Genomic DNA, 72,089 nt, shown 5'->3' on the forward strand with positions numbered 1-72,089 from the left:
CGTGTAAGTTTAGCGAATGCGAAGCGTTTACTTTATCTTGCAGACAAAAGCTACTATAAGCTTGTTTTCGTTTGCGTCATTCGCCTGGCGTGGGATTTCAACGTGGCGTTTGACGTAAGAAAGAAGAAATGTACGAAAACCGAAACGTTCTGCGCTATATTTTACACGCGCCATGAAACAGCGAAACCAGTAAACCATCGATCGCACTAAAATTGTATCAAGAGTCATTTCGACCGAATTACCCTGTCGACTTCAACAAGTGGCGATGTCTTGCAGAAGCAAGATAAAGCGAACATTTATTTTCAGTTAATTTTGCGCTTTCATTTCATGTCAAGACTGCAATAAGAGAGAAGGATAAAATATAAAACGAGTAAAGCGAAGCAATTATAATATAATTGCATCGAAATCATGTTAGCCATATTTTTTGTTACTTTGTAAAAAAAACTTATCATTATTTAATTGTGCAATTATTTGATAATCAATATTTGTTATTTAAATAAAGATTTAGTTAATGACTTTAAATTTATAATGCTCATTTGCTACAACTTAAAAAAAGAAAATTTCACAAAATAAGTTTAAATTATTGAAATAGTACTTAGCATTAATTTAAAAATGCAATTTTGATAACAAATTTTAAAGAAATAAGAGTATGTCATTTTTATATGTTTCGTTCTTTATATCGTTTTTTTTCTATAACTAAAAAATACAATTTTTTAAGTTATTATGATGAATCAATGAAGTATAAAAATGTGAACACAAAGAAAAAATTAGAAATATATTTGATAGATTAAACTACAAAAATACAAATTAACATTATCAAACATTCTAATCCAAATAATGAAAAATTTAATTGCGATAATCAGAATTTTGATTAGTATGCATTTTGTTAGTTCTTGTTGATATAACCAAAACATTTTCTCAATAAAGTTGTGTGATAAATGTCTTATATCATATTACAATAATATATTCGTATCAACAATATATTTCTCTACTTTAAAGTATATCGTTTAGAAAATGAATATCTGTAAGAAGTAAAAATGGATTCTCATTGGAAATGATAAAAGCGGAATTCGCACGAGTTGGCTCTTGAAACTATACTAAGAATAGAAGTTTATACGAATAAATCTTTCTCTTTGCAGTTTACGTGAACACAATACGTATGTAACTCTCAGCTGATCGATAAAGAGGGACAGTCCCCTTACAAAACGAATATGCACGTGGTGCTTAATTCTGTTAAAAATCGCGCGAGGGTCGTAAATTTCAAATTTTATGATTTATATCTACAAAAATACGTTTCGAAAAAAAGTTTGTTTCAACTGTAAATTGAAACTATTTTATATATATTCTAAATGAATTTATATTAAATTAAAGATGAATAGAATTACAAACTAAATTAAAATCATGCATAAATAAAACTGTTAATCAAGTTAAATTATTTTCAGTATTTTATTTCAAGGGTTACATACAAATTTTACAGATAATTTTAGAATTCTGATCGTCCCTTTTGCGAAAATTATTATTAATTTGTGCAAAGAATGGAACGCAATCGCGTTTGATCGATAAAATCCTTTTAGGGCGAAACGGATGGAAGTGTCAACGTTTCCTCAAGCGTGCAGCAAGAAACGAGGGAATTAGAAATGCAATTTGACTAAGCTTCCATTGAGTTTGCGGATTAAACGAGCCGTAACCGACTGCACATGTCGATCTAATTTTCAACAACACATGCAAGGGTTTGTCGATACGAGGGTGGATCGATTCGCACGTTATTTCGCGGTTAGGCATCGATTGAAATAGCTACAAAAATGCAGTCGTATAATCTGCCATGAAAATTTATTGTAAAAACCACTTTAAATAATCTATAATCTAAAGATTCTACGTAGAATTATATTTATACTATAATTTATGTTGTTTTTCAAAATAATTTAAAGAATTACATTTATACATATAAAGTTTTATTTTAATTAAGTCAATCAATTTTTTTTCGAAATCATTAATAATACGAAAAATATAAGCGTCCAAATAAAGAATTACTCACTCGCAAAAAATAAAGGTCACCATACCGATGCAGTGTTACAATTTTACGATTAAACAGACAGTATTTGTATAATGGGTTCCATATAGACTGCGATGTAAACTGTAGATTAGCACTAATTGATATTAATCGGTGTCTTATCTCGCCACGTGTTTACATTTGGCTACAGGTTGGGTAAATTTTTGGCTATTTTCATAAATTAATAATTTGGTTACTATTGTAAAAATTACAAAATGGTAGAGAACATTTCTACTCGGTTTGGTCCATTCTGCCGCTATATGATAATTTTTTTATTAATTATTAGTTAGTTAGAAATCCTGTATATAATTATTTTATGTTTATTTAATTATGTTATTATATTTTATTTATATATTATATCGCTTTACAATTTAAATAAATTCTTTTATGTAAATAAGTTAATTTATTTGGACATTTTTTTTTTATGTCTTTACGATCACTGAAATATGATTCGCTTATAAAATAAATATTCAATATATAAAATATTGATATTTAACTAATGATTTATGAATAATTTATGATACATTTGAGTTTCTTTTACCCCTCTTTAAAGGATAGCAAACGATCGTAGCACGTGTTTGCTAGCAGCAGATGTAATTTCTCGCATGTCACGATCCTCGATTCTATACCTCTCTGAGAAAAATGATTTCAAAGCACTCTGGAGTGCCTTTCTCGATTCAGGGACAGTAGGGATCTATGACAACTGGTGTATATCCGAAACGAGACGGAGCTAGACAGTTTCCGAGATGCAGATACACGCACGTGTCGATCACAATAGATCGATAATGATCAAAATCTTTGGGTTGAACAATAGAATTCGAATTACCGGACGAAGGAAGACATTAACCAATAGAGAAGATGACTAATCTCTCGGAAAATAAATCATTTCTTTCGATGATTGTGGTTATTTAGGAGTTTGAAAGATGGTTCCCATGAAATTGCCGCTGACAGCACAATAGACTTATAAAAGATATCAAATTCTCTCTGGAGCTTTAATTAATCGAGCTAGGAACTTCCTATCGTAAGTTAAATTAAATTAGATTCAGCTTTCATTGCTTTATACGACATAAACTTAAAAATATAATATAAAAATATAATTTTAAGCAAATTAGTTTATCATTTGAAAAAATATGATAAAAATATATTACTGGTTATTACAGTGTTTACTGCGTTGTTGTAACATCTGCATTTCAGTTTTGTAGAGTGCAGATAATTTTATAAATACGTACTTTTTATGTAATTTTGAAAAGTTTCTTGATACATGGAAAAAAGTTTTCTTGACGTATCTAAAATTTTAGTTAAATACAGACAAATTTGAAAATAATTCTGTTGCATTATTATCTAAATATAATTATATGTAGGCTCGAACAGGTTGCTAGAACAGTGTTGCAAAATTTTTTGTAACATTGTTCATCATATATTTGAGCTTTCTACACAATTATTTTAGTAACTTAAAATAATTATTTTCAGATTTGCATCTAGTTAATTTTTAAAATATTACTTCAATAAAATCATTTTTTCCCTATATTAACTTTATAATTTCCGTTTAGCTTGGAGGCCTTGTGTGAATGTGGCTTTCATATGATATAATTGAACTAAATTCAGTCACGAAATGTGTAAAGTTATACTAGTGATATTTCATATCCCCTTTCATAATCATAATCTTTTTTCTCTCTTCAATTTTATGTAAATTACGTTCGCGTATAAAAAATTCTATCTATAACGTAACTATTTGTATTATTCTATGGCTAACGGACTTGAAACACAAAAGAAGTTATGTCACATGAATATCTACTGAGCTATTTCAATAAAACGAAATGGAATTCCAGAACCTCTTCTCATCCTCTATTAAATACATCAACGTAATCTATATTGAATATTGCACGTTAAACTGTATATGTGCAGCAATATAATATTTTCTGTTAAACTTCAAATATTGATACAAAATATTAAATTCCTCAAATAACGATCGACAGAAATGAAATATCATATGCAATCGTATCATTGTGCTTAGAGATTTATTTCTCGATATTTCTATTCTTCATTGATCTTATGTGACACTTTATTCTACGCGATCCTCGCGAAAACCCGAAAGTCTTCAGCTGCCGACCTCAGCTGTCGGGATCAACGTCGGCGAGGAAGAAAGGGAACCGGCGTGGCATCAGAAGCAGAGGGACGAGCGGATCGAACGAGGGGGCAGAGCGCGAAAACCAGCGCCCGTGGCACGAGGGTACGAATCTATGGCACAAGGGTACGCAGGACCCCCGAGTCCCTGCACGCGTATAGTAGGGTAGCTTCCCCCCCGAGACTACGACCGACCGCTTCCGGGCTGCTCGCTCGCTCACAGGCCGACTAGTTGGTCGCCGCTGGTGCGGAATTCACGGCTTAGACTGCCTATCAATGCCTGTGGAGTAGCAGGCATCATCAGACTGACTTGGTACGGCACACGCCAACGAATCGCCGAGGCGAGCGGGTGTTCGCCGCGATTTACGCACTCGATGGATATTGAAACGGAGACCAGCAAACGTGCCGTCCAGTGCAGTGTTGAAAGGGATACTTTTTCTAGTTACGAAATCTAATACACCGAGCAGTGCCAGGACAAACTAAGCCTAATCAAACAAGTGTAACGTGACAATGTTGAGGATTTTATAATTTTCGAGTCAACTGTGTCAGATATTAATATATTTTTGTCGTCTGTTTAACCAAGTGATTCAAACAGCGTTATTCGAGTAATATTAGAATATTTCTATTTTAAGTGGAACAATCGTTTTCTTCGAAGAATAGAGTCTTTCTTACGTTTGTAAGGCAGTGTATCAATCAGTTTAGTGCTTTAAAAATGTTTTTTTTTTTTCAAGAATATATCGGTATACTGTTCTTTGAAAACATGCTCGACTCAAAGACTTTTATAAGAACTTCTAAAACTCTTCAGCGAGAAAATTAATTAGGATATTACACATCTCAAGCGACGCGACGTGGCGTAATTTTACGAAACAGTGTTTCCTTCTTATACTCTTAAAATTTTTGAAAATCAAAGTGAACATCATTTTTTATACCATCATTCACTCTTTTATCAAATCGTTTTTAATCAATGTTTTGATATTTTTTAATGGCTATGAGTTGCCATTGAAAAAAGAAAAAGGTTCGTTGACATTGTATCATATATATTTCTTAAAATGCTTTTCTCTCAAGTTTTCAAATGAAATCAATTAAAGTGAAAGCTCTCGAATTAAAAAAAGCATAATTATTAATGAAAATATCAGGAAAACTGAAAGATCTCGATACTAATAGCTGATGAAGTTTGACTTCAAAATAGTTAATATTTTTTTTTTGACCGTTATAGGCGGTAATTCTTTCTTCGTTTGTTTGACAATATACGGTCATTACAAAAAATTGTTTAATCTTAATATTTTGTTCAGAAAAAAAATATTATATATATAAAATCAATACTAAAGATATAACTACCTATTCTATCTAATTAGAATTCGCGCGAATTCAAGTGATTAACCGACACGTAACGCATTTAATCACAGTCAATTAAGTAACAAACTGACCCGACACCTATTGACCAGAATTTATCGAACATGATGGCTGTGAATATAATAAATGTTAATTGAAATTAATCGATTGACTTAGTACCTAACAAGATTAATTTATCAACATCTAATGTTCACGCACAATAAATATACACAAAAAAATAACATTCTATTTCTAAAAAAATGATTACTCAATTTTCTTTCTTTCTTTTAAGTAATGTTTAACAATAAATATATATTTTCTTAATAACAATCTCAAAATATACTTACAAATTTTAGAACAACTTATTATTATATATTCAAAACAAATATTCTTTTATCTTTTAAAGAATATTATAAAATTGATCAAAAAAATATGGATTTTATATAGTAAGTAAATTAAATTTGTTTTAATTCAATAATCTTAATTGAAGTATTAAACTTATTAGAGAATTCAGAATATATTTTGACTTTATGATAAATTTGCAGATATATAAATAAATACTTAAAACAAGTAATTGTTAGTTGCGTATATTATTTTGTATGTACAAGTAACTAAATCTTCATTAACTTTAAGTTGAAATCGAGTAGATCTGTGAGTGTTCGATTAATCATCAATCATCTAGTACGTTTGGCAACTCTTTCATAGCGAATTGAGAGCGCGTTTCGTCATCAGCGAGTGCCTAAATACGAAATCGTTTATCCGTACTATTCTAATCCTCGTCCTTGAGGCGCCACGGAAAACGTGTTGCCACTGTTGTCTTCCCGGTGGCTGTGCCTGGAACTTGGCCGTGGCCAATTGATCGCGACAGAGCCACTTTTACAACAAACATTGTGGCGGAAGAGTTAAGGAGTCGGCGACTAAAAATAAGAGGAGAAACGAACGAAAGAATTGCCAGATTAAAAAAAGAATATCACAGAACGAGAAGAATATCTCGAAACGCACAACGTACTCTTGTAGATACCGATCTCTGGCTGTTGTCAAAAATCGAGATTGTTTTGATTACGATTTGTGTTATTGAAATTTACGCGAAATTGTAAAATTAAACATTTTTTAACCGGTTTAATTAAGATTATATTAATGTTAAAAAATTAATACAATTGAATTTTGATAAAATTTGTAATTAAAAATTTTATTTATATATAAAAAGAATATTTTTATGTATTTTTGTATTAAAAATCTGATTCAGAAAGTTTATCATTACCATGTCGTATTTGATTTGAGTAACATTTGAATGTATTTTGAATAGAATTTTTTGATATATATTTATGAAAATAATTTATATTTAAAATATTGTGTTTATATACGCAATATTTGTTTTTATATGAAAGATTTGATTTAAAAAGATTATTATTAATATTGCCACTTTTAATTTTAGTCATTAATTTTAATAAAATTTAAAAAATATCTTTGATATCGTGATATTTATAAAAAAAAATATCATATTTCATATTTAAAAAGACTCAAACAAATACATATAAATCTGGCAAGGATTGAAAGTGGAACATGAAAGGAAAGTACAATACTAGACGCGAGCGGCTAATATTTAAAAATTCTTTATATTTTTTCGTAACTGCTATGTGAAATAAATATAACCTACAAGATATAGCAACCTATTACATTGCAAAGCATACTTAATATTTTTTTCGTGCTTGTGCAGGCATAGAGCCAAAAGTCCTCTTTTCTTTTTATATATCTTACTGTCGCAATTTTCCTCGGTTTGTTTTTCTTTTTAGTTCTATTCATCCAGCTTCAGTTCTTGACCTCGGTCTACCTCAAAAGTTTAACACATTTATTCAACGAAAAGCTTCAACGCAAAGTAATCTAGCTCTAATAACGTCGACGAATGCACTTTCTCCCCCTTTTCGGTACATATTTTATCTTTCAAACAATCAGAGTCATTTTGCATTTAGACGAGTTTTCACAAGACAATTCTAGGAATATAATCGCGATTAAATTATTTTCGCGCTTAATTAAACAAATGAATTTCAATTATCTTTGTAAAGAGTGCAATTATCTTTCATCTGCAAGAAAATTGAATTTTAAAGTCAAAAGTGATATAAAAAACACACTTTATTTTTTCAGATATAAATATCGAAAATATTCACAGCTACATGAAAGGTATTCGTATTCCCCCTTAAACCCCATTCGCGGTTATTTGGGGCACAAGAGGGTAATATTGGTCTGAAGGGCCAAAAGGTCATTGACCTCTGGACAGCAGAGCTTCGATTCGAGTGGTCGTGGGAGAATCTGAAGAGGCGAAAAGAAAGTGCACGTCTACCTTCTGAAGAGAGTGATTTCGTGACTTATCAGAACGCGGTGGTGCTCGAGGGCTAATTTTAGGAGCCCTTTCCAGAGACGAGGCTCGCAAAGAGATTTCCAGGTCATTGTGATGATCAACCATCATCATGGCTTGGCTGGCAGCGACGACCCTGACGAGTCTCATGATGCTGCTGCTTATGACGATCGCGGCCAGTTTCTCGCCCAGGATCATTGCTACCACTCAAGCACCCTTTGGCAGGATTCTGAAGGCTGTGAAACTCTCCGGAGGATATATGGAAGTGGTCCAGGAACAGAGATGCTCTCACGGTCTGCTCCGATTGACATGCAGGTTGGTTAGCGTTTTTATCGCATTTTGATAAAAATTTCTTAAAATGTATTCGTATTTCTGATTTATTAAGAAGATATTTTGTCATAAGACGATTAAATAAGAATTTGCGGAGCGCTTACATCATACTATTTATTACATATGCCATTTATATTCATATTCATAATGTGGTTCATAAATGTTTATCTAATAATATTAATAAATTTATATTTTGATAAATTATAATTATAATTTATGTTAAGTAATATTAAAATTCTATAAGTTAATATTCATAAATTCCATAAATAATTTTAAATTCTATATATTACATCTTTGTACTTACTTATTGCATTTTCTATTGTATTAATTAATATGTAAAATTAATATAATAATAAGGCTCTGTGTTTACGTATAAAACAATATAAATAAAATTTTTGGCAAGAGAAATTAATTAATAGTGTTGTATAATAATTTTATACTCCTATTAAAATGAATAAATAATATTATATAATCCTTCTCTGGCAATACTAGAAAAATGACACTAAAGATTGCTTATCCAAAAGAAACTTAAAAGAAAAAAGTAAATATATACAAAAAGGACAGTTTTACTGAAATATTTCAGCAAAATTTCACTGAAGTAGCTCAAGAAGTAGCTGTTTACCAGAACGTTAAAATTTTTTTATTATTGCTTATCATATTTGTATTTGCTTCAGCAGTGTACGTATACTAAAATTAGATTTCTTCTCATCTTGCTCTACATAATTATTTTGAAAGTCAAACAAAATTGTTTTTAGATGTCTATCTAGCTAAATTTTTAGTTATTTCAGTACAAAATTGTTCTTTCCTTATATTTACTTTCTACTACAAACTTATTAATAAATGCAATTTTTAATATTAATGCATATCAAAATTTTCAAAACCAATCCACAAAAACTAAAACTATAATTATTTAATTTCAGCTTTTAATTTAACGTTTAGTGACATCGTATAAAATATTCAGGTGTGCGCGTTTTAATTTGAGCGAAAAGAAAAAGCTTTGAGCGCAATAACGGAAAAAAAATTTTTAATCGATTAAATTTTTGTTAAATAAATTTTCTTCTGATTTATTATTAATTTATTTAGTTATATGCAGAGTTACATCAGTTTAATATCGCGTTTGCAGATCGTTGAAAGCATTCATCTTTATTCTGGAGGCGGAATACCACGCGAATCACACGGAATTCTGTCAGAAAGAATCGAAAAGTTTGAAAGAAGATCTCAAAATGTGGAGGAACAAAGATAGTACGCGGAAACGGATGAATATGCAAGAGCTCAAAGGAAACTACATTTTCGACGACGAGGACATCGAGCCGGACGTTGTCGATATCAGATTATCCTTGAATAAAAGGTAGATTCACTTTGTTCTTCCAAATATGGTATAACGGTAAATTAAAACGTTTTGTGCATTAATATAACATTTTTTCTAAATTTTAAACAATTAATCTTAGAAAGTAGAAATATCTATAAAGTATTATAAACTCATGTAAGCTCATATAAAAATCGGATCATATTTGAATTCGCAGTTTTCTTGGATCTTTAAAAAGTGATTTATATCAACATTGCATTAGATTCTCCAATTTCAACTTAAAAATAATTTTATTGACGATCTGTCAGCCAGATAGAATTTCCATAACCAATGTCGACAATATCGACTTTTCTGCTCCTGACACAAGTGTTCGATGGTACAAGATAGTGTTTAGTTACGAACGAAGTCTGAGGTAGACCGCAGCTCAAGAATGACTTATTGCGAACGTTTACTACCAACTACAAACATTGTAATAGACTCTTGGTAAAGCTGTAACTGTGATACGGTTCAACAAAGTAAAACTAGAACAAGCGATTAAATCCTCCTGGAATTCTCTTTGTTGTCTGAAAGTTCTTGTGTATAAAAACAAAATTTTCTATAATGAATACAATACGATTATAATGACTAGAATAAATATTTAAGAATAAATAATATATATAATGTTAAAATTTTAACGAATATATATTATAATTAATAAGTAGTACATTAAATGTTAACAAATTAAATATTTTCATAGGAGGAAAAATTTGCTAAACTCGAAATAGATATAACTAAGATAATTAATAATGACAATTAAAATATAACTAATCCAGAAAGACAGATAAAATAGTTAACAAATTGCAATGTTTTAGAAATATAATCTCTGAAACTTCTGAAAGTCATTATTACGAAATTTAGTTAAGCCACTCGATTGGGAAGCACTCCGATACACCCGCCATTTTTATCCGCCGCCACTCGAGACTCGTCGAGAGTCGAGAGTAAAATCTCGACGTTTGATGTGCAAGGGTAAAAGCATTCCTGAAGCAATAATTGCCCACTCTCTCTCTTTTCCCTTAAAACGTACGTCAAATGATCACCGAAGGAGAAACGATCTCCGTTAAATGGTTTCTCCCTACGTTTACACAGCATCACGCTCCGGGAATTCCGCAAATAGGGGTTGGCAATGCGAGGGATGCAAATTTTGCATTACTGAAATTGCACCGAGCTTTTTACGGAAAAATGGAATATTTCATTTACACTTAAAAACCCCAGAATTTTACCTCACTCTCTCTCTCTCTCTCTCTCTCTCTCTCTCTCTCTCTCACTCGCACATAATAGAATATAAAAGTTGTTTGAATTATTACTAAATTAAAAACAAAAAGGTAATGAGTAATAAAATTATAATTTAATATGCTAAAGAAAGGATAGATGTGATTGCGTATTTTTTTAATACAAAGAACATGTCTACCTCAAAATTAAAATTATGATAAATTTATGTATTCATATTTTTTTATTATTTTCAGAGCAAAATTAATTTTTGCTCTGTTTATTCTGTCTTTGCATTTATTCTGCATTTTCTTTATTTCTCACAGTATTGCGATTTTCTCTTAGTAATATATAACCTTTATATAAAATGTTGTCGCCAAACAGGATGACTTATCTTTGACTAACGAAGAGATACGATCGAGTACATAACCACAAGTTTCAATTTGAGAATCCGTCGCGGCTGGCAAGTATAAAAAATTCAAAGAGATTCCTCGCAAGAGCAAGCGTGGGTGAAACGTTATTTCCCTTTTATTTCCGTTCAGGGACCGATAAAATCGACAAGAGGAGGTCAACGTAGCAGGGTGAAGCATCGAGGCCTCTTAAAAGGGGTGAAAATCCACCCTCGTCCATTATTCACTCCTGCTTTCAAACGCGAGCAACAAAGATCGCGCAGCAACAATCCCGGTCCCACCCCTAAATTCCATCCCTCCAGAAGAAGCCCGGGGGCTGCTTTTGTCAGCGCGTTCACAGCCCCTAATGACCGGCGCTGTTTATTTAATTGGAGGCTGTGGACAATCGATAGTATCCGAAAGTGAAACCTTGCATAAATTGCAATTTATTACGCGAAAATACAGGGAATTTGTACGAGTATATCAGATGCATTTTTAGCGCAATTTATAGTATAAAAGATACTAAAGAAATACATTGCGAAAAGATTAACGTTCGTCTATAATTACTTCAATATCTTTTTTTACAAATCAATCTACGTTATTCATCGATTTTTAATACGCGCTTTTATAATGCAGATGCTCTGGTCAGAAACACTGTCGTTACAACGTGACTATCGAACATCCACGAGCACATTCTTGGGTTCCAGGTGGAATTTTATTAAAATACGCGTGTATACCAGGTGAGTATATTCTCAATAATTATATGTCATACATTTTATAATATTAAATATTTTATAATAAAACCCGATTAATTATTGCTCGAGCTTAGTAAAAAAAGTCAAAATCTCTGAATTAAAAGACTTTATTATTATAATATATGAAAATAATAATTTGACTGGAGTATAGAAAAATCTAGCAAGATACAAATCTAAAAACAATCATGGACCATCAAACAACTAAATAATTATATTAGATTAAAACTAGTTATTTAGAATGTCATAATTTTTTCAGTATTATCATGATACTCCAGAGTTCGGAAACTTTTAAAAAATCGACATTTTTGGGATTACTAACTCCAGTGACCATAACAATTTGTTCTTTAAACAATAATTCTTCAAATTTTCATAACAATAATTAGAGCTAAAGAATTATTGCTAAAGAAATACGCGTTATTAAACGTTAATAATAATTTAAAAAATTTTATCATTCTAGCAAGCAATTTAGACATCCCACATAATCATTTTGATGATCCAAATTATTTCAGATCTGTATCTAGTTAAATTTTTAGATACTTCAGCAAAATCATATTCTTTCCGCGTGCACACCAATTCTCGTATACAAGCATAATACTTTCAATAATCTCTCAACTGCCTGAAATCTTCCTTGAATTTTTGTGTAATTTTTCTCGACATTAATTTTAATTCTCTGTTAATTGTTGCGAATTCCAAACGATAACAGCTTCGACGATTTCCATATGAAACCAACGATATCCGGCTCATGATACGAAATATTTACGGTATTACGAATCTGGCTTTATTTATCGGCGGAATGCCCAGGTCTATTTCTCCGCTATGTTCGCGATCGACATCCGGGCGTGCGCAATCGATGATCGACGAGCTCGATAAAGCAAACGCCCCGGGCACACAGGTCACGCGGGGGCGGAGAAATGCACGGCACGTGACGTAGCGCGTGTCCGACGAAATCGGCTTCAGATTTCTATCTCGCCGTTGGTTGTTGTCCGCCAGCTGTCGGCGATGCATCGATCCTTATTGACCGTGGGATTGCTGGCATATGCGCTGAAATTCTCCCGGCAACAAGAAACAGTGTGTCCGATAGCGCACAATGCATCGCGCTCGAGCGCAACGCGCAGCGATGTCGCGCGGAAAGGTCATGTAATCTCGTCATTCTATGGAACCACACGTACCTACTGTGGAGCTCCCTTGCGAGGGAAGCGTGACGTTTCCTGGGGATTTAATTCTTCGTTATAGAGGTTTCCATTTCTCGAAATGAATGAGCCTTATGGCATAGAAACGAGAAATCATGTGGGCCTACATTATGTCACAAAACTTACGATGTACGAAAACGACCGTCGCAATTGAATTAATAAAATATGTTATAATTAAGCAAATTTTAGTGGGAGTAAACAGAGCTCAATTTCAAAGTAAACAGAGTAAACGGAAATCAATTTCTGGTTATTATAATCAAATATTTTGATAAGCAAAATAGGACATTTCAGTATGATACCGATAACAGTTTGGACAATACGTATAATATCCAATTGGATATTATGGATATTTTTTATATCTTTGTGGTCATAATTGCACATTACTGTAATTAATAGTTCTGTCAACATATATCGTATATAGTCGATCCAAAAATAATTACAGTTAGTTATTATCACTATAAAATGGTTGCAATTTTTATAATTTACATTTTTAGAACAATCATTTTTATGATAATAATAACTTATATAATTTTAGTCATAAATATCATAAATATTTTTCTATTATACATGTTAATATTGCATATTAAACTAATAGAATATTTTATTATAGTAACATAATAATAAAGTTATTATTTATTTACTACATAACATATAATAATTCACAAAATTATTTAACATTGTATTAAATTAGTTTCTATAGACATATGCATATTTTTAATAATATTGTATTAATCATCAAGTCAAGAATTTCAAGGAATCTCATTTTTCAAAGTTTTTAGCGAATTCTCAAATTTTCTAATTCATATCAAATAAATTGTCACAACTAAAATTTATCAAACCAAATTATCTCTTAATGAAACATCAGTATCCGAAATTATTCGTAACATTCAATATCTCGATTGAATGCAAAGCATTTCATTAGACAAGCGCTCGATTGAATCGATAGATCGAATGAAAACCGTTCGCTATTCAGCAGGACAAAACATTCCTTGCGAAGGCCGTCACACTTGGTGGAATATTGGGAACGGTGCATACTGAGGGATAGTAGAGGGATAGAAGGGAGGACGGAGGACCAAAATTCCCCTCCATCGCCCTTATTACCGCCACCAGCGTATCTAAACCCTCCCTCCATCCAGAAATGGCACCCCTGTCCTCGAAACTGGGGCAAGGACACCCTCGTCTCCCAGTTCGCAATACGCGCTATAAAAGATTCGTGCATGCAATCATATCACATTGCGACAAATAGACCGCAACAAATGCAGATATTAATGGCAGCCTTATGGCAACTAAATCCTCCCATCCCCTCAAAAATAATTCTTTTCACAACGATAGAATTGTGTCTCTGTCAGTACAATTTATTCCTAACAATAAGAAAAATTTAATTAAAAGGCAGACATATGAGAGTAGCATTAATACGATTTATCAAATGCACGTGTCACATCAAAATTTAAATTCAAATTTAACATCAATATATGTCTATTGCTTTGAAATAGTCTAAAATATAAAGTATCCCCGCGCAAATCGACGTAAACGTTCTAACAAAAAATAAATTGCTAAACAATTTTTTCAAATAATGTTTATTTTTATAATATTTTGTAAATTTTCCTTTGAATTTTATTATCACCCTTTCCAAGAAAATGCAATAAATCGACGATGCCTTATTTATGACTGCATATATACGCATATGTGTATACTATTAAATTGTAATTTACAATTTTTTACTAATTTTGCAAAAACACGCATGAAATATTATTTTATTTTACGGAAAATACATCTATAAATTTCTATTTTCAAAATATTCTTCCTAACACACTGAAACGCAATTTCGTTGAAACAAAATTGCATTATGAGTGAATTTAGGCAAACGCTATTAGCGCTGTTAGTGTCATTCTACCCTTGTTTTACTACAATTAATGAACAATAAAGATAAAATGGCACAAATAACGCTAATAGCGTCTCTCTGAATGTATATATCATATCCCTATATATCATATAACCAATACAGCATATATCATTCCAATAAATTGTAGCAACATTGTAATGTTTCAGCAATATTGTAATAACATTGCAAATGTTATTGTAAGCTTTTACGCTATATGGATAAGTGAATTTATGAGCGTAGCCAAAGAGAATCATGACTCCCTCAAATCTTAAAGAAGAATAAAAATAATTAAATCATCTTAACGAATTATGCTTAATAAGCATTCACAAAAAATTAATTTTAAGAAAGAAGAAACAATTGAAAGTAAATAGAAAGATTTTTTGAGAATCCAAAACGGCTAGTGTTATAAATTTAAGTTCTGCCAATTCAAAGAAACAGTTTACAATTTAAAAAAAAATAAAGCAAATTAGTAAATTAAAATGTATGATTTTGCAATTTACCTACCAGTAGTTAATTAAAAATATAAAACAGAATAAATCCAACAGTCCATATTACTCGACTATCCTCCTTCCCCCAGATTAAAAAAAATCTCAATTCTAATTTGACCTCCTTTCTAGACAAAATCCTGACTACGTCCATGAGTGAACTGTTGTATCGCTATATCATATGAAGGATAATGTTTCATTGATTGTAGAAGCTGCAGTTAAACGATACTGCAACCAGCAGGTGAAAGTGATCAGCGAAGAAGGTGGTTACCTTAACACTCCGGGTTACCCTCTATACTACATTGGAGAAACATGCGGATGGACCTTCAGAACGTTTAATGGTCAGAGGATAGTTCTGACATTTCATGACTTGAATATCCGTGGTAAGTTCGCGTTTTAACTTTTCAACTCCAAAACTCAACAAGTTAAATTGATAAAAATTGTATTGCTCGCATTGAGACCAAAAACAGATTTAGTTTCATTTGTAGGAAACGAATCTGACGCGTCAGTTCTTTCTCACCACGATGAAAATAACTCGTAATTTTTAAATAGAGAGGGATTCGAGAACTTAAATAAAATCTTAAAACATGTATACGACGTTTGGCAACATTCGAAACGACATAGTATATTTTATCGAAAAATTTACGATCATTATTTAAAACGCAAATTTCAACGATCCACTCTAACTCTTATGAAGCCGCGAAATGAATAACGATTTGCTAACACATAACTAGTTCACTACATACAAACAGTGCATCGCACATGCGCTGCATATGACACCGATCGGATTACGGAATCACGTCGATCGCCTCGTCGAAAAAATAAACGTCCCAGTGCGTCTAATTTCACGCGTTTCGTAAACAAACTAGAGGTAGAATTCACGAATAAATTGCAGGTCCAGATGCTGATGGAAAATGCATGGACATCGTGAGAGTGCGGGATCGCGGCAGCACTCTCTTCGAGTTCTGTGGCACCGCTGCAGGTGTGCGAGTTGTCTCGTATTCGAACGTAGTGACCCTCGACTTCGTTGCTTCAAAGAGGTTTTACAACGCTCGAGGCTTTTTACTGCAGTATCAAGGTAAAAAAAATAACTTTGAGCTCGGAAAACATGGGGGAAAAGTGTCATGAACACGCGCATTGTTACGAAATGGTTAACTCGGGAATAATCTCAGTAAAGGTGCATAGTTAGAAAACTTGTATTAAATGTCCATCCAAATTTTTGTGTTAATTTAAGATACAATAGTAATTTAAGACATAATAGTATTACACGTGCATTTTAACAAGATGAAAAATTAAGATAAAATTATATATTTTTCTATATTGTATTTAAAAGAAAAAAAAAACGGCGATTTAGAACTTGAATAAAAAATTATTTTAATGAAAAGAAGTCACATTTTAAAAAAATAATTACAATAAAATGGAAAAATTTTAGTTAAACTATAAAATTACATTATTAAATATAAATATTGATCTTACTAAAATGTTTTATTATCTAACATTCATTTTTATAAAAAAAGTAGTATAAATTTCCAATTCTAATTATTTTTTTAGACAGATATTTATAATACATTTTTAATATAAGATGAATATATTAGGAAGTAACATAAATATTATATAAAAAATTAACCACTATTTGTATTAAGCAAATCGTGAAATCATACTTTCTCAATAAAATTAATATTTATAATATGTTAAATCAACATATTTTATTCATTTATCTTAAAAAATTAACATTTAAAAATATATTATTTTAATGTTTTATTCGTTCACTATTTTGTGAATGTTATTTTGTGAGTGTTATTTTAACATTAAAAAATGTTGGATATCATTTAACACAAAATGTTTAAATAACACAGTCACATTATGTAATTATCTTAACACATAGTATTAAATTCACACTCGGACATGTTAAAAATTCAACACAATTTTAATAAGGACCTGTTTTAATGCAAATATAAAACGTTTTTTACTGTGTACGTGCGTATTTTATCAGATCTAAGCAAAATTAAGTCGACCATGTTATCCGGGCTAAATTAACATTCTGATTAATTAATGGTTTCAGCAATTATTAGATAAGTTCTAGAGCTTATAACGAAGTATGCCTGTCCTATCAGCATTTTTAATCTTTCTAAAAACAAATTGTATATTATTTTTCTAATAACGTCGTAATCAATACTTCAGTATTTTCGGTAATATTAAACTTACATTACAAAAAGCTTCTTTGCATAATAACGGACTGTTATAAAAATATTTGCCTTTTAGAAAAAGGCAGAATTTATAATCTTATTTCTTTCTGTATGCGAACATTAATAAATCTCTTTATTTCTTGCTCTCTCGAATGTAAACATTTGAAAAGATCAAAGATATTATCGAATGAATATAAAATTCAATTTTAAATACAAAATTTTCGCAACTGAGACCACTTTTCAAGTCTTTTTACCAGTTTAAAAGTTTCTCGAAATGCCATTAGCTACTTTATTAACTATTTCAGTGATTAAAACTTTTAATAACTCGCTAGTGTTTGCCGTTCAAATGTTCGGAAATTACTTGAAAAACCTAAGGAAATGCTGGAAACTCTGAAAAACGACACGATATCGCCCTTTAAAGTGGAGCAAGGTGTTAACTAGAAAAGCAAGGTGGAAATGAACTTATGTTTTGCAGTGCTCGGCTGTCCGGAAGTCTTGGCGCCGAACGGAAGTTACGTGTCGAACGGTACATTGACTTCACGGACATTTCTGTGCAAGTCGGGCAGCGTGTTTCCAGATAGCAGGGAAAGAAAAAGGACGCTCGAGTGTAGGAATGGCAAGTGGAACGAGACCGCTACCGAATTACCCGATTGCGTAGGTAAGAACTTGCTTATTAAATCCACGATTATTACGTTTTGTTCCATCAATATTTCTCCTCGTTATATTTTGTATATTTTATTTACGGGTCATTCTGTTACACTCGCGTGCGAACGCCAATTTATGTTTTTTATTATATTTGTTTATATTAAATTGTAGAACTACATACATCCATTAAGCACAATACAATGTGTGAGGGAATTTTATTCTCTATCAGAGAATTAATAATTTAAACTTTTTCATAAAAGCAATGCGCTTGCCTGTAACGAGGAAATAATACACTTTATTGCGTATAATAATATTCGCAATAAATCTGTGGTTACTGAAACGAGTGTCCTTTGCCTGCTTATTACGCATAGAGAATTATTTATTAATACCGCTAAATATTTCAATTAACGTCGTGAATATAAATTATTGAATTTTATCGTAGGAATTAAAAAGCATTGCACTCGCAATCAGAAAGTACAGAACATGCTTTTACGTTATTCTTATTAATATAAGTGTTATTACTAATTAGTAATTATATACACACATTCTATTTACAGTTTATAATAATCATAATAATCTCACTTTATAATATTTTGTGTTTATTCTCATGTGACATTAGCAATGTTAATCCGTAAATAATGCATAGGTATTATTAATTTTGTCTGAAATTATATTTTTGCCCCCTTTGTCTGCAATCTAAATTTTTTGATCCAAATTTTTTTTATATATTTTAGGCATTCAAAGAAATATGGAAAAATACACAGGATTTTTAACTCTCTATTATATTAGAATTAATAGATTTTTTGACTCAAATATTAAAATCTTATTTAATAAAAATTGAAGAAAAAATTTTAAAAGTGAAATTTCGCTTATGCCAAAAGTGACCCAGATTGCAGATAGAGGGTTAAAAGCAAATTTCAATATGATTGATAACGGAAGTCTGACTCATGCAAGCTCAGCGGTAAAACGTTGATCGTAGATCCGAAAATAATTTAAATTTATCTTCCTCCGTCTTATAAATATTTCGAATTTTTATCAAATTTTTATCTCGTTCTTTACCGTAATATATCTAGAAAATTTATAGCTCGTTTTGCTTTTATTTTAATTTTTCGAACTTTTATCGAATTTTTATCCCCCTTTTTCCATGAATTGATATTATCTGCGTTCTCTGCAACCGTCAATTAAGAAGCAAAATGCATCGTTTCCTGTGATTAATTCGAAATCTACATGCGTGCGTCAGCCGTGCGCATAAACTCACGCAGTATTCAGCGTAGCTAACATAGCGAGGCGCGAGAAATAATCGATACGGCCCTTCCGTGTCGGAAATCCCCCAATGGCTAGTGATGACATCGAAACCCTATAAAAATCCACATTATTCCAGTTTTTCATCGCCCGATCAGTTGGGGTGTAACATCGCTTTAAATTTTCTGCGAAATTTTGTTTATTTGATGAAATGCTTACGAATTTTGATATCTTGACTTTCATAAAAATTCAATATTAATGACTAACATTAAAAATTTGAGAATAAAAAGAATTAAGAATAGAAATATATATATATATGTATCTATATACACATACACATACACATATAGATCTTAATTTGCGATAAGCAATGATAGTAAAGGAGGATCAAGGAAACAAGCGTGTATAGATATCAAATAATCGTTAATATATGCAATTTATTCGTACATAAAAAATTTAAGAAAAAAACATGTAATAAATTTAATTTTATTAATACGTGTGCAAAAAAAAGTAAAATGCAACTAAATACGCGAGAAGAGATAAATATAACACATATGTAGATGAATCTAATCTTATATCAATAGCTATTTTAATTAATCTATCATTAAAAATTACTCTTTGCGTATTTAAAGTTACATGTTTATTTACCTTAAAAAGTAAAAAAAAATAAGTTAGATGTATATATTATATATCAGGAATTAATGAAATAAAATAAATATAATAAATAGAAAATACATTAAATAAAATAAATTAATAAAATTTTGATTGACTAAAATAAAATAAAGTAAAACGAATGTAGCATACAAAATAAATTACGTCAGTCCGAATTAAAAGTTTAGTCGAAGTTTAGAAATAAGAGATATTTCGAGTTTTGTTCGTCAGTATCTGAATAGGTTGAAGTGCCATCACTACCCATGGTTGCTCATCGAGGGGGCTTCATTCCCCCTCGGAGAAATGGTGGGGGACCCTTTCTCGGAGAAGGGAGGAAGCAAGATACCGCTCTCTCGGTAGGGAAACGAAAGACGAAGATGAACTGAAAGCGAGTCTTAGGGCAAGAGGCAGAGGGGTCCTCAAAGTCGCCCATACGTCGTCGTCGTCTTCGTCGTCGTTGTCGCGCGAAGTCAGTCGCCTGAACGTCACGTGCCTCTTTCGACGTGAAGAGAACAAATACGTGTTACTTATATACAATAAAGTAACCTTGAAATTCGTGAAAGTACAAAAATATATAACATATTTCTGGAAAACCCTAGTCGCTTTCGAGAACTTGAAGAAATTTCCAACGTCCAACAGGTAATTCGCGATTATGTGTTACAAAAGTCATTCATAACCTTGAAATTTATTTTGTAGATAGAAATTATTTGTAATAGTAGCTCAGTTTATTGATCCCTCAAAGTTACTTAATCTTTGATATGATTCATAACTGTAGTAGCGATTAATACGATAGAACATTCCACTGAATTAAGAAACAGAGTCTTGTATATAGATACATATACTCCAGGACAAAAATTTTAAAAAAACTTTTGGAAAAAATTGATATTTTGGAAATAGTTCGTTTAAATATCCACAATAATTTTTTTGGCCATAATTTCTTACATTCAATAACTGTTATTGAATCTAAAATATTATTGTTAAAAAACACGTTGTGATGAATTCAGAATATATTTGAATATAACTCCAAAAATTCAAGTGTTGTTCAAATTTGAATATTTGTATAAATACCCAATAAATACCAGCTAAAAGTAATATAACATTAACGTTTTTAACACTTAAAACGTAATTTATGCCACATATGTGTCATATTATATTTATATTGTTAAATGTAAAATTAATATTAATATTACATTACTGTTAATAATTGGTGTTTATTGGGAATTCAAAAAAATATCAATTTTTAAAAAGTGTTTCTCCAAACTTTTGGCTTGGAGTGTACCTACACGCGCTAGTATTTTACTAAATATAAAATAAAATAATTTATTTAGAGTAAATCTCATTCAAAAATAACATGCGCCGCTGCATCGCGAATTAATATTAAGTTTCTGTAAATTTCATAATTATTTCTAAAACAACTAAAGCTTAAAAACTGAATTGCCGTTTAATTATAATAAATAAATTTAATCTAACTTTACGAAGTAGACCTTGCGATCTTTCAAATATTGATGAAATGTTTTTTTAAACCGACAATTTAGAGGCAAAGCGCTAGGTGATTTAAAATAAAGTGCAATTTATATACAAAGTATTTCTTGTAACTGGATTGAAGCAGTCGATATCGAGCGCGAGGTCAACGTAATGATCTTCCTATTTCTATTGAACCTTCGCACCCGTTACGATCTCCAAGCAATTAATCTCGTGTTCTGTTTCTCTTTAGCTAGTCTATATATATTGTATATAAATCGCTGTGAATCCCCTGATGGGGATTAATTATTAACGAATCATTAGTCATCAATGAATGTGAAAGCGTGATTAAATTGTTAATATAGTTTGAGCAACAGCAAACATTTCACTTAATTCTTAAATTGAATATATTCCTTCTGAAAGCTCTATACTTTCTAAAAGTAAATCAGTTACTTCATACTACATTAATATTTTATATCTAGAAAAATGCTACATTATAATAATTTTATATCTAAAAAAATTCCTTTAATTTCGTTTCATTCAAATTTTTTAATAGAAAACCTGATAATTTCTGAAACTATAACTTAATTATGCTACAAATTTTTTAAAAATTTATTCAATTATATATTTATCTCAAAATATTTTCTCTTATTGACCTTTTATATGAAAACATTATTTTCTTGTGTCTTTTTTCGCAAGAGATTCTTGTTGAAACTATATTTTTTACCATCTATACTAGAAGTTATTTTTTATATTTACAAAAGAACATTTGTTTATGTAACTTTTTGTTTGCGTTATATTTGTTTACAATACCTATCCACGCCCCATCTAGTCTGTCGTCTCTAAACTATTCGCGTGAATCTCGTACTCTCTATGACATTTTCAAGCACGCTGAAACATAGGCAATGGAAAAAGATAGGTACCGCTGGCAGCTGTGGCCCAAATTAAGGCTTGTAAAATATCATCCTGCGGAGCCTGAAACCGACGGACACATAAAAGAGGATAAAAAAAACGCGAGACCGAGAGAGGGAGGGAGGGGGGCGAGGGAACAGGGAGGGAGAAAGAAATTGCTTTGTACGAGACCATCTATTCTTTTTTTCGTTTTTCCGCCAGCGGATTGTGCCTGGTTTCCCAGAAACAATCATTCGACTGCGATAGCTACAGATCCTCCACGAAGGAGATTAAGGGATGGATGCTTCTTCTTTGTGCACCTTAAATAAAAAGGCACGAAGTTAAACTTGAACTTGTTAAAGCAACAATTAATCTTGTTATACAATGAAATAGATTTCTGATAATTTAATGAATGGAAACAATGAAACTCTAGAAAAATTATTATAGAAATATTACATTAGAAAAATACATGCATCTATTGTTTAAATTTTGTACAAATAAAATATATAATACAAAAAAAATAGAAAGAAGTACGGCAATATATAAACTAATTTCATTTCACAAAAAAAATACTTGTGACAAACTATATTGATAAGACAATACATATCCACATCCGTTAAAGATGTATGATTAAAGTTCACCGAAACTATAAATATTAATTTACTTCATAGCGATGACAAGATTAAGATGAAATTTCAGTTTTATTTTTTTATTTACAATCGTTTTCATTAAAAATAAATGATATCTAAATAGCTAACGAATTAAATTCTTCCACGTATGTTTTATATCTTACTACGCGAACTTATGTTATTATTTTTTCCTTTATAAACACCGGGCTAAGTGGAACAAAAAATATAAAGCTGCGCTCTCCTCCGACGAAAAAAAAATAATAAAAAAAACTGAATAATCTTCGATACAGTGCGCTTTTCCATTTCAATCGTTCTCGAAACAAAACCAATTTTGCACGCTCCGAGGAAATCCATTTCGACGCAAAACGGTGAACGAACACCCCTCCCCAATTTCCGAATAAATAAAATCGGATTTTCCATTCATCACTTCGGGAAAAGAGCATTTCGGTCCCACACAATGCAGTCGGGGCAGATGCATATGTACATAATTTGGAAATTGTGCAGCTGCAACGTCATCTCTGTGCACGCCGTGCAGCGTTAAGGAGCGGGAGAGAGTAGGAAAGAAAAGGAAGAAAGACGAACGGATTTGATCCTGAGGGGAGTAAAAGGCGACAGACATGGTGGGGATATTTCCTTCCCTTTCTCCAAGTTATCCTGTCTGTCTTTCTTTCCCTTCTCAACACTCACTTCCTCCTCCCACTCTGTCTCTCTCTCTCTCTCTCTCTCTCTCTCTCTCTCTCTTTCTTTCTTCTCTGATAAATTTAGAGTTAGTAGAATAAAACAACAGAGCGCACAGCTGCACCGCTCGAGCTGGCTTCGTGAAAGTGTAGCTTCAATCTGTTACTGAAAACGAGAACTTTGTTTAAATGTCTAGCAAAGTTAGCCGAAGTCAATCGAGCTTATTGGAGATTACTTGCGATTACTTGAAAATATTTCAATTTCTTTCAGGAAATCGAAAGCTCCAGTTAGAATGACATAATATATTAGAGATATTAGTTAAAATTTAATAGAATAAATAGTAAATTATTGAGAGCAAGTGGTAGAAATGATTTTATAATCAGTTTATTATTATAGTAACATTTTTATACCTAATTATTATGACTGAAATTACAAGAAAAATATTTTATTCTTCTTTTAATTTGAAATAAAGTATAAGAAAAAAGGAAACTCTTTATAAATTTAAATTTTTTAATGTGTGATTACGAATTCTTCATTATAAAATTCAATAATACATTAGAAAAATATATTCATTAAAATTTGAATGGAATTAAAGGTAAAATTATAGACATTCAAATCGTAATTTAAATCAATAATGAAAAATAAATGGTATATCGAAATTTTATTATTAGTTTCTTATACTATACGTGTTACAAAATTATTACAATTATAATGACTTGAAATTAGAAAAAAATTAAGTAATTTTTTTATTCTCTCTCAAGCAAAGAATACAGGCATTAAAGAAAAAATTCATAGAATATTTGCCTTTATTAAATTATATTTTTAATTATAAAATTTACGGAGCAAATTTATTATTAAATTCTGATGTAGAATTTAATCTGCTGCTTTTGGCGCAGAATTATAAAATTTTATTGCTCTCCGTACTCTGCAAGAGTGACCTGCAGGGTCATTATTAATTTCTGACTTTGGAAACTCGTTTCGCCATCAGAATTTTACGGAATTCTCCGTTATGCAAAATTAACGAAGTCCCGCACAGCTGTATACGCGGCCCGTTCAGCTGTTTTGCCCACCACCAAAATCGATTCTAGTCCCCGCGTTGCGTTCTCCGCGAAACCGACACGTTCGTATCTAGTTCGACCTATCGCGCACGAAGAGAGTGGCCAACTTGTTTTCGACGAGACGCAGGAAGAGACGCGGCGGAAGATGCATCACCAACGACGCGATGGTAGAAGGGATACAACGCTTGGCCCTGTTTACTCCCTCCCCGCTGGCATACGTTTCCCCTCTCTTCTCACTCTCTCACCGTCGTTGCCCTCACCACCGCGGCACTGAGGTCTCCCCTCACACCGGTGGAGGAACAACGTGAACTGCCGATGCCAGCGGGAACCTCCTCCAGTCGCCATCGGCGTTCCTGATATATACCGAGTGGCTCCATCGCGTCTTCCTCATCACCGACCGCCCTTTGTTTATCAATGGAGAGCTCGTGTTCACGGTTACGTACGCACACTTACTCGCGATCACGCATCACCGCCACGCACGCGCGGGGGTATCGTGAGTCTGAGGCACGTAACCTCGTAGAGAAGCCCTATTCGTCGCATCTCAGGTCGCCCCGTGAGCGCATCGTCAAGGTCATCGCGGGAACAAGTCGAAAGATCGTCACCAAGTAGATTCACGGGGTAAAGTCGAGCCACTTTGTGAAAGAATCCGCAGAGAGAAGCCGAGGGATCGACGAGTCTCTCGGTAAAATAGAGCTCTTGAGAAAAGAGACTGTTCTGAAGAGCATGTGATGTTCGATCGTGACTTCGAAGAGAATGCTCTTAAGAGTTTAATTCTATAAGAAGTGACTCTTCTGCGAGAACAGGAATTCTCCTACATGCAGAAGTGTCACATTTCCCTTTAAATTCCTTGGTAGAAGTAAGAGTTCTTGAAGAGGATGTTCTCCAGGAGGATCCTTTCAAAAAGATAATACTGAAAAAGCCAATGAGCCAATCTGATAAGAGATAGTTCAATCTTGAACAAGGAAATTTGTCAATCTTTCCTTGATCTAAAAGATTTATTCTGAAGAAAAATAGAGCTTTCGAGGAAAAAAAACCGTTCTGAAGAACATGTTATGTTACTTCGGAGAGAACACTCTAAAAATTTTATTCTTCAAGAAGTGACTCTTGCGAGAAGAGGAATTCTTGGTTAAAATAAGGAGAGGCATTGAAAAAGGCCACAGAATTGATACATGTAGAAGTAACAAAGATTTTTTTCTCTAAATTCCGTAGTTGGAATAAGAATTCTTCAAGATAATACTCGCTAGGAGAGTCCTTTCGAAAAGAGAATACTGAAAAAGTTAGCAAACCATCTGATAAGAGATAGTTCAATCTTGAACGAGGAGATTTGCCAACTTTTCATGTTCTAAAAGATTTATTCTGAAGAAAAATACATCTCTCGCTAAAAGAGACCGTTTTGAAGAGCATGTCATCGAAAACAATACTTTTAACAATTTGATTCTACAGGAAACATTTTCTGTGATAAGAACTATTCGAAAGAGAAATTCGTAGTTAAAATAAGGAGACACTTTGAAAAGATAAAGAATTGACATATGCCGAAGTGTCTTTATCAAAAGATTTTTTTTCAAATTCCTTAGTAGTGCTTGAAGAAAATCCTTCCTAGGAATGTCTTGTAAAAAACAAAATACTAAAAAAGTCAACAAGCCATTGATAAGAAATAATTCAGTCTCAAATAAGGAGATTTATCCACAAGAATTCCATATTCTGAAAGATTTATTCTGAAGACGTGATTCTTTTCCGAGAAATCAATCTTTAAAAAAGGAACTCTCTTAAAAAGACATTTCAAAATACATTGACGCTAAAGACTTGACTTTCTCCCGTGTCATAGTTCAAACGGAATTACAAAGCAAATAAAAAATTAGATTTCTTTCTTAAAGAAACCTTTCTAAGAATTTGTTTCTAAATTCAGTAATTAAAGAGAAATATTTTTAAAAGATACAAAAACAATTATAAAATTCATGCAAAAATATTAATAGATACCAAGCTCTTGATTTTGAACCGAATAAGATCTTCGTTTTTGCCATTCACACCAGAAAATTTTCCATTTTTTATTGTTAAAAAAATCTCAAATAAAAAATGTAATATTGAAACTCGAGTTCTGAAAGAATTGTAATCTGACTATAACAAAAAAACGTAATAGCAGTAAAGATCTCGAATTCGAGGTTACAAAGGTCGACTAGGTAGAATTGGGAAAGTGTTAGGAGAATACATCGATTTTAGAAGGATATCTAAGAGAAACGAACCGACGGACGGGCCCAATCAAGGTCGACAGCGAAATCGCGATTCCCGGTGAACACGCGCGTGTTGCGCGGCGGGCAAAGTTCAGCCAACTCGGAGAGTGGTAACTGAGCTGTTAATTATGCCTTGACGAGCTGTAACTATACGGTGCAAAGTCACACGTAACCAACCGTGAAAGGAGAGGGAAAGAAAACGGATAGATACGCGGTCGAGATAAAGGGAAATGCAGCGGTGTCGCAAAGGCGCGCCGGTTAATTCGTGAAAAGGCATTTCTCTCTCTTAGGTAAGCAAATTGGCGAGTCGCGGTGCGAGGAGAATAGCTCGAGAAGAGTAGCGGGGAGTCGCGGCCGCTCGGACGGACTTTGTACCCAGCTGTAATGACTCATCGGTGTGGTTGAGGAAGAAGGAGCGTGACGTCGAGAGCGAGAGATTATTGGTACGTGTGACGAAGACAAGGCGCGAGGGAATGCGTTTGCTAAGGAGACGCGAGCAGCGACCAGGTATCTCTATCCGAGCGATTTTTACGGCGAGAAATCTTACTTACATTAGACGGAAATGAAAAACGTGTGTGATTATGCAATATAAAGATTAATTAATTTATATCACGCGCCGTCAGCTCGAGAACACGTGTACTGCTTTTATATACTGGTAAAAACGAGATATTCTTCCAAGTTTTAATCAAATATAGATCAAATATCGGTCCTATTTATATTTGGGTTTTATTTAATAAAATTTGATTGATATTTGGCTTACAATTGTAGGGAGTTTCGAAAGTATCGTGCAATATAGCGTGGTGATGTGTAATATCAATATATGTATATTTCATATTACACACATGATACAAAGCACACCATTTTTAATAATAATAATAATCGCTGAATTGCAAAATGTACAACATTGTAATGAAACTATAGCAAAAGAACTGTGAGTAATAGAATGGTATATGCATTTTAATTGCGAGTTCTGTTATTTTCATTAACAAATATTGATAAATTTTAATGGAATTAAAATTATTGTACTAAGTATTTAATTGAATTTTTATTTTCAATTTCGTTTTACAAAGATTTAATTGAGACCAGCCTTAAAAAAGTTATCAGCAAGATTTATTTCTGATAAAGATTTTTTGATACTTTATTGGTAAAAAAAATTTAAATATTTTTAAATGAAGAGGAGCATCTCGTCTCTCCAGTTTTATGTCATTAATGTGAAATTGAGCTGACGGAAAAGTTTTATAAAGCTCTTTTCAGCTTATGCATTTCACGGGAAGCCACAATTAAGCAAAAAATGGAGTTGTACTGGTTCTCGCTCTGCGTTCTTCACTTCTATAAAATGGAACAAAGTTTCATTTGTGATTCTTCTCTCTCTCTCTCTCTCTCTCATTTTTAGGAAGATTATTTTTCCCTCTGTTTGTCTTTCTCTTTTTGTTACATCTTCTGAAAAAACCTAAACCGTGGCTGAAGCACAACATGTTTGTGGCGCAACAAGGCCACAACGAATCATCATTCCGCCAAGTTTCACTACGACAAACTTCTAATGGATTTAAGCGAGATGTTTCAATCTAGCGAATGCAATCTGAAGACCCAAATACGCTTTCGGATCACATCATGATCGACAAGGAAGACGAACATTATTGAAACACAAAGATCATTGAAGCTTTTGTATTAAAATATAAAATAGCAAATAATTAGGAATTAATGATAAAAAAATATTTCGCAATTGAAAATTGTTGTTTTCGAAATATATTTTTCGAATTTTTTCAAATGCATTAATTGCGGATAATTAATGTAGAGATTAATAAAGAAATTATTTAATAAAGAAATTTGATTCAAGAAGCAATTAATATTCAACAATTATTTTACTTTTTTTAAATGTCATGTTAGTGACAAATCTTAAAGTATTCGAGAAAGATAAAATGAGGACAATTGATGGAGATATTAATACAAAAATGTGATTTAAGGAACGAAATAAAAAATTTAATTTACTTAATTTTAGTTGTCATGAAAAGTGTTAAAAACTTGAAGTATTCGGCTTTGTTAGATTTTTTATGTAAAGATTATCTCAAGATTATCTCTTTCTGTAATTTCAAAAATTTACCGAGCGAAAAGTTATATATAATTTGACAACGTATTATGTCATATCACAGCGAATATTATACGTATATGCGCGTATATCTTTAATTAAATAAATCTCTTTGATTCTCTATTTGTTTTTTTTTAATATCGATTATTTAATCTATAAGCTACGTTCTAATTAATTAGCCAGCTTCCTATCCTACGACAGTCTCATTAACGTGTTTTAAATCCCCATGCAAAAGACGCTAATTACAAGGAAGAAACTAAATGGTTTTTATCGCGGATAAGATGGCGATAAAAATTAAAAAGAGAAAAGGGAAGAAGCGATACATCCGAAGGAACTGATACAAGATAAAATGCGACTCCTTTATCCCCTCCTCGCAGGGTCAAAGGGCGCAGAGGCGTCGTTTCGTTTACGCACTGCCGACGGACAATAAAGCCGACGAAATAGCGTCGCATTCGCTCAGTCGATGCCACAACGACGTCGCGACGTCGGTGTCAAAGTACAGTTCGACCGAAGCGAGGGAGGTGGAGACGAGCGCGCGACGGCCGATGACGATGACGCGAGCGGCAGACCGTTCCCGGCGGTGACAGCGTGCGCGTGTTTCCCTCGCGATCCAATTCCGCGATCAGGAATCAGGATCGACACTGAGAAAAAAATATTCGTAGTCGAGCACAAGCGAGATCAGTGGACTTTCACCTTTAAACCGAGATTTTTTTGGTCGCCAAGGATGAGAGGAGAAAATTTTGGAGGAAGAAATCTCTCTTGGACTTTTCTTTGACACGAGGACCAAGTTAAAGGGGGCTACTTCAAAGCGGAAGTTTTTCATGTTGAGAAGGACACGAATTTCTTTTAGACGAAGATAAGCGAAAAATATTTCAAGACTTTCTACGTAAGAAAGTTTCCTGCGATAAAGAGAGCCATTCCGAATTGATTTTTTTGCACTTTGAAATAGAACTTTGCAATTCGAGCTTCCTGCGATATCGTTCCTCATGAGAGAGACATATTAGATTTTATATTGTATTACGCGAGAAGAATTTGAAGACTGGAACGTCTTCAACGTCGAAGACGCGGGAGAGATAGATCTTGAGCTCCCAATTTCCTGCTACATCAAGAAAATTATACATTTCGAATATTGGATTGTTTGCGACGCGCGTGCAACGTAAAGACAGACTTTGAATTTCATCATCCTGTGATCGCTGGGAGAAAACAAAACCCATAAACAATCTTCGGGTCGGCACAATTGCAAATTATCTGCGGCTGCAGTTGCATTTTTCATCTCATTGCGATTTTTCCAGCGAAGTTCTCAGACGATCTGTTTGCGAACTTTTCTCTCACGAGAGGAATCGCGATCGTTTTTCCTTTTTCTTTTCTCAATGAACCACGCGCCAGTCTCGTACGAATAAAAAGAGAGAGAGAGAGGGGGGGGGTTAAGAGGAGGGGGAGAAAGTGGGAGAGTTCTCAAGAGATTTAACGCGAATCCCTCGGACCTTTAGTAGGATCTAGTGGAAGCAGCACAAGTGCGAGAGACTCGTACTGTTGTAACGTGCAGCAGGGATCGTGTGATGGTGGTGGTGGTGACGCGCAGCAGCAGCTGACAGACGGCCGGGACACGACATAATAGATATTTAGTCGGATTTCGAGGTAGACAGACTCTTCACGATGATTCGAATATTCACCGATACCTTCAGGAACCTGATCAGTGAGTGTCACACGCTTTTTACGCGTTCTTTTTTTCCGTTAGCGACCGAAATATCAGCAGAAAAAGCAGTTTTGCAGCTGTTGTATGCAATTCTTTAATATGATTGACATTTAGATCCAGGGAACTAAAGGCAAGATCGATCGTATTAAGGAATTTTACTGTAATTGCGAAGCTGCTTCTTCTGCTGAACGCAGCTATTATTTAGCATAATCTAGACAAATGTGACCAGAAACTAAAGTTTTATATGTCTTTTACTATCAATATAAATTAACCTTAATCTCGGTCTAATTTTCTATTGATAGATTCGTACTATCAGATACCCAATTGAGTCAATTTTAACCATCCCCTACAGATCACCACTATTCCTACTCGATATGTCATTGATTTTATTAATATTAAAAGAGACCAACGTTTTTTGCTCTCTATAAAAATCAAACGAATAAATTGCTATGAAAATAAAGAAAGTGATGAGAAATTAAGTATTTTATCAGTCAAAATAGTTTTTTTATCAATCAAATTAATCTGATCCTTTAATAATTTAATATTTAACAATTTTTCCTTTTTCTAATTCTGAGAATTAGATAAAGATAAAGAGAGTGAAAGAAAGATTTAAATTAATCTACGTTGGTAGTAACCAAACGTTGGAAATCGCTCTTTTTTCTATGTAAGCATTAAAGAAATTCTCCAAATCTCGAAATTTTGCTATTCTGACGAAATAATGCGTTCTAATGTTCAATGTTCAATTAAAATTTTAATTTTTGAACGTACACTGAGCTCTGTTCAAGTTCTCTGACCAATGTTTGCATTGTTAATTGCTTTCACAAATCATTGAAAAAAATTACAATTCCTATTGTTCGAATTGGTTATAACAAGTAATCGATAATCATTTGTTTTTCTACATAATAAACGTTCATAGATAATTAATGATATAGATAATTAATATCGTTCTTAGATAATTAATGGATATTAGTTTCCAATAAGAAAAACAAATTGAAATTAATGGGGCCAAATAAAAATTGATATTCGTATTTCAAATAAAATATTCATTTTATTAAATTATTGTATTATATTCTAAATGTGATATCTCTTATTTTATTGTTATAAAATTTTGAATTTTATTATAATATTTTGCACTTTATAATCTAGCATCACATTCACTGAAGTTCATATTGCACTTTACCCTTTTCATCGCGGCTCTCCTTGTAATAACTAACTTAAGCCCTTTACATCGAAGGATAATGACGACCATCAATATCGAATTGTTTGTTTGTCTCGATAGCAAATTCTATCCGCAATGGAATGCAAAATCCTGTTGATTGGGATAAAATCGATTAGAGTGCCATTTCCTACTCGGAAAAAGTTGCACAAAGGAAATTAGTTAGTTTGCGCGAGCAGTGGCAGAATTAAATTTCGCCCCGTCGTGAAGACGACGACGTTTGTTTGCCTGGCTGACATTAAATTATATGTTGATTCAGCGAGATGTACACTCCACCGCGAAGCAACCAACCGCGCATCACGAAGAACGGTTTTCCGTAAAAAGTCCAGAACTCAAGATTATATTTCTGAAATTAAAACTGACTTTTTAGTCAGTTTAAATCAGCTTTAATATATCTAATAAGTTACGTTCGAGCAGTTTTGCCTAGAAATTCTCTCTCTTTATGTTCAAACTTGATAAATGAGAAGATCTAATAACAAGTTTAACAGATTAAATTTATAAAGAATATCTGACGTAACTCCAGCTTTCTTTTCGTCAAAGAATATTTCGCGTACAAAATATTTCTATACATTGCTCATATAACTACTAATATTAAATTAATGATTGATTAAACTTGTATAATTTTCAATTAAACATCCATTAATTTCGTTCGTCTTTGGCCTATTTAACATATATTGTTACATTGTTATATAAAATAATGTAATAGTGTTGGCTACATGTGGCTCCAGTAGTATTCAAAAATATTGTTTATAAATTATACTGTTTTAAGTCATAACTATAAATATAATTATTTCTCCCGAGTGGGGATAATTTTCTGATAACCGTAGTCGACCTTGTGTTCCATTCTTTCTGCACGTGGTTTACGTGACTGACGTAACGTACTAACGGCCGCATCTCGTATGTGCTCCGGATTTCTCCCTTCCTTTTCAAAGCGGACACTTCATGTAATTCAATAACGCAGCCCGACGTAAGTGTGTTATGACTACACTATAATTTTGTCATACTATATACAATTATACGAAAACTACAAAGTGTCCTCTGATTTAGCATTTATTCTAAATTGCTCCCCTTTGGTAAGGAGTAATTATTTATCATTTATACACATCATCACACAGTAAAAACATTTCGTATTTGTGTTGGAAACGGTTTATTATTTGAGTGTTAATTTAACATAATATGATTATATTACTTAAATAGTTTTTGTTAAATTGATATTCAACATTTTTAATGTTAAAATAATATAATTTATAGTTTATGATCAAATAACATAAAAATATTATGTTTTAAATCGTAAATTCTAAGATGAATGAATAAAATATGTGTTAATTTAACATATATTACAAATGTTAATTTTACTGAAAAAAGTATACTTTCACAATTTGTTCATATTGTTATCTTCTTTGAATTAATTTTTTTAAGTAAGATTTATGTTCAAAAATACTCATCGTGTGTTAAATTAATTGTATAATATGTAACATTTGTGTGGATCATTTGGTAAAATGTGTTAAATCTAACACAAATTTTCTAATGATGCAGTAATTTTATGAAAATATTTATTCTTCTTTTCTTCATTTCAACGGCAAAAAGCAATTATGTTAACTATCATAGCTGTTTGACGAAAAAAAAAAAACGTAAAAAAGTCTTTTTTTACAAATTGAATAAATTACTAAAATTGTTATGGAACAATTTTTTGAAAGAAAAAAACGCGTTCGTATTCAGCGAAACAATTATTTAAAATGACTATTCTTGTTCCAATATTTGAAAAAATATAATTTTTTGTCAAACAGTGTATTCATTAGTCTTATTCCAAAAATTTGAGTAAGATTTTTCTGTAATACATTTAAAAATAATACAAAAAATATTTAATAGCGATTTAAATAAAAAATTATTTCAATAAGAAGTAAATGTTTTTAAAAAATGATTAATATAAAATGAAAAAATTTTCATTTATACTATAAAATTATATTGTTAAAATAAATATTGAACTTATTGAGCAATTTCACACAACATTAATTTTTATACCAAATAAATTTTCAATTCCAGTCACTTTTTCCAGAGACTACAAACAAACCTTGTACATATTTAACTATGCACTTTGTTCTATCAAACGTGATATGCGAAGAAATAGTTTCATCCATATCGGAATAGACTTCCGTTTTCAAAAGTTCGCTGCGCTTGCTCTAAAATTAATTCTTTCCGAGGAAGGATGACGTAATTCCAAATGGCGCTCGCATTGAAATTGCTCAGCTTGTCCAATTATACTACAGCACTTGGACTTTGGACTGTCACGGAATTATTACAACAAAACACGAGGATATTATCCCACGAATTTATGCTAGTTAAAAAAACGCGAATGACAAATATTTTCAGTTTCAAATTCATGTTTTTACACATTTAACAGAACTTAATAATTTCAAAAATTTGCTTAAATTAACTTTTTCAGTATCATGTATTATTAATTTAAAATATAAATATTTTGTTTTTTTTTCTTTTAATTTTGATCACTTTTTTAAATCTTAACGTATTTTAAATAAATTAATTTTTTTAAATTTGAAATTAAATATATATATTGTATTATTTTTAAATGAAATTTTACTTGACTCTTACATCGCCCTTTCTATTTGTATTAATTATTGTTATACTAAGAGTCCTTGAATATTTTCATCTTATTTAAATTTATTTGTTCAATAAATTTAGAAGACTTTTTTAGATGAATTTGACTAGTAACTTTGTTACTAGTGACTTTAAACTATCTTAAAATACGTATTTATGTTTACTGTACTAATATTTAGAAACAATTTACGGAATTTCTTCCGCATTTTATGCACCAATATATGCAGAATACTTTCTCTCTTACAAAAATGGAACTGAAGAGATGATCTCTTTGCCTCAAAATAAGATTCTGATTTATATATAACTTCTGTTATATTTATATTATTAATATTTGTAGATAAATATGTATCAAATAAATTTATTAAGTATCTGTGTTGATTTCTTGAATTGAAACAAAAGTGCATAGTGCTATAAATTTTAAAATTCAAGCAGTTGTAACTTCGTTAAAATTGAAAGAAATTTGAATTTTAAAATGGTTAAAGCTCGAAATCTCTATTTTCGAAAATAGAGGATTGTTAAACTCGTGAGATGTGTATTATAAACAATGGGATTTAAACCACTCGTAGCAAATCCGTACTGAAAATTTCAGACGCGTAGATTCTCCGTAATCGTTCCTCGAAACAATTCTGGATCGCGTTAGAAGCAAGGTCCCTAGTCCCTCCCGATTAATTCTTGGCTATTCGGGGATTAACTGCATTACAGGGCAACCTAGAATTGGCGGCGATTGAATGGCAGGCAAGGATAGCCCGGCAGTATTAAAAAGCGTTTCAGAGCGTTTCAGTTGCGATACGACACGCGATTTGTTTTGTCTTTCTCGTATTTGAGAAAACAATTCGAGATACCTACTTTTTAATAAAAAAAAGAAAAAGAATCATTGTTCTGAAAATTTATCCTCTTTTTCGTTGATTGAAATAAAGTGTTGTTTGTAATTGTATATAAAATTTAGAACACTAAAATCTATTTTTCAAAATATCAACATGGCATTGGAAACAATATATTTCCATATCTGTGTGTATAAATATATATATATAGGTTTGAATTTATTTAAAAGATAAAATTTTTATCTAAAAGTAGTTAGAAAATAACATCTACTGTTTTATATTTACATTTTTATCGAGAAAATTTATAGAACGTCATGCGTTCATCAGTTTATTTCGGATGAGAAAAATGTTGCTATTACGCAGCCAATTCATTTAAAGATCATACATAATATCCATTCGGCAGTAATCATCTTAATCCACCGCAATTTATCAGTTCTCATTCAGAATCTGCTATTACTCATCCGGGCAATTCCGTGCTTCATCTCGTGAGAGAGAGACGTCGCCGAAACATAATAAACCGTTTTGATCTTTATTGTGACGAGTAGTCGTACGCTCTATTCACTTCGCTCCAATTTAATGATGCAGCATGATAAGCTCTATTATCGTTCACGTGCTTATCGAGCGATCTGAAGAAATCGCTTGTATTAGCATCGTGATCGACGCCTGCTCTACACATAGAATGTGCGAAAAAAACAGAGTGCATCGAGTTCGCCGATACCAAATGACCCATGGCAAATCAGCGAGTTCCATCGAAATCTTCCTACATTAAGTCGCGATAACGCATCGTACGATGATTCCCTCTCCTGTGAGCTTTCGCTGAACAAACGCTTCTGAGTTATTATTGGCATACATGGCCCCTTTAATCTCTTCTTTCCTTTTTTCATTTACGATCATACGATGGAAATTACTCGAAGAAATCATATGATTGTCGCGTGAGCATTTACATCACGTGCTAAGCTTGATAACCGAAAACGTAAACTTCCGCGAGAGGCATATTGATTACATTAATTATTCTGAAAATAATCCACTTGACCTGAGTGACTATCTTTAGGAAGAAAACACGAGATTTATCACGAGATTTTTATCTCATTATACATATGTTGCAAATGAATATTTCCGAATATATAGTTAAACGTACATGTGTATTATAATGTACAATACATACCATATATATAAATTATTTGTTGCATTTATATGTAAATACATTTCTAATTTTATTGGAAATATTGATTTTCGTTTCAAGTATAATAAAATATATATATATATTATATGTAAATATATTTTTGATTTTATTTGAATATTGATTTTCATGTAAAGTGTGATTAAAATTAGTACATGTTACTAATAAATAGTTTCGAATTTATGATTAAATATAAAATGTAGATTAAATGCTTTGTATTATATGTAAATACATACATTTTTTTTTTAATACGTATATAATTTTCTTTAAATATAATTAAATTAAAGTTTAAATTAGATCTTTTCTAAATCATACGCATTTTTTTTATGTTTCGGAAATAATGCAAATGTTTTTAAATAATTATGTGAACTAGATTTTAAATGTCTTTAAAAGGAAAGACTTTTTCTAGAAACCATTTCAGTTTTTAAGAGAAAAGTTTATATATAACGTTTATCGCAAAACATCAATATCTGATGATTGAATAATTTAATTTCATTAAAAGTTTAACTTATTTTTTGCTCTGTCACGTTGGACGAACTTAAAATTGCCACAAACTAATTAAAATCGCAGTTACAGAAACGATAAAGTATGTCCGTTACAAATTTAATTTAAATAGTTAATTGTGAAGAGAATTAGATTTTTTTATATTAAATATTCAAACAAAGAAAATTTAAATACAATACAATTGCAATACTACACAACTTCAAAATGTGGTTTTTTGGATTTATATGATTCTGCTTGGGCAACGGGTTTCGTGCTAATTAACAGTAATGTAAAAAGCAACTAATTGGTTTGCTCTACAAATGAAATTCATTTAACGAGAAAATACAGATAATATTAAGTAATATAAGAAACACGAATAATCTGTATAATACTTGAAAATTGTGAACAATTCTTACAAATTTTACACGAATAATTTATTTTTTTTAACTTAATTATTTAATGTCTTAAGAAGTAAAACGAGAGTTATAAGATTATTATTATAATAAATATTCAATTTCATACATCCGTTTATAATTCTTCATCTAATGAAAAATAATTATATAAGCTATTTACGGTCAAGTTAGATCTTGGGGATGCTTCTAATATAATTTTCGTGTGAATTTATATACTACGTATGTTCAAAATACAATAAAATGTTATTCAAGATGTAAAAATTTAAAGTAGGTATATTATATAAAAAGATATTTTACGTTTCTAAATTGGATGCCTTGAATTATTAAAAAAATATATAAATGCAATGAAATTTTTGCAAAGCTAATATTATTTTTCATAAATGTGTTTTGCGCTTCCTCGAAAATTATCTTCTCTTGTCGAGGCACACCGGTCGCGTTATAATTACGTTGTAATTCAACGTTCGTTTACGCTTGGATAAACACTCTTCGTATGTACACTCTTCGTAATGTACACGGTGTCTTCAAACGATCTGCATGTATAGGTAATCGTTTAGCTGAATTGAAAACACTATATTGGGCAAACTAATTTTCGTGCAATTGGGACTGAAAGTAAATGACGTGTTACTGTTGCGCAAAACTTCGTGATAAAAGATAAAACATAATTGACAAAACTGTTCAATTATAATGCAAAATATACTTTACTTTAATAGAGAAAATTGCTTTTCAAAATTTAGAATTATAATGTTGTACACACAGTATTCAAAGTGTAAAAAAGTTTGATAAATAATGGATCTCTTTCGACACGCTTGTTACAGAAAAATTATCCTCAAATTAATGACAATGCAGTTTTATTCTATATCCTGGGACACTGTGTAAGTGGCAGTACATGTACTATTTATAGTTATCACGGAGCGTTTGCTCACGAGTAGCACAGTAGCCGAAGAAAGCGCCGTTTCTTCGTCGAGTGAAAATTAGTTTCAAGGGAGAAGTAAGAGCAAGGTTTCCCAGGAAACGTCTTTTGGTAAACGCAATCGCGCCTCGGTAAATATTAGCATGATTCGGTAGAATCGTCAGTTTCGCATTAGAAGTTTGGACCAGCTGTGTCGGAAAAGTTGTTACGGAAGTTGAAGTTTGGGTGAAAGGAGAATAGCACACGCTTCATAAATCTTGCATAGAGAAAATGGAGCAAAATAGAATAAAATTGTGAGCTATATTTTTATGAACAAAATAATGATCAGTAATACGAGCTAATTAAGAAGAATAAAAATAGTTCATATATAATTATTTTTATGCAAATTATAATGGAGTATGAAAAAACGAACCTATGAGACCACACAGTTACGATAAAAAATTAAATATTCGGTTCGAACAAACAAAGTTTGATATTTCGTTCTAATAGTTTCTTTAAAAAGTTGTTCTTAGATAAAATTCATATTATACCAATTGATTCACAGTTGTCAATTGTGAGTTATCAGAATTGACGTAAAATTCTCAAGTATATCTCAAGTAATAACAAATCTGTGATAAAAACAAGTTGTTTGTTTATTCTCTTGTACTTGACGAAATTGTTCCTGTTGCTATCAAAAATTAACATTCCTTCAGTAGTGAATCGTAATAAACTACAACAAAAGATAAAAGCTCTTTTTATCGCGTTTATATAGCTTCATTGCCTTATTATCGCCTAAATGCGTAACGCTTTTAAAATACGTTATCGAAGCGTGGTTTGTGCAAACGCTTTGTTCACTATTCCGAATATTAAAGGAACGGAGCGATTTCGCGATTTTTTTCTTTCTGGTGGCGATGACGGCGAGAAGGCTAAAATTTCGCGTGTAATTCGCAATTTCCCGGGGAACGAGAAAGGAGGATATAATTCGCGGAGTGTGTTTCACGGTAACGGTAACACGACGTGTTAATGTTAGGAAAAAAGCATTTTGCCCGGGGGTGCTTTTTTGCGACTCCCAGGGATAACGATAGTCGCGTGTTGTCGTAAATGTGTTTTATGGGCGGTTGTTACGGATGTGGGTCGGCATCTCTCGCGAGAGCGCGTCCCTCGAGAGATCGACGGAAAAACTAGTGCTCCGGAATCGGGAGACCTAACGGTATGTATTCGCGAGTACGAGTTATCGGCACGCTAATTCGCGGATTCCTACAGAATTATCTCGAGAAACTGCGATCCTGTTTAATTCGTCGGAGTTAAGCAGAGGAAAGCCGTCGGGGTTTCCGTTTAATAATATTAGGTTTAGCAGATTGCTAAGCCGTGACAAGCATATGTCAGATAAAGTACGCGGAACATTGTACGAGTACGTATTCCGAGAAGAGATACAGAAGCTTTAGAACTCGTATTGAGTGTATATTTTCTCAAGGGGATCTAATGACACAAATGTAGGTAACTGTTTTAATTTAAAGTTGCATTTCCTGATAATTTTGTTTAATATTTTTAGAATTAGAATCAAATCAGTCTGTCTCCCTTTTGCATTAAAATAATATATATCGTTATAACATATAAAATATAATATATATAAAAGTGGAGAGTATAAATATATGATACGACTTTGAGTGATCAATAAATGGAACAAACAAATTATATTTTATGTATGACAACGCAAGCGATGAATTATCGTGTACAGTTGAGTATTTATGTTTTCTATGTAATTGGTAAATCCAAATATATTTTCAAATATTGAAAATAAACAAGAATATTAAACACAAGATGTGTCACATATAATTTTAAAATTAGATTGTAATTAAAAATGTATCATTCTTACACAATTTTCTGTATTTTTCTAAATTTATTAAATTAAAAGAGACTAAAAATATTTAAAAAATTAATTCTAATAAAAAAATTCATATATTCCGACTGTAAATCTCATACACGTTCCAACTGTAAATCTCTATAAATCGCATATCGATAATATTTTGTAATTAAGATAAACGTAGAATACGAATGATAGAATGTTCAAGTTTAAAAATAGTTTAATTAGGTAAAAAGATCAATTCTTTCGCTATTATATATCACATTCTTTGTGAAAAAATACTATTGGATTAATAAAAAGCGATTGAAACAGGCAGTTCATTTTACGAATACAATATTCAATTTGAATTGTTTTCCAATAATTTCCAATAGATTTTTTGTGAGTCAGATCGTATTTTCCCATAAAGGATATGTACGATGCATAATCCGTTTAAATAACAGATTTATAATAATGACATGCAACGAGATGCATCATGCATACAACAATGCATTAAAATTTAAAACTTTAATACTTTTGCATGCATTTTAAATATACAGTGTAACAAATAAAATGTTAATTTTAACTTAAAGACATTGAGTGGATTTTTTGAGACATGCAGAAATGTTAACAGTAACACAAAAATGTGTAAATTTTAACATGCTTGCATGTCTCAGAAAATTCACTCAATGTCTTTGAGTTAAAATTAACATTTTATTTTTTACAGTGTATATTTATTCTTAAATATGTTTTAAAAAATACAATTGTGTCGATATTTAAGATGCATTATAAAAAAATATTTTATTTGAATAAAAAAGAAAAAAGAAATAGAATAATTTTTTAGAAGAGATAATTTTTTGCTCTTTCGTTTTTACGATTGTTACACGAACATACGTTTAATAAGACAAATAAAGAATTAAGTTAAATGTCTCTTAGTTTATCGGATAAAGCAACGTATACTGATACAGCAATTGTTGCAAAGAGAGATCAAGGTGCTCGAATGCGATTCGAGAATGACAACGTTCTACTTCCCCCGCAGAAACCGCGACCCTATCGATCTGTTAATAAAACACTCCTACGCAGGCCAATCGCTTATTCCTCCCCTTGACCGTAGGGAGAATCGTCAAGATCGATACACGAGGTTACCAAAGCTTTTTGGCGAATTGCCCGATTAGCTTTTTTTTATCAACTATTGTTTCGAGATATCGATACTAGAGAATTTGTTACCCTGCAGCGCAAATCCGGATTACATTGTGCATACATTATCCCCAAAGTTATCGACAACATCGGTCGCGATTGTAAAATTTACATTGCACTGGGAGATTATTCGATAAAATGTAAAACTTTGTTTACTCACTTTTGCATTCGTTATCTTCTGTTGCACATATTAAAATACAGTAATCGTAAAGCAAACAAAAAGCTACAGACAGAATAATATTTGAGATTATGAAATTAAAGAAGAGATTAAATCTATAAAATTTTAGGAATATTGTGCACTGATAAAATTTTTGTTTGAAAATAAACGAATAAAAAAAATTCTGATCATATCTCAACCAGAATTCTAGTTATCTCAACTGGAATTATGATAAAGTCAATCAAAAAATTTTAACTTGTCTATTTTCAACCAGAATTTCAATTCATGTTACTCTAAACTCTTGTAGAAGACATAGCGGTATTCAGTCTGTTCTTATTTCATAAGATTGTCTTAAGTAATGTCTTTAAGATTTTAATATGATCCTCTGATTGGCTCATAACATCTAATTGTATTATACTTTAGACGATCTTAAAGAACCAACTATGAATACCGGCCATAGATTATTATTTATGTTATATGTTAAGATATTCTCACTCCAACCTTGGAGTTGGGTATTAATCAAAATAGCCTTGACCAAAATATATTAGACACTTATACTTTTTTCATTCATCTATGAATTCTTTTACCTGCATTGTTATCTATTGGTTACCGGCATTATAAATAAACGTTTCGTGAAACAAAAGATAATTTACAGATACTATAAATTAATTTTTGAGCTAAAACTTTAAATAATAATTTACAAAATGCCTAATGTTTTTAGCCAAAGTTATATAACAGAAATTTCTAACTGCTAGATCTTAATTCAATCTGGATATTTGAAATAGAAAATATATAATAATATATATTTTTTAAATTTATATATATTATATAACTCAAAATGTCGAAATAAAAATAACAAAAGTTCAAATATTATCGTGATGAAATTTGCTTAAAATTTTTATGAAGAATTCGACGAAACTATAAAGTACTACATTTTCTAAGCAAAGAAATTTTCGAGGAGTCTTATTTTGTCGATTTCACGATCGATTGCTACATCTCCGGAACTTTAATTCTGTTCACAGCCACGTCAGCGGTGATAGTAAAGTCGGAAAACGAGCACCATCATCTAGCGAGTATCTCCGGGGATAACATCCTTGGGACGGGGGTGAGAATAGGACGTGGCGAGGACGCAGTCGCAAGTGGTAGCGTCAGCCCCGTTATGGATTCGGCGCAATCGGCCATGATGAAGCAAGCAGACTACGTCGTAGGTCAGTGAACTAAATTCTTTCTCTTACGAATATGGCGACAATTTCTCCGACTCAATAGTAAAGCAATCGGCTTTAGTCAACAACGATTGAATACTTCGATAATCACAGATCGTTATCGTGTTATCGGTATCTGTGTTGTCAAAGCAATGAGTGTTCCGTGAATTGACGTCCATGAATTTAGATTCGCACATGAAAATGAAGGCTTCCACCAGTTCTACAAAATATTTGGTGATGTAATTGCAAAGAAATTTTTTCGAAAAAGATACAATTTTCTAAATATATTTCATTATTCATGTTTGAAGAATAGAACCGAAGAATATTATTAAGAATATGTACAAGCTACATATCAAAATATCATCCAAAATAAAAATATTTCATAGATTGCTGTATTCCGAGTATTTGTGTCAACATTTAAGCACAATTCTTTCTCTCTTATTGATTTACAAAATTATTCAACTCTTGTGTTGGTATTGTTTATATAAAATCGTTTTGTAGTAGTTATTTCCAAATTTGATAAAGTCGTAGCATTACGAATAAAATCAAATTTTTTAAACATATTAATAAAATTCTAATAAATATTTGTGCACAAGTTTATTTAAATTTATTTATATTTAAAAGTTGTTTACCTGAAACTGCAAAATATGGTCATTTCTTTGCAAAAGGCATAATGAACTAAATTATTTTTGTTTTTTGCAGTTATAAAGCGTATTTTGCATTATATTGAATCAATAATATGTTCAAAAAGTTCTGGATTAAAATTTTTATTTTGTTCATGATTATGATTTCAGTCAACCATATTTCACGTGCAAATAAGTTAATGACATGAGTTACAATATATACATTTTGACAACATCAGAAACATTATTTTTATCACAGAAATAATTAAGATCAGTAGATATTATAATAAAATAAAATAAAGTGCAAAGATTATCTAATCATAAATTATATCTAATCATGATATAAGTGCAAGATTCCTTTATTAATTTAAAGCGCTTGAATATAAGCTCCTAAAGGCTATTAATTTAGAGCAATTAATTTTAAGAAGCTCAGTAGCTGATACCAATGATACGATAAGCGATGTTCTCAAACATGATTACGAAATAGTTCACAGTCACCCTCAGTAATATTTGCACAATTTTATCAATAAAAAATTTCTAACTACATATATTTAGATTGAAATCAGAGTGCGGTTGCACTCGATTTAATCTGAAGCTTATGTCATTATTTACTATATGTGTGTCGTGTTTTTGAGAATAGAAGAATTAAAAAGATGATAAAAAAATTATATATATACATATATTGCAGTTACGAATTAACTTCCAAGAAGACTTATGTTGATTCTATTAATCTCAATGCACAAATAAGCTATGCATATTAATGATTTTTTGCAAAAATGTTATACTATTTATAATGTTCTTATAACTTTATGCAGATGCGTCAATATTGCTCAGTAAAACTACATACATATCTTTTAATTAACATATATTATATTTTATTATTTTAAATTTTATTAATAATTAAATTATATTAATAATTACGTTTTTACTTAGTCATTTTATGAATAAATATATCTTATATTGGTGGATAGAGAACTTCTCCTTGTTTTTGCTTTCGATTTGTAATAATATTAACTAGTCTTATCTGCAGAATTAATAAATAAAATGTTATATATTTCTTTTTTTACCATCTTTTCAAAAATTGAATTTAAAAAATAAACGATATAATAAATTCAAAAATCATTCACACATAAAATATACATAAAAAGAACAACTATTAAGAGCATAAAAAGAAACTCGATCGAGAAGATTAATATTCAAAAAATGAGATAGTGTTTGTATTTCCTAAATGCAATATAGGCACGAATATACTCTTTTCAGGAAGTTATTTTTAAATTTCGAAGAAATATACTCGACAACGTACTAAATTATTTTGTTCCAACAATAGGTATTGATTTACAGTGGTTTCACTTAACATATCGTTTGTGAGACGTAAGCGCTATGTATAGTAATGCTAATGATAAAAAATATCAAATTATAATGTAAACGTGCGAACATACAGGAAGTTAGAAACTTCATGCGTGTAAAAAGAAATTTCAATCATTCATCCTAGCGTCCAAAGTTCAGTATGCCACAGTTGATGGCGCTCGGCGAAAGATGACGTGAGATTGAAGCGGATATAGAACCGTACGATCAGTCTTGCTGTTTCAAATTTTCATTCTCTCTCTCTCTCTCTCTCTCTCGCGATACATGTTCTATTATCATATTGAGATAATTTCATTATTATATTACCAATGAAATATTAATATTGTTTTAACATAAGATTTATTATTATTTCGAAACGGTTCGTATTATCTCGAATATTTTAACGCAACTAATTTGTGTGAGTGACGTATATGTGTATTAAAAAGATTATTTTAAAATTGCAAATTATTATTATAAAATAATGCTATATTATAGCAGAATCAATGTTTTCTTGAATAAAAATTTCCCTTTTGAATTTTTTCTAAAACGATAATTTCGACTTTATCTGGCTAATAATTTTTTACTCTAATTTATAAAAAAAAGTAAAATTTTCATCATTATATCAGGTGTTAGATTTCGTTACCTATCTTGTACTAATACTCGACAATGATTAAAATTTTACGATTTTTTTTAAATTAAAATACAAAATGTCACTGGCCGGAAACTTTTGCACACGCCACAGTATATAAATTACTTAGATTTCACTTTTTTTATTTTTATTGCAATGCAAAGTATAAAGAAGAAACGGTCTAAATGAAACGGTAATAAGATTTTTTTATAAAATAAATTTCTAGTTTACAATGTTAATACAATATAAAAGTAAAATATATAAAATAATATAAAAATAATATTTGTATAAGATGCTACAGTCAATATACAATATTATAATTTATACGATTAAAATTCGAATTAATAATTCTTTAAAATTTTTTCATCATAAAATTTTCTTTGAAATGAATGATTCATACCATCAATATGAATGTTTAATATTAATATTTTATTATTCGAACCGTAAATATGTATATGAAAAACAAAAATGAATAGTAATTTTTCATATTAATTTATCTATACGATCGTCAAGCAAACAATAATTTTATTAGTTCATAGAATATTGACAGCAATTTGTGATGTGAGAGGTTCTGAACGCGAGCGATCAAAGTGTATCACTAAATCGAATCAACACGATGACACAGCACGATAGCCAATCGATATTAATCAAATCTACATTATATTACAGATGTTGTGCTGCCAACGGTCCTAATTGCTTTGCTGTTCGTCGGCAATGCGATCATCGTTTATATCATCTTCCAGTTTAGAAAGAGGTAAGTGAACTCATTCATTGTATTTTACGTTGAAGTATTTGCTACATATACCTATATAGAAAAGTGTTACTTGAAGACTTCATTTTTAAATACCATAAAAATGGTAGAAATTGATACTGAATTTAGATATCAAGTTTATAAGAAAAATAATAATAGATTAAAATTTATTGCTATTACATTTGTTATTACAAACTCAAATTTTTATGTAAAGGTACAAAAAATGATTTCTTTTAAAGCAACTTAAATGTAGCCTTTTTTTAAAAAAGAAATTATCTTTCACTTTTAATTTTTTTTATATGTTTTTATGTATATTTATAATATAGTATTTTGTATATGTTTAACAATTTTCACCTATTTCCTAAACAGTAAAATAAAACATGGTTTCAAAACTCACCGGTCAGATGCGCAGCAGCAGAGTTATAATAATCTGTAAAATAGAATACGTTTCAATTATAACACTGCTTTAAAATAATTAATATTAAAAAAAAACAATTATTACACGCTTCGAATTTTTTATTTCCGACTCTTTTAAACAAATATTTACCAAAATAATTATGTAATTCCACAAAAAGATTTTTTTGGGGGTTTATAAAAATTTTTTTTAATTTGTTTAAAAATAAACACTTCAGATAATACACATGTTTAAAAGACATCATAAAGACACTACATATAAAGATGTCTTTTATGAGTTGTGTAAGAATCTAATTGTAATGTAAATATTCTAACTATAATTATAAATCTAAAAAATATTCGAAATACAGACATTTCTAAATATTGAATCTTATTTCTAACATCTTGAATATATTATCTCAAGATAATGTAGCATTTATTTTATATGCATTTTATTATGTGAAAAACTGAAACACTTTATTATAATATTTATAGAAATTGAACAAACAAGTAAGAAATAACATTGAGATTCAAATAAAAGCATTTACTAAATTAATAAATAATTTAAATCAGTAAAGTAAATATATAAATTAATCAATTAAATGAAAATAAATTAAATATAGATTGTTTACCCAACGGTTGCTCTGCCGTTGCCCGGTGCCTCCCTGGGCCTCTACCTCTTCTCTTTTCCGTTCGTTGCACTTCTCCATCATATAACACAACAGGAGCAACTCAGGAAAATATGATCCCTTTGATCACGCGCCTACTAATTATACACGCAGACACTGCAATATTTAACAATGTTTTATTTTATTTTATTTTACGTTATTTTTTCGTAACATTCGAACGATATTTTGCTACTCATATAATCCTTCGCGTACACTTTTCGTGTTTAGAAATAAAATTGTACACCCTTTTATAATTAGAACGAATAAATACGAAATTAAGAAACAAAAAACGAAATACACACCTATATTATGTACTGCAAACGTGGCGACTGCTGTTCTTTGTCCCGTCTTATAAAAATTTAATGCTGAAAAATAATGATTAATTACTTATTTTGAATAATAAAAACACTTGTTCAGTACTTTTAACTAATTTATTTTCAGTATTAAAATGAATTTCGGTTAGGTAATCACGGATTGCAATTATGGTTTTGCTTACAATTATTATCTAAATACTAAAATTAAACGCGACTCGACTGTCTCTTACGCGGCATTCCTTCAACTTTCATCCGAAAAATTCGAATGCGGTGCAACTTCACTCCGATGCGATGGTGCCGCGCGAAAAATGACGCGACTGTTGACTTATTTAGGTTAGAAATTAATCGGAGTATAAAAAAAATCGATCGAAAGTATCCGGATTCGGCGTTTCGCGTGAAAACGTGCTGGAAAACCTCCAAATTCCATGAAATGCGCACATATTATAAGTATTCTCTAAAACTTTCAGAGTCAACTCACCCTTAAAGAGAGAGACTGAAAACTGTAGATTTTCTTAAGACTGGCTCAATTTTCGTTCTTTACAGCGAGATCTCACTCCAAAACATTAGAGACTATTAATAAACGATGTCAACGTACCTTCATATATACATGTATCAGCTCGATCATCGCTATCCACTACACTACACACAGTATACACTACTCCACTTACACTCGCGTAACCGTTACTACTCCGTATTTTTGGCGCGAAATGACAAGTCAGTTCGTAGTCCGCCGAAAGATTCAAATTAAGCGCGCTACGATACGCGTTTGAAACTGGATAGAGGAAATAATTAATCAGCTTGCATTCAGTAGAAAAAGTAACTTTGCAATTATTATAAGATTCTTTAGTATGATTTATTGATGTTTAATATGACTTATTAATGTTTAATTTAAAGAATTCATTGATGTTTAATATGATTTATTAATATTTAATGATGAAATATTTAATATTGATTTACATATATTCACATCCAATGAGGAGAATTAAAAACATGAATCGTTGTTAAGGAATTTTACAACGATTGTGCAACAATTGCAAAACTTATACTTTTTCTACTAAAAAATGCTGATATATTTACAAAGCGGAGGGGAGGATTTAAACTTTTTGAAATTTTATCGAACGATTCCTTTGTCTTATTCATTATTCTTTCTGTTCTTTTTATTTATTTTTAATTATCAATGACAATAATTAACGTTTTTCATGTAGGAAGCTTTTCTACATCCTTTTTCGAATTCTTTTTAAAATTTTTTAACGTTTATCGACGACGTTTATCATAATCCTCGCTTTGAGATCAAACAAAGCGATGATATGCGAAGTCGTAACGTTACTTGCTCGAGAGAATTTCACTACATGAATGATAACATGAATGATAAGATCAAGATGCATTGATAACCGCTCGCCAGATGTTGCAATACAAGTAAACACTCGCCGCATGCCGGTCAACATCACCCAATGTAAACATCACATTTAACATAAGAAATATCATTCTGTTGCTAAGAAAAATAATTATTTAATTTAGTTTCTTTCTTCTAAATAACGGGTTATTTTTAATAAAGAATAATTTCTTGATAATAATAATTTTAAAATATATTTATTACAAGGTTTAGAAACATTCATTGTTATATACGCAAAATAAGAATTTATCCTCTTTCAAAAAATATTATAAGATTGATCGAAGAAGATACTTTAATAAACAAATTGAATTCGTTTTAATCTAATAATCTCGAAGTATTAACTGACTAGAATTCAAAATATATTTTTGAATAAATTTGATACTTGTAATAAACTTGTGATAGATTTGCGAAAATACATAAACCTTGAAGTACTTAAAACAAATAATTTTTTATTATTTAGGTATAGTATTTTGTTATGTGTAATTGTATTTGAAGAATTGACCAATTCTAGTCGAATATTCTCCTCATATTCGACTTTGATTGGTCTTACAACTATAACTCATAAGTTACAATTACACTTACACAATTGTAAACTGAGCTTAACAAAAGCTGATTCTCTTGATACTACAAATGCTTTGAAGCATTTTTTGATTAGACAATTAGTAAAATTCTTTCTTCCGATTGGTCATTATTAATCATTAGTTTTAATTCAAAAATTTATTTATGACATATTTGTTGTAACACATATCTTTATAGCAATTTGTGTACCACAGCTTCAATATGAACTAATGCAGTTGCGCGTTTAATCTGATTTATAATATTTTTGGCCTTACAAGGCTTTATGTAGACGTACATTTGATTTTTTGCGTGGAAGCAAGGAAGAAAGTTCTAATACAAGTCTAGTGCGAGAATAAAAAAACAAATTTAAAATTCATAACCGCTCGCGACCGACAGTAAACATGCCGTACACTACAAACAAGAAATACATATACACACGCCAAAAACACCTCACCGCGTCGCGCAAACACGCTCAGCGCAGAATCAACGTACACTACACCGATAATCCGCGTCTCACGGCAATACATTCATATAAATATGTACGTTTGGAATTAATTTCGACGAACGAATGATGTTCTCAACGCCGCATTAATTTGTATTAACATTAAAATACATTTTGAGAGTTTAAAAGAGAACTTTGTCTGAACGCTAATTCGCTACGATCAGATTCACATAAATGTGCAGATTGTCCTAAAATACACGTATTATGTGCTTTATTGGCTGTACGAGAGCGCAATGCATGCATGCAAATTTTCCACCGACACATAAAAATAGTCGGCTTAATGAGGAAAAAAGAAAAAATAAAGTTACAACCGGAATATATTACGATTTTAAATTTCTAATATCTCTGGGAATTATACGAAATTTATTCTTTAGATATATATCAGACAATCGTGACTAATGAATAAAACATTAATTTTTCATGATTAACTGCAAAAATGTTAAAGATTTCACAAAAATCTGAGGAATTTATAAAATATTTAACACGTAGAATTATTAAAAAAGATTTTAACGCACTTATTCCTTTATTATTTCCAACATTGCGTCGCTTTAATTTTTATTATAATATTGTATTACAAGATATTGAAAGGAAAAATTTAATTGAACGAAATATAACGCCATGAAAGACAATGCGTATAAACAGGTCTTTTGTTTTCTTTGTTTCAGAAAACTCTCACCCACTAATCAGGGAGAAGAAATGGCCCTTCGGGATCCACCTGACGTACCCAATGTGTGATTCTAAGGGTCCGGACTAATCATGCACGTGGCCACCGGTACCGACGAAAATAAGTCATTGATGTCCACGTAGAGATTGGGAGCCATCGCGAAAACGCTGCAGGATCGATCCCCCGAAGACTTCAAAGTTTTCGCGATGATATTATGCAATTAATTGGAAAGCTGCGCCCAAAAACGCGAAGAGATATGCATCTATTCGCAACATTCGAAGTCGTGTGCGTGCATTCTGTCGTGCACATTGCGCAGAACGTGGCTCTCGAATTCCGAGATTTGTCTCTCATATATCCGCATTAATCTGAAGAAATAACATTTGGACGACGTTACGCTGGACACTAAAAATGCGTGAAGAATATAGATTCAAAACTATATATTTTTTCTCGCACCTTTACTGCTAAGCGTATCCGATTGATTATCATTTTACGTTGACAACGTTGAACATACTGTATTTATCAGAATTGACTTTAAGAAATAATGTTCGAAAATTGCTGCGTGCTTAGAACAAATTACGCTATCAAAATAAGACCCAGTGTCTCATAAAAGCATTTTAAGTATAAATGGACTACGTTGGTTCGACGCCATATTATTCGCTTATTATGTCTTACATACGTATATTTACGGTTACTCTGTATTATAATGTAAGGAAATAATATATTCTATACTTCGTCCACACAAGATTGTAGATAAGTTAAAAATAAATCAACGTTTTCGTAATAGCGTTGTCAAAATTTTTATTTTAAACCTTGTTTCCAATAGGCCAATTTTTAAGAAATCACCCTTATACCATCACTCGTATAAATCTTTAAAGATCTTAAAAAAAGGAAAAAGGAATATTAAATGGTGTTAGCTGAGGATGACTCCAAAGTGAGTCGAAACATTCTAAATCCATTCTAATAATCCATTCTATTTCCATTCTTTTAATGGAATAAAGTAGTAATTTGAAGAAATTCACTTCTTATTATTTTGCGTACCAACAACAATGCTGTACTCTCATTTGCCCACAATCATTGGAATTCATATATTAAAAAAAGAAATACTTCTCTGTCGAATTGTTATTATTCTGATTTTTAATTTGATTTTATTATATTTTCTATTCAATAATTATTTCATTATTCCCACGTAACAGCCATACAAATTTTGCGTCACATGGAAATTAAAATAAAGTTAAAAATTTGAAGCTTTAAATTTCTTTGTAGGATCCTTTTAAATCCTGAAGGAAAAGTATCCTTTGAAGGATATACTTTTCTCGACTGCGACGATGTCTTATTAATGCAATTTGTGGGTCGTTATTCTATATATTATTCTTGATTCTTTTACGCCATGACGGAATTAAAGAATTTGGAGAAAGAAATTTTTTTATGAAGCTGTTGACTTCCTTTTTCGTTATAGAATCACAGACAAACAAAGAATTGATTAACACGCTCATCAATGATAAATACATTTTATCAAAGTTTTAAAAACATAATTTAAATCATTTAAAACATGCGTCATTGATGTTTTTAACATGTTTTGAACATTTTCTTTCTTTTATAATACTGTTTAAGCATGTATGAAGTATTTAAAAAACACATTATTTATTAAAAAGAAAACATTTTTTTGTCAATTCAATGTTTTTATGACTTGTTATCTAATAGCATCTGACAAATTCTGCTAACAACTGGCAATACTCGCAGAAATATACGTTATACGATTTTGCATCATTGCCTCCAAACATGAAATATCACTTTGTAAAAACAAATGAAGAATAATCGTAATTCAAAAGAAACCAAAGAAATTTCTACAATAAAATTTGAAAATAGATCCTTTATCACAATTCTTGGCTAGAAAAATGTTACAAGTTGGCATTACACCTCATATTTTAGAATGTTACAAGTATCTTAAGAAAATCTACGTCAATATATTGAATGCAGAGCATCACTAATACATTAAAAATAATCCAAATAAAGCGATGGGATATTTTCTGTGAAACCACACTATCTTCTGCAAATTTAGAATGCTAATGATTATTACATCTAGCATATTTTAATAGCAATTCAAGCAACTTTAGAAGTGCGCTAATTTATTCAGCAAATACAAAAAGCGGTTTCGCATTGAACTGAAGAGTTATGTACATATAACTTTGCATTAGTTAATATTAAACTAATTTTTTATTGCAACAATTTCTTTATTATAATAATAGTTAAGTACAGGACTTTTAATTTAAAAATAATTATGTAATACAAAAGGACTAATAAGAGTCTCATAAATATAAAAACACCTTATCAAATATTCAAATAAAAGTACTGAGATACTACAATCAAAAAATAAACTTTACTAAAGTGTTTCTATTTATCAGGCTCTTATTGGTCCTAATTTGTATTACATAATTGTTATTTCTTCATTATATCCTAAATCCTGTTATGTGATAATTATTAATACATAGTGATGTAAGATATATAGATACATGTATCTAGTTATTGTACCTAAATACTTTTTATGTATCTGTGTATGTAGCTAGTTACATTTTTTAACTCTGTAATGTAACTGTAACCAGTTATATTTTACTTTGTATCTTATCAAAATAATATTTTAGATACATTTTAAGAGGCACTCAACTAATCACGTGGTCTAAGCAGAAATTAATCCAGCCAATGGCTTGAAAATAATGTTCTAATAGATAATAAAAAATTTTCTTTATCTATATATGTACTATGCAATTATTAAAATATTTAAGTGATAAATCTAAGAAGTTAAAATCTTTGCATAATTATAATATAATTCTTGAAATATTTAAATTGTACAATTCTCTACCTTCTTCGACACCAGTAGAACGTTCTTTTAGTGAGAGCTTTGGAGGATAAATTCATCAAAAGTAAATAGTTTTGTTGATAAACATTTTGAAATGTTACTTATGCTGAAGAAAAAAAACAAAGATATTTGAAATAGAATTATGTATCTGTACAAGTATCTAAATTTATTTCTAAAATAAATGTTGTTATAACTTGTATTATGAGACATTAAACACTAATCATACGGAAGGTAAAGAAACGATGTAAAGAAACAATTGTAAAAACTATTAATAAAAAGTCATACATACTCATGATCCTTGTCGGATTATATGTAAATATTGATATATATGTTTTGAAATCGTCTAACTGCCGGATTATGTTATACATGTACATATATGTACAACTAGGACAACAAAAAATATGATCTATAAAATAGAAAAATATAAAATAGTGTTCTCTCTAAAAAAATAAACTGTACTCTGAAAGATTGCGCCGTACATATATAAAAGTTTTTTAAATATTAAAATTAAATATTACTTAAAATTACGACATGGAATAAATTTTAATATATATTGTATTTCCATTGCCTTACTTTTATATTTATTACTTAGTTTTATGGCATTAAAAATTAGATTAAATTACACAGAACCGTGTAAATATATAATTAAGACATGTGTTTAATGTCCTAATTATTTTGGGTACACTAAGTGGTTAAAACACCACTGAAATTTTCGAACAAAAAGATTTTCCTTATTTAATCGTAAAATATTTTTAAGTATATTGTAAATAATTAAGATAAAAATATCGTGCAAGAAAATATTATAGACGTGTCGAGAATACTATGTTAAGGATTAGGTTTATTCAAAAAATGTCCAACATACAGAATGAATTAATTTGTGAGTATAAGGTAAAAAAGTGTGACGCAAGCCTCCTTCCTGGCTTATAAAAGAAATTAATGAAGATTCTTATTCTAATATTTGTTTATTAGGAAATTATAATAGTCAAATATTTTTAATTTATATAAATTTATTAATTATTTAAAAATATATACAATACATAAGGAATCGTACATATTTTATGTATTGTTTTTCTATTTAATGTATCGTTTTTGGCTATTTTTATATCACGGCTTTACATTATTTATTATAATTGTTATTTTTATTAAGGAGCACGCAGCTATGTATTATATATATACTTAATGTATTTCATAATACTGTAGGTACAATAATTCTACCTTTTTAATTATCGTTCACTCATGTGCTAATTTTCAAGTACATATCGAAGTGTCGTCTAACTTAATAAGTCAATCTAAAGAAAATATTTCTAAAATTACGAATAGACAAGTTGTAACAATATCTAATATAATATATTACATAGTCATATAGAATAGATTTGTAGAATAAAAATACAACGAATAGAGCATAGTTGGCGCATAACGAAATACTGTATAACGGCGATGTTATGTGTCGAAAAATCCATTATTTGACGAAGATATTAGATACGATTTTAATAAAAACAATACAACAAGCGCACCGTGCGTCTAATCATGCCCTCCCCCCCAGCCGCATCATCGTACATCGTGTCATGTATAAAAGATTCACGCAGGATTGCGTAAAAAACAAAATTTTTTTGAAGAACAAAATAATGTGTTTTTTGACAAGTTTTTAATGCTTTATATGCACTTTAAATAATATTATAAAAAAGCAACATTATCATGTTTTAAACACGTTAAAACATATTAAAAGCATCTATATTAAGTATGCTTTAAATGGTTTAAACCATGATTTTTACTAATCCTATTGTTTCACTCGCGTTTACAATTATAGTATAGTATAGATCACACGGCATAAGAAAAGTCTATCTGTGTATTTAACAAAGTTATTATTTTTACTACTTTTTAAAGACCACGGCACACATACATCTATGATTTCTATAAATAGGTAGACATTATCTGTATTTTATACTTGATTCTTTACTTTATAATTTTCCTTTTTGATATTTTCACAATTAAAGGTGTTTAGTCGAGTAGTAAATATGTTACCAATTAAGCAATACATCAAATAATAACTTATCATTAGTTACAACTATAGTATACCTAATACTAAATAACTATTTTTATAGAAAATAATTCAAACATCACATGCATTCAGTTAATTCACGAATTGTCAAAATGTAATAATTAATACACGAAAAGTATTAGAAAAACGATAAAATTAGGAACATATACGGACATATTTTTATATACTTAAAAATTAGTTATTAACTTATTTAACTAATATTTATCATAATTGTAATTATAAAAATCATATGTAATTCTATTATCATTATTATAATGATATATAATATTGTAATGATTAATATGTGATAAATGATATTAATATAATTATTGATTAATTAAAATGTTTAACCTTTAGGAAAAAGTACTTCAATAAACTAATTAAATATTCAGTAATTGATGATATGGCACCAGTTACTAGTGAGTATATTGATGCACTTTTTCTTAATGAAATTATCGCATATTTTCTTAGCAAAAAAATGTAATTGTTTTAAAAGAAATCTATAATTATAATTTAATTGATTGATTTATATTATTTATATCTATTGAACGTTATTTCAGATTCTTTTTCCTAATAGTAAAGTATACTATTCGTATTATTCGATGCCCACCCCTAATTTTACTAGTACCTCAACAATTATAATTTCGCCATTATGAAAGGCCATGATAAGAGGAAATGTAATGCCCGACAAAATTTTTTATCATCTACTTGTTTCAACTTTTCTATCTGTCTATCAAAAGCATCTGGATAGTAGAGTTCAAAAATTTGGCAAAAACTCGCTAGGAAACCTACAACGGCTCTTTTTATTTTATTTTTGATAAACATTTCTCTGAAAATAGCGTCCACCCCATCGCTGTCGAATTTAATTATCTTTGTTATATTATTAATCATATTCTGCACATTTTTCGTTGTTGAAGGTTTTTCAGCGACAAGCTGATAAGCCGCTTGAACAAAACGCACAATAGATCGTAACACATAGTATTTGGATTTTGAATAAATCTCAGCTATTCTCTCGATAAATCGAGGTTCTTCAGATAATCGGAGGATCAAATTTTGCGGTATGATCTTCGAAGGTGAAAACAAAAACATCAGATAAAAAACCAATTTTTCGTTCGAGTACGTCATTATCTTTTCCATAACGTCGTCCAATACCGCCTGCAGATTTATCATAAAACAAAAATGCCGATTTTATATAACTTTAGTATATATATGATTATGATTAAATAGAGATTATAAAAAATTTAATAATCAATACTTCGGTAGATATTAGAGAAATTCTAAAAGGAATAAAAATTGCAGAAATCGAGATTATAACGAAATTCTTTTATAATTGTAAAGTAGATGTTTAGTTTTGTTGTACCAAAACAAATGGCTGTAAATCATAACTATAGAAGGTAACTTACTTGCTCCATTATTATAGTGTCTCTCCTAAGGTATATTACTTCTTCCATTATTTTAAATACAAATGTAATTAATTATAACGTTATCTTTAAATAAGGTACAATTTTGTGGTCTGTTTATACAATTTTATAAATATTAGTAATTTTATACTACAGAACAATCAAAAACAAACTTCTACAAATGTATATACGAAGTAAGATGTAAGGAGACTGAAGGAGACTCCACTTCATAAAAAACGTGGGCTGATTTTAGGTTCCGAGTTCAGTTTCCAATTCTCGACACTCGCAGAGTTCGTGAATTTAATCGTGATGCGCATGAGGACGTCATAAGAAAGTGTCACGAATGTAATCTATTTTCTCCGTGAAGGCGATTGAAAACGATTTTGACTGATTTTGAATGCTGTCAAAATCGTTTTCAATCGCCTTCACGGAGAAAATAGATTACATTCGTGACACTTTCTTATGACGTCCTCATGCGCATCACGATTAAATTCACGAACTCTGCGAGTGTCGAGAATTGGAAACTGAACTCGGAACCTAAAATCAGCCCACGTTTCGTATAGACTGGAGTGGAGTCTCCTTATATCTTACTTCCTAATCTTATTTATTGTATAGTCTAAGCGACATCTATATACGTGCTCTCCTGTGGCTGTCAACTAATGTAAAAACTGTATCGACTACGAATCTGTATCTGCTACGAAGAGTAGCACGTTTCATTTGTCCTATGAAAAACTCCGCTTATGACATCGTTGCGTCGAAAAACGTTGTTTCCGTTTTCGCCACGAAAATCAATACATTTGAGTTTTGACTTTCGAAAAGTAGCACATTTCATTTTATACCACAAATAATATGTTTGAGCGTTTTATGTTTTTCGTGGTATAAAGCGAAATATGTTACCTTTCGCGACTAAATGCGACTAAACGCTGAAACGTATTAGTTTTCGTAGCAAGGACCGAAACGTGATAATATTCGTCAATTAAATTGAAACATGCTACTTTTCGTAGCAGGCGTCAGTAAACTGTAGAGTGGGCCAATAAAAATAATCATCAATCTAACAAATAATAGGAGCTATTATATTTACATTGGCCACTTACTTCTCGCTATATGATTAAATAGTAGAAACTTGCGTTAACGTTATCTGTCCCATAATGCTCATATACTTGTTGGTAGCAAAATCGAAAATGAGTTTTTCCATGCATCAGTTAGTGTGTGGTAAAAAAAGTATATTTTTTTAGCCAATGACAAAAAAATAAAGAATGTAAAATTAAAACAGCAGAATATACAAAGATGAAACACACGTAAAATGAACTACATAAATTCAGTACTTGCAATAAGTATAGCGCAAAACAATATTTAATAATATTATTTGTATTTAATAAATAATGTAACTAATAAAAAATTATTTAATAGGTATATTTATTTATTTGAAATATACTTATTAATTTTCTAACTTATTGTTCATTTTGATGTCACACATCAAAGTTAGTTTCAAGATAAATGCCACAGTATTATCTAGTGAATCAGTCTTTACACAGTATTCTTGAAATTATGAGAGAATCCGTAATAACATTTTACACAGTATTATATAATTATATAAAATTTATAAATTAAAAAAAATTAAACATTGTATATGTTCAATTAGTTTTGTCAGATAAATCGAATAACGTTCAGTTCTAATTCAATCACATAAATGTAAAACTTATTTTCTAAAAGGTTAAAAGTAAAAAAAATAAAAAAGCTTATAGATATATATTCAATTCGATGGGCTTTTAATGTGCAATGTACAATGCACTTTTGATATTGTTTATATTTTTATTTACATCACGTCATCAATTTAGATATGTTTTAAAGATAATAGTTAAGTATGGTATGCAGAATAATACGTAAAAAAATGTAAAGAAAATAATTACTTCTTAAAATCTCTTGTTTCTTCTGTGTTTTCAGATGAAGTTGTAGAATCTTTATCAGATTTCCTTTTTATTGTCATGTTCTTGCTCGTACCGTCACTTATGCCCGTTTGCCTTGCAATAATTTCCCTGCATTTAAATACGAAAAGATATGAAAATTACCTCCACTATTTTAAATATAATAGAATTATATAATTTTTCTATAATATAATTCCTCTAATTATTCTACACACATACAAAAATATTTAAAAAATATCAAAAAATCAATAGTTTACGAGATTTTATTTATTTTATATTTTATTTTAATAAATTTACATACAATATATATATATAAAATATTCAAAATAAACAATTCATTTTTTTAACAACTGCACCTTAATATTTTTACAGAGTAATAAAATTAATTACTTGGCATAAAGAAACATTGTTGATTTAAAAAAAAATATATAAAATTGCACAACTTTTTTAAAATCAACTGTGTTTTTTTTTTGTATTATTTGATGATAATGCTGATCATGTTAACACTCACGCAATTAACAAGTCTTAAATGCCCGACTCTAATCAGAAAAATCATATCAAATTGAAGGAGAAAAGATATAACGATTTATTTTCAACACATGATAATTATTTATCCCCTGATAATTACCCTATAGATTATTAAACGAAAGCTATCCAGAAAGTAAGTTCCGGTTTTCAATTTTGCCGGTGCGACAGTGCGCATAGATGTCGAGTTTGTCGATTCGTTGGTAAAGGATTGACGCGACTTTCAATTATTGTGTATATGCATTATAATGTATGTTTATACATATAATGTTTAAACAAATCGTGATGCTCACTACTTGTGAAATACGGATCCGTTTCTTGAATGCAAGAAAAAATAGGGAGTTTTTGGAATATCGTTATCTTTTTCTTAATTAGATGTGAAGAAAAAGATAACATGGCTTTAGCGTTTACCGCATCTGGGATAAACGGTATTGCAAAAACTCCCTATTAATGCAGCTGAAATTTACTATTAAACTTGTAAAATATACAAAAAACGTGTAATGAACGATTCAATGGTACACGAAGATGAATGAGACTTTTCAATGAAGGACGTGAAAATATGCACGACGACGAACGGGACGGGCAACCGTTAATCTCTGGTTAATGATGATTTGATGCGTGTAGTTAAATAGAAAATTAATTTGATATTCTCCCTTACTGATAAGATAAATGCTTAATACCTTACTATAATAAGTGCATCATCAACAACGGAAGCAACTATGTAAAAAAATAATGTACACTTTAAAGAGCAATACAAATTTTCTATAAGTATATACTTGTTTTCTTTTAATAGGTCATCAGACTTACTTTCTGAATAATCCTTGTATATACAGGGTGAGGCATTTAAAACAGATCACCTGAATTAACTCGTTCGTTTTTAACAATAAAAGGAAAAGTATCGAACAAAAGTTGCTTGGTTTCGAGGGGCACATAATGTGATATCAATAATTGTTTTATAGGTGGAAGCGTAAAGGATAGGCAAAGATTAAATCTGTTCTTTTTAATGAAATGTTTTTTTATTTACATTCTGATAGTAAATCGCTAATCGTTCAAATGTATCACGTTATGTAAATAAACATTGAATCGCACAAAGCATTATCCATATTTACTGATTAGTTTGAATTTATCTATCGATCAAAGTGCGTGTTTTGTAAAATGCATTATTGTGACTTGTTTTAAATGCCTCACCCTGTATTGAAAAGGCAATGCTTACTTCCTAAAATTGATTTATGTATATTGATAAATATAAATAATTACTCGTTAAGAGAATGTTTTGTTTCTTCTGTGTTTCCATGTAAATTATTAGATGAAACTGCTAAGTTTTCTTGAGATTCTACTTTTTTCGTAGTTGTATCCCTGTTTGTATCATTGCTCATATCGTCCGCAAACTTTGCAGCAATTTCCCTACATTTATGGCAGGATAAAAGAAATTAGAAATGTAACGGAAAAATGTAAATTAGTTTTAATCATGCATATTACTCTATTATGAGATAAAAACTTTTTTTTTTTTTTAAAGAACTATCTATAGAGTTTAAACAGTAGATTTAAAGCCACTTTAAAAAGTTCTTTTCAAAATGAGACCACTTAAAATATTGATGATTTATATATGTGTTTTTGTATCTATTATTTAAAAAAAATTAATTTATTATGTCTTACGAATATACAATAATAGAAAATATATTATTAATTAAATATAAAGTCTTGGAAGAAAGTCTTTTAGTTGTATCCCAAGATGTATACCTATTAATTTAAACAATCATCAAATTAATTTGAAATAAACAATTAAATTAATTTTTACAAATATACTTTTCGGCCAATGACACATTTTGTGTTCTAATTTATAAAGTCTGATAAAACTTTAATCATTATCATAGATGTTAGTATAAAATTTCTTATACTAATTTATTATTTCTTAAGTTACCCACATCTTATATTAACACCTAATAAATTATTATTTTTAAATTAGAGTACAAAATGTCACTGGCTGAAAACTTTTGCATGCCACTGTACCTTTTTATATCATATTTGCAAAAAAATGTAACACTTATGTTGTATATTATATTAAGTATCTTGTTAAAAACACATATACATTTTTCTAAGCTATTCATTGTTACTATTAATTTTACATTATTCAGTGTTTTATTTAATTTTTTAATATACTGTACGAGTACCTACCTATGAACGCGTTTTAAGTGTAAATTTAAACATCTAGTGGTTGATATTATGTTATATGTTTTATTACAAATGTTGCATATAGCACTCATATTGTTTCCTGGTGTAAAGTAATCCCATACCCAACTGATTTTACGATCTTCTTTCTCCTTATCTGTTAATTTATCTGGATGGACCAATCTCAAGTGGCAAGGTAATTCAGGTACATACTTGTAACAAAATACTTCAGAACAATGATTGCATTTTGCTCTATTTGTTGTTAATTTTGTGTAATTTTTACGTATCCAGCGTCGAACTGGGATCCGTTCATCATCTTCTTCTTCTTCCTCTATTATAACGTTTTATATAGTACAAAATATTAGTTAATTATATCATTTAAAACTATATTATTGGAAATATATAAATTATGTATTTATATATAAGTACACAATAAAAAATTTATGTATAATTGTATATAAAAATTAGACAGCATTACATAAAATTATATATGATTATGTGGTAATTGTTGAATTTAACCTTCTCACCTCCGGTTTTGATAAAATTAGACTCAATCAACGCGTTCTTCGACAAAATAAACGGATCTGGCAAAAAAAGTGTTGCTCTACCCCATGGATCGGGATATTAATTCGTAAAGTTAACGACTGTTTATGTTTAGGTTAGGAAATCTGTCACATGGCATAGCATAGAGGGACATGAGACCGTGTGAGGTTAGAATAAGAACATATATTTTTTCTATTTCAATATTACACAAATTCTTTACTTTATAGAAATTATTTTCTATATAATTTATATAGTAGAAAATTTGTTTTGGTTAGGTACTTATCTGCTTTAAAAACACAAACTTTCTTTTAAAAACAAATTATTTAGAATTTGTTTCTAAAATAGAAAATTTGTGTTTATAAAACAGAATTTATGTAATCCTCTATGCCATTGATATGACAGATTTCCTAATATAAGTATCTGTTAAAACAACTAATCTCTTGGTTCACAGGACAGAGCGACAATTTTTTCGCCAGGTTCGTTCATTTTGTACATCAACTGAGATTAATTTCTTAAAAATTATTTTTTAAATTGAAGATGAAATTCAACAATTATCAATTATGTAATAGATTATACATGATTATATATATTTTCATATAAAATTTTGTATTTAATTATTGTTATACGTAAAAAATTGTTTACCAAGTAAACAATTTGGTTTACTGCATTCCTCGTTTTTTTTCTCATATGTCGAACATTTGCGTGGACCATGTTTTATGTCACATATACTGCAGTTGGACTTTTGTGTTACCTTCTTGGCTCTGACCTCTCTGACTTTACTGATCTTCTGTGTTACTTTTTTTCTTAGACCATGTTTCTCTACTTTGCGTCCTTGTTGCTTTCTTTCTTGAATTTCAGAAGCTCTGCAGTAATTAATTGTCTTTTGCAAATTGAGATCTTCCATTTTTAGAAGTCTATCCTGCAGTGCTTTGTCTCTTATTCCAAACACAATTTTGTCTCGAATCATTCTATTAGTCATTGTTCCAAAGTCACACGTTTGACTAAGCTTTCTTATATCTCTTAAAAAGCTCTCAAATTTTTCATCTTCTTGTTGTATTCTGCTAAAGAACTTGAACGTTTCATGTACAATATTTTTCTTAGGACCGCAATGCTCTTCAAAACATTGCAACACTCGTGTCAAGTTTTTCTTCTCTGTTTCTTGGAGATTAAATTTATTGTATAATTCAATACCATCTTTGCCGACAATATTTAATAATATAGCGACTTTAATCTCATCCGATTTTATAATATCGTTTGTCACTTTTAAAAATATGTCAAAGCTTTCCCTAACCTTGTTCCAGTTTTCATTAAGATTTCCATTGGTTTTCAATCCTTTTGGTAACTTTCGAAGTAGTTTCATTTTACAGTCGGTATCGTTTGTATTTTCCATGACTAACCTCTTCCAATGATTAATGAACTTTTCTACATTTACTATAACCTACTCTACTACATATGAAGACTTTTATTATATACTGTTATTAGTACACCTTATGAAATCCTGCAGAAAGAAACTCGGGTGCGTTCCGTTTCACACATGATGAGCATGCATCGTTTATTCTTGTTGCTCATCATATGTTAAACAAGGACAATTGATGTATTATGCGCATCATGCGCGAAGCGCGAACGCACCTGTAAGGTCTCCTTTTTATTGCTACACTTTCTAAACTGGTGCACATGATGCAATAAGTTGAAGTGAAACAAACGTATATTTATTTCACTTCAATTTATGGCAACGTGTGTATCCATTCGGAGAGTGCAACAATAAAAAACAGACCTCTAGTCTTTACTGTACTATTGCACATACATATTTCTTACAGCCAATCAAAAAGCAAAATCCTATCCGCCATGTAATTTATTCTTCTCGAATTCGACTGTAATTGGTTAATTTCTTACGATTTAAGGCTTAAAACACCTATTGTAGATCCGGAGTAAAACTCTATTAAGGACGTAAGACGTAAGGATAAAGAAATCGATCAATCCTAATCGTGTATTTAACCTTCGGAGTTTCATGTATGAAGGCCTAATAAATCATAAATTTAGTACTACATTATTAGTTTCTTACTCAAAATAACTTAAATTTTTACAGTGACGCAAACTTCCATAAAATCAACCATTTTTAATACGTATTTCGTCGATGTTGAAAATTACCATGCAAAACTCTTGTCCAACTACGTTTTTTTTTTTTTGCGATTTCCTCTAAAACGAAGCAAAAAGGAACATATCCTTAGGACTTTTTTTTTAGTTTATCGATCCCTTATGTGGGATTTACACTGCGTACGACATCCGACAACAAGCTCTCCTATTGGTGGATATCGTACCGTCGTATGTCGGACGCAGTGTGAATACTACATTACATGTTGAAGTCTCATGTAATTAAATAAAATAAATCACATAACGGAATGTTCCAAATCAGTACTTGATTTTTTAAAATCACATGATATTAAAAATAATTTCATAGTTATCAAACACAACTAAATTTTTACTATTACTTTCATATTAATATCTCTTTAGACTTATTTATAGACTTTCATATTAAGATTATAACAGAATAACGAACAATAAAATTCTTGTAATACTAAATTTTTATAAATATTTTCGTTTAATATATTAAAATACTCAGAGCAGACATTGAACTTCAAATATTATTTTTTGTAATAAATTTATTTACATCTCATTTAAGTGTATCAATATTCAAAATCTCGGAAATGTCGGAATACACATGTAATATAGTTACTAAATTCAACTGAACTTGCTACATTGTAGAATGCAAATATATTTTTCAACCTTCTCAAGATAAAAAAAGAATGTCAAAGCTTTTGTTTCAAATCTAATTTCCAATAAACGAATTCTTAAATAAACTTATTAATATCATTCAAAAATCTTTTAAAAAATTAGAAAAACTTCTCTTATCAAATTGTGATTACTCTGTACATATTTACATATTTACAGGCTAGAACATATTAACATTGAAGAAGTTTAAAAATATTTCTGCAAAGGCTCTCCTAAAATTTCTTCTAAAGTTCGAACAGCATTCTGTGCACACTTCTCCGTAGCTTCATCTTCGTCTTCCAACATCTCCGCCAGGAATGGTACTGTTTCTGGCAATAATGGCATAAAATCCTCGCCTAATTTTCTCGCAATTTCCACCTAGATTGTAACCGCAAATAATTGTCAAAAAATAAAAAAAGATAATTTAAATGAGAAGTATAAATCAATAGTAGAACAATTTAATTTCCATGTACATTATGATCACATAAATATAAAGCAGTATAAGCAGTTTTTAGTAAAAATAATTTCTTTACTAAATTTTATTTGAACATAATGAATTTTTGTATTCGTTTAAGATAATTATCTAAATGCTTTATGAATTAGTGTAATTAGTTTTAAATGAAGTTAAGAAAAAGATTCCAAACAAGTTATATCTTACCAAATTTTAAAGAAATAAAAATAGAAACTTCACTGCGTAATAACTTTCATATTATATATATAAATTAAACTTATTTACTATATAAGTCTTACCAATGCATTTAAAGCTGTGCTTCTGACATAAGGCTTTGCATGCCTCGTCTTCAGCAACGTTTGATAAACCAGTTGTTTGTGCAATGAATCATCGGAAATAGCGCTAGCAAAAGAAGCTATGCAAGGTACAATAAGCCGACTAGCTCGAGTCTCATATTCTTCTTTCGTTCCCATTGTGTTTTCCACTTGATCCACTATCGGTTGCATGAGAATCTCATATCGGTCCTCAACGACGAAGTTATGCACATCATAACTGAATACGCGATGAAGTGTCAACAAAATTGCCTCTATCACCTCAATTCTGCTGGATTCATCTGGAAGTGTTAATTCCTGCGGAGTATCTGTTACGAACATGTTGTTGCTGCTCAGTAACGACGCTGCATGCTTCAAAAAAAGTCCAGCAAACAGAACGAACAGGGACTTCAAACATTCTGCTATATTTGCCGATAATCTAAACAAAGAAATTAAAAGTCGTAAATTTTATAAAAATTGATGAATATAAAATGTATTATTTTTCGTTAATCTACTATCTTAAACAAGTTTGCAAATTATCATATTAAAGAAAAACGGTATATATTTTAAAGGTAAAGCATTTGAAGTTACTTGTTATTGATCGATGAAATTAAATTTATATTTATTTCAATTACGTATAATATAAATATATATATATATATATATATATTTATATAACTAAGAACCTTATTATTACTAAAAGCAATATTATTATTGATTAATATAAATGTTTAATATTACACGATTATTATTATAGGAACTGTATTATTGCTTTAAAACACATTTACAACTATAATTTAATATAATTTAATTTATTGATATTGATTTATTTTATATTGTTAATACCTGTAGAATGTTATACTCCGATGTTTATGCTGTGCATTATTCGCTGCCCAGTCATAAAGTTTATCATAGAATGGTCTAAACGTTACTTCACTCAATTTCAAGAGTAACGCTACCAATGCCTTACTAGCGCTTTCCTCAACCGCGACGATATCTTTTAATGTAATTTGTTGATCGTCATGCGCTTTCATATTATCCCCGATTCTTTCACGGAATTGAAGAACTTGGAGGAAGAAATTGGCGAGATTATCGACTTCCACTTTCAGCTCTGTTGGAGGTACACTGTCGAAGGATTCTGCTAGCACGCTCATCAACGATGGTATACATATATAAGCTTTTTTGTTTAATAGCAATTGATAAGTTCCGTTAATACTTGGCAGCAGTACTCGCAGAGATGTACAACTGGATAATTTTTGCGTTGTTGTTTTCAAACGCGAAACGACAATACTAGCCTGTCAAAATATTAACAAAAACAATTAAGCTTCAAAGAACCAATAAAGTTTCTAGGTAGAACCACCGAAAAATGGATACCATTTGGTAACCAATTCTTAGCAGACAAAACATTAAACGAATACCTTAGGATGATCCGTGTTGGTATACTGAGAGCTGAGCATTGTTAATTCATACAAGAGTTGATCCAAGTAGAGCGACAAGAAATTTCCCAAAGATTCCACTATCTTCTGCAAAGCACTCACAATGCTGATGACTATAACATCTGGCACATTTTGATAGCAATGGGTTTTTAATAAGTTTAGAATTGCTGGTACAAACTTATTCAGAGAGTACAGAGCATGGGTCCGCATTGAACTACATAATTCTGCTACACACAACGCTGCATTGGCTAATACTGGACCATTTTTGGATTTCAACAATTCCGTCGTTATATCCAAAATCTATTAATAATCATTAATATATATAATGTTAAATAATAATTATGTAATTATAATATACTATATTATAATATAACATTATAATATGATTATATTATACTTAATATAATATTAATTTTTCTGAAGATTATTAAATAAATTACCAAAACATTTTTCTTTAGAATCAAATATTAGATAAAATATTAAATAAAAATTTATTCAATCAAATGTACGTACTGGTCTAAAAACAGCAGGACGGTCAATGGCCAGTAATTTCGTCAGTAATTTCAAAGATATCAATACTGTCTGTTGTACGACCTCTTGTTCCTGGTTTTCAACTTTTACTTCAATGTCGAAGAAGTCTGTCAAAGGTTTAATCAAACTCAGAAGCTCTTCATAAACATCCTCACCGAATTTCTTCTGAAGCAATCTTGCATTCAACAATTCCAGAGCTTTTTTCTTTACTTGTAGCATTTCATGTTTTAAGAGGTTCTTGATGCTCTGAAGGAACAGGGTATTTGGCAATAGATTGTTCACTAAATCCAGCACATCGTACAAATGATGTAGTAACACTTTCCAGTACTTGGCGCTTGGTTTATTCTGATGCTGATCAGTAATCTTCGAGATAATCTGAATAAACATAATCAACTCGATCGCCAGATGATCGCAGTGCTTATTTATATTATCTGCCTCATCCTCGTTTAGCACTGCTACACGATTGATAAAATCCTCGGACGACAAGAGGTTACTGAGTAATTGCACAGCCATTATCTTATAATGCCGAAGACTTTTTGGCGTGGACTTAGTCACATCATAAATATATTTGTATTGAAATTTCATCGCCTCTCTTCTACCTTGCTCTTCTTCAATATCAATTGGCAAGATCTTGATGAACTGGACCACCTTCGTGCAAATCTGAAACAAAAATTGGAAAAGTTTTTATTATATTTCTGGATAATAAAAAAAATATATAATTATTTTTTCAGAAAAAGTCACATCATTAAAATATTGTATTAAAATTTTATAAAAAATTGTCATATAGTTAGATTCTAAGTGGAAATGATTATTGAAAACTGACCTGAAGCAATCGATACGGCGGAAATTCTTGAGACACCTGAAGAGCAAAATCCAACCATTGTGTGGGATGTTCGATTTTCTGGCTCGCTATCTTCATAACGTAGCTCTCTAAAGTCAGCAGATAATATAAATGTAGATGGTTGCTAAGGAGCTGCAACAACTTGACAAAGAGTGGCATCCGTCTGTGCTCGGGAATGTGAGGCAACGAGACAATAAAAGTTCTCAACAATTCGCAAGCATGTGTCGCATTGTCGGTTGCGTTTATGATTGGTACCACCGTTTCCAGAGTCTTGGAGATGATTTGTATGGAATAAGCATCGTCCTGCCGCACCATTGTGCTGCCCATAAATGTGAAAATTGGCATGAGATTAAAAAGAGCATGATGGATATTCATATTCCTTAAAAACTCGACCAGCACCAGTAGTGCATGATGATGCGTCTGCGGATTGCGCGACGTTCTGATGCACTTGACAATAAGCGAAATTTGTAAGTCAGCATCACGCACTGGCAGTTTTTTCTTCATCATCCAAAATATTGTTGAAAGAAGTAACTGATTTGTGTATTCAATTGGACTCTGCTCCTCTAGACTTAGACAAACATTTAACAAATCAAACAATACATCATAAAGTAGTTCCTCATTTTTAATGTTATCGGCATGCTCTGCAAACTCCAACAGGATGACACCGCGCTTCCACGCCCGACTGTGAACCATCGCCGAATGCGCCAACTGAGTTTGACTCTGCCGTTTTTTCCGTTTTTTTTCGTTTGACTTTATCTTCGAGTTTGCTTCCTCTTGAACTTGACCGCTTAATTTCATGGCATTTAACTCCGAAATTAGGATCGTCACATCCACGTGCAACCGGCGGAGTGTCTTACCCGCAACAGAAACTACGCTATTCATCTCGCAATCAATCATTACGTCCAGGATTTTGGACAGAATGCTCACCTGAACATCATGAGGCAATGCATCAAAGAGTATATCAATCCGTTTTAGCACTATGATGCTTGGCGAAATTCGATTATCGTTATCTAAAACTGCACAGGATTCGTGTACTTGGATACATGTTGTGAAAAGTAACCACACTTTGTCGTCCTTCAAGGCATTAATTGTATTTATAGTAAAACGGTCTAATATATTTCGTAAAGCACTACCAGCCGGTCGATTTTTTGGGTCTTCCGCTAGCTTTTGTAGAAGCTGAAGACCTATCGGAGCCAGTTGCTGAAGGATTTCGGTACTATTAACATTCACCAGAATATCGAGAAGTTGTGATCTTCGAGTCAAAGGAATTTTTGATTCTTCGTTCTGCTGTGTCACTATGTCAAATAATAATTTCTGAGCTTGTTGCAACTTCTTATGTTCTTTTATTTGATGAGAAACATGTGGATCTGGAGAGAGGAAGAAATAGAAGTTAACTGCAAGTTCATCAGGATCACTGCAGATCTCTGCACTCTTTGTCGTTAATTTTTGCAGCAACACGAAAAATGGTTCCGTGTTGAGACTAAAAGTTTGTGTTAGCTTTTTTAAAATATCTATCGCCACTCTTCTACAATCGTTGTTATGTCTTGCCAACGAAAGTAGCAAATTGATAACAAAGTCTTGATCTTCAAATGCCCAATAAACTGATTTACACTGATTTAATAGTAATAAGGAAATCTGTAAACAGTGATAGGATGTTTTTGTTTTTATGGGTTCTGCATAAAACTGTGCAAGAAAGCAGATAAGATTTTTCACTGTGGCAAAATGAAGCTGGAAGAAGATTTGTAAACACCTAGAATAGTGCTTTCGCCAACTTCGATTATCCATGCCCTCAATAAACATTTCTAGGAGTCGCAGAATCAGATTACTTCGTTCTGCGTTGTTGTCAAAATCAAGTTTTGATTCAGACTTAATATTCAACCTCCTATGTACCATTTCGAGAACGTAAGTACCTACTTGAAGCGGCAAGATTCCCTCGGATGTGAGCTTTAGAGCCATTTGAATGTTGTTACCGGTAATATTATTACAATTGTGCAGTAGCTTAACGCGTGAATATGTCTTGATCATCTGCGTAGCTATCTCAATCACTTCCCGTGCAGTTTTAGCCGGCATTGAGCCAACGGGTACTCTGCAAACTGATCCTAGTAGTATCATATTAAAAAATAAAGATGCCGCATCACCATGCGGCATTTGTTGCCGCATGGAATTCAGTATACTCTCCGTAGGCGGTAGCAACGTATGGTTTAATATGTTGTGAAAAGCAGCAGACGTTATTGTTTCGGCATTTAATTTAGATTTACCAATGTCTTGTATCACGTTTTGCATATATATATTATTCTTAGCAAAATTTGAGTTAAGAACTTCCATAGCAACTTCTACATCTGCGTCCGTAGCTGGAAATAAATATGGTAAAGCTATGATAAAGACGCTAGTATCGTCACTTTCTTCGCAAAGTTCTAACAATATTTTCAAAGCTGGCTTAGCTAACACTTTTCTCGATGCCGTGTGACATGTTGATAACAAAACCAATAACTCATCCATCAGAGTATCTGTGGGTAATAAATTAATCAATTTCTTCATGGGGAAAGATAACAGGGTCTTTACAACATTAACATCGTCATCGTTAAATCTAGCTTGAAAAGTATTTGTCATCATATTGCGAAAACTCTCGGACATATTTATGTTGTTCTTTGCGAGAATTTTAAGAGCAATCACTCGTTGAGTAGCGTTGCTATGCATCAGTTTGTCCAATATCTCGATGGACTCCTGTGTGTCTTTAGTACCAAAAGAACATAAAGTAAGGAAATGTAATGCCTGTTTAGATTTTTCATCAGTCTCGCTCTGCTTCATCAACTTTTTTAGATATCTATCAAAATTCTCTGGATAACTGCGCTCAAAATTCTGATAAAATTTTACTAGAAAACTTTTTATATCACTACTTAAAGTTTCTTCCTTAAAGTCGCATATTAATGTAGCTAAAATAGCGTCAACTGTCTCGTCACTAAGTTTAATGTGCTCCAGCATACTGCTAAGCATATTTTGCACGCTACTTTCGGAGAGAAGTTGGCAAGCGCCTCGAAAAAAATGTAGAATAAATCTTGAGACATTAGTACCCAAATTAATTATTGAGGCAATCATTGTAACAAACCAAGGTAACTCAGATAATTGAAGAATCAAACTTTGCGGTATAATATCAGATAATTGAGATTGATGGAGTAGAAAAATAGTAGCTTCTTGTTTCATGTGCGTATTCTTGAACATTGTCAACAACAACTTCTCCATTGTGTCATCATTAAATTTTACCTATAAATACCAAAACTTAATTAAGACTTCGATATAATATAAAAAAAACTTCAAAATTTACATATTATATTTCAATATTATCATAAATATAATATATAGAATTGTGAGTTATAATATATGGTATATAAAAAATATAGACAACTATATTTTTACAATATATTATAAAATTGAAAAACAATAAAAATATGATTAAAACAGAATAAACTTAACCTTTGTTATAAGTTTCGCAATAATCATATAGCTGCCGGCAGCAAAATCAAGAATAGGACTTTTCAAGCCTTGAAGGAGAGTTGG

At 30.8% G+C, this 72,089-nt stretch overlaps 3 protein-coding genes across 3 annotated transcripts in view; 1 reads left to right on the forward strand and 2 right to left on the reverse strand.

The window, feature by feature from the left end:
- Window positions 1-7,971: 7,971 nt before the first annotated feature.
- LOC108771561 (uncharacterized) lies at window positions 7,972-51,522 on the forward strand. Its single transcript, XM_018536880.1, has 9 exons — window positions 7,972-8,174; window positions 9,313-9,537; window positions 11,766-11,869; window positions 15,651-15,824; window positions 16,337-16,519; window positions 18,103-18,285; window positions 42,724-42,909; window positions 46,168-46,252; window positions 50,743-51,522. The coding sequence occupies exons 1-9, from the start codon at window positions 7,972-7,974 to the stop codon at window positions 50,810-50,812; spliced, it is 1,413 nt and encodes a 470-aa protein (XP_018392382.1). The 3' UTR covers window positions 50,813-51,522.
- A 7,339-nt stretch (window positions 51,523-58,861) lies between these two features.
- On the reverse strand, window positions 58,862-63,585 carry LOC108771538 (uncharacterized). Its single transcript, XM_018536853.1, has 4 exons — window positions 62,838-63,585; window positions 61,659-61,983; window positions 60,741-60,887; window positions 58,862-59,069 (listed from the first exon to the last, which is right to left on the reverse strand). Exons 1-4 carry the CDS (start codon window positions 63,583-63,585, stop codon window positions 58,940-58,942), a joined length of 1,350 nt encoding a protein of 449 aa, XP_018392355.1. The 3' UTR covers window positions 58,862-58,939.
- A 1,586-nt stretch (window positions 63,586-65,171) lies between these two features.
- l(2)k09022 (HEAT repeat containing 1 homolog l(2)k09022) overlaps window positions 65,172-72,089 on the reverse strand; it is a 9,553-nt gene continuing 2,635 nt past the window's right edge. Inside the window, exons 3-9 of the mRNA XM_018536870.1 lie at window positions 72,006-72,089; window positions 68,517-71,795; window positions 67,676-68,353; window positions 67,145-67,462; window positions 66,573-67,021; window positions 65,715-66,165; window positions 65,172-65,342 (exon numbers count right to left, since the gene is read on the reverse strand). The exon at window positions 72,006-72,089 is cut by the window's right edge and continues 280 nt beyond it. Coding sequence (XP_018392372.1) covers window positions 65,172-65,342; window positions 65,715-66,165; window positions 66,573-67,021; window positions 67,145-67,462; window positions 67,676-68,353; window positions 68,517-71,795; window positions 72,006-72,089 — 5,430 coding nt within the window. The remainder of the gene's footprint in view (window positions 65,343-65,714; window positions 66,166-66,572; window positions 67,022-67,144; window positions 67,463-67,675; window positions 68,354-68,516; window positions 71,796-72,005) is intronic.

This window comes from Cyphomyrmex costatus, unplaced genomic scaffold (genome assembly GCF_001594065.2).
Source record: "Cyphomyrmex costatus isolate MS0001 unplaced genomic scaffold, Ccosl1.0 scaffold160, whole genome shotgun sequence".
Classification (NCBI taxonomy): Eukaryota; Metazoa; Arthropoda; class Insecta; order Hymenoptera; family Formicidae; genus Cyphomyrmex; species Cyphomyrmex costatus.

Coding starts and splice junctions, on each gene's coding strand:
- LOC108771561 (XM_018536880.1), top strand. CDS start 7,972: ATGGCTTGGCTGGCAGCGACGACCCTGACGAGTCTCATGATGCTGCTG. Junction 9,538..11,765: donor AGATTATCCTTGAATAAAAG/GTAGATTCACTT, acceptor TTTATAATGCAG/ATGCTCTGGTCAGAAACACT. Junction 46,253..50,742: donor ATCTTCCAGTTTAGAAAGAG/GTAAGTGAACTC, acceptor TCTTTGTTTCAG/AAAACTCTCACCCACTAATC.
- LOC108771538 (XM_018536853.1), bottom strand. CDS start 63,585: ATGGAAAATACAAACGATACCGACTGTAAAATGAAACTACTTCGAAAG. Junction 61,984..62,837: donor TAAACCAAATTGTTTACTTG/GTAAACAATTTT, acceptor ACGTTATAATAG/AGGAAGAAGAAGAAGATGAT. Junction 59,070..60,740: donor ACAAAACATTCTCTTAACGA/GTAATTATTTAT, acceptor ATTTAAATGCAG/GGAAATTATTGCAAGGCAAA.